The following is a 72,089-nucleotide window of genomic DNA, read 5'->3' on the forward strand; positions in this document are numbered from 1 at the left end:
TCCCCCTAATAAATGTTGGCTTGGAACTTCCCCCGACGGGTTGGTATACGACCCAAAAGAAGATCCACCATATGGAGTCTTGGAAATTAAAAGTGCCTATTCACTGCGTGATAAATCGCCTACTGATTTTATTATACAATCTAAAAATCATTTCGATAATATTAATGGGTCAGTGCAATTAACCAAAAAGCATGACCACTTCTACCAGATTACAGGTCAAATGGGCCTCACTGGTGTGATTACGTATCATATTTGCCTAAAGGACTAATTATTTGTAGAGTTCGGTTCGATTTAATGATGTGGAACGATATGGTAGAGAAACTAGATAGATTTTACTTTACGCACATGTTAAAAAAAAATGGTTCAAACTCCTGCGCCCTAATTTTTTAGGTGAAAAAATGTGATAAGATAGTCTTTCAACAGTGATGTAAAACTAGATAAATTTTACTTTAGGCAATTTTCTTTAAATGGGTAAACTCCTATGCCATATTTAAAGTAAACAAGATGTCACGGACATTTGAGTACACACAATCCCACTGATGTATTAACTTAATAAACCCAAGAGGAATGTTATCGGAAAAGAATTATTCGAGTTACCTGGTTTTGGAAATAAGGTGGCGGAACGCGAACACGTTCATTTAAATTTATTTTTATAAAAACCAAGTTTTTCGAGTTACCTGGTTTTGGAAATAAGGTGGCGAAACGCGAACACGTTCATTTAAATTAATTTTTATAAAAACCAAGTTTTTCGAGTTACCTGGTTTTGGAAATAAGGTGGCGAAACGCGAACACGTTAATTTAAATTAATTTGTATAAAAACCAAGTTTTCCGAGTTACCTGGTTTTGGAAATAAGGTGGCGAAACGCGAACACGTTCATTTAAATTAATTTGTATAAAAACCAAGCGTTTCGAGTTAACTGGTTTTGGAAATAAGGTGGCGAAACGCGAACACGTTCATTTAAATTAATTTGTATAAAAACCAAGCGTTTCGAGTTACCTGTTTTTGGAAATTAGGTGGCGAAACGCGAACACGTTTATTTAAATTAATTTGTATAAAAACCAAGCGTTTCGAGTTAACTGGTTTTGGAAATAAGGTGGCGAAACGCGAACACGTTCATTTAAATTAATTTTTATAAAAACCAAGTTTTTGGAGTTACCTAGTTTTGGAAATAAGGTCCAAGTTTTTCGAGTTACCTGGTTTTGGAAATAAGGTGGCGAAACGCGAACACGTTCATTTAAATTAATTTTTATAAAAACCAAGTTTTTGGAGTTACCTGGTTTTGGAAATAAGGTCCAAGTTTTTCGAGTTACCTGGTTCTGGAAATAAGGTGGCGAAACGCGAACACGTTCATTTAAATTAATTTTTATAAATACCAAGTTTTTCGAGTTACCTGGTTTTGGAAATAAGGTAGCGAAACGCGAACGAGTTAGATGACACCTGTATCAATTGGCACGAAATTCAAATATGACAATCGACCAAAAACACTAAAGGGGGCAAATGCCCCACTTCTCGGGCTCCGACCCCAAAAATTACGAAAATCCCGTCGAGGCTATAATAGTGCCTACCGATTGAGATATCAATCGCCTTTGTACCACTAACGTACCGCGAGCAATCGTGTGTACGGCAGCTGGTCAAAAAAATATTTAGTGGCACACTTATGCTTAGCTTCTGGGCATAACAAATATTTAGGGTCACACTTCTATTTTACGCGCCTGTTCATACGTTATTGTTATTGCAGGCAGGCTTTCAATGGAATAGGACAATGGAATAGGCCTAGAAGTAACAAAACTGGTGATTTTTGATCAAATCTTACTTACCTACTTCCTGTCGTACGACGTGCGTAAAAAGGGCGTTAAACGTGCGTAAAACGTTGGGGGTCACACTTATTGTTACTTCTGGGAACACGTTGAAAGCTCGGCGCGAACGGCCTTGAAAAATGCGAGAGGGAAACTGGCGTTTAGAACTCTATAGACACGCGGATTTACCATGTCGGAAGTTGCGGGGGTCCGCATACGCTGTCGAAAAAACCTCACTTAGAATTAAAATTAAGCAACGTAATTGCAAATCTAGGGTTAAGGGAAACCCCAGCTATTCAAAAATATAACTCTCATGAAAATCGGACTTAAATTAAAGAACGTTATGTAGACTTTTAGGCGAAAATATAAAACCGCGAAAATTGGGGTCCCGTAAATTAACCAGGAAACTATACTTAAATTTAATATTTACTGATATAACTGAAGTTGTATATCCGCTGAATCCTAACCTTACCAAAAATATTTTTTTTAACGTTATCGGACTTAATTTTAAATAAAATATCAACCACACAAAGCGAAACCACAAAAAATAGTAAATTGGGCATTTGCCCAACTTCTCGGGCTCCGATCCCAAAATTACGAAAATCCCGTCGAGGCTATAATAGTGCCTATCGATTGAGATATCAATCGCCTTTGTACCACCAACGTACCGCGAGCAATCGTGTGTACGGCAGCGGCGGCAGCGGCGGCAGCGGCGGCGGCGGCGGCGGCTACACAGTACGTGATCGTAATACACACAAATCCCTAAGGATTGTGTGTAAAAAAGTGATAATTCAGTCTTTCAAGAATGGTACAAATTTTTATTAAAGGCGTGTTGAAATAAACAATTTGAATCATTATTAATGATAAATATTTACTATATTATATCATCTAAAGGCCAATCCAGTTCATCAAAATCAGAAAAGTCGAGCTGGTCACTTTCATTTAAACATGCTTTATTTTGCTTTTTAATTATTGGTTTTGGTAAATTTGTTAATATTGAAGTTACCGTCCATAGCTGATTTATTACAGGTGCTAAACTAATTGGGATAGGTCTGTCATAAATATGCCACCCCTTAATACGTTGAATTTTACGCTCTGCATGAATTCTCAAAGCGGCTATCTTTTGCGTTTCCTCCAACTCATCTTTCGAAAATTGGTCCTTGTTTTTAAGAAATGGTGGTATGTTTAATTTCACATTAATTTCACTCAGCATGTCTTGAATTATAAAGCCTTTATCTGCCATTACGCTGTCGTCACTGTTGAAATCTAATTGTAGGAATCCGCTTCTTCTTGTAATCTCTTTATCTGATATAGAACCAGTATAAAGTGCAGACACAAATGTAACGTACCCATTTGGGCTGATGCCGATTAAACCTTTGTAAGTGTTAGTTGATTTATAGTTGGACTACGTTTCGGATTGTAAGACTAATGAAGATGATGTTTCACACTTCATTTCAGAAGCGTCTAAAATAACACGAGTAGTAGGGTATGTAGCTTTGAATTCTTCCGGCATAGTCTGGTTTATTTGTTCTCTAGCTGGCCACAAGCTGATTTGCCCTAACTTTAGGTACATATAATTGATCCAGGTGTTGCAAATGTTACTCACGGTACTCTTGAGACACCAAATCGGTCAGCCAGGTCTTGAACAAATAACCCAAGTCTTAGGCGTATAAGGACCATGAAGAATTGATCAAGCGGTTTTAAAATACGAGGTCGACCAACCGTAGGTGTTCTTAGAGGAGTTGAATCTACACCATTAACTTTTCCCCTTTTCCAATATACAATATTTTCACCATTATCACCGGGATCTAGAAATTCGTATAAAACCATGACCCTTTTGTAATTTGGAAGACCTGTATAAAATTGAATGGCGCCATCGTTGTCCTTAATGTTATCGATACTTGGATTTAGCTTCTTTAGTCTCTCCTCTGCCAGTTCTCTCTTCTTTATCTCTTCTTGTAACAGCTGTTCAGCTTTCTTCAACTTGTATGCTTGAACTTTCACTTTCTCATTAGATTGTTCTAGAGCTTGTTCAAGGCTAACAACTGTTGCTTACATTTCTTTCAATTTAGAACCAAAGTATTTTTCAAGATCAGTCTCACAACCATTGTTGTGCGGGATTGAAGTTTTACCTCGAGGTTCTATTTCTGTGGTTATGAGTGGTTCATTAGTAATATTACAATCACTTAGCCAATCCTGGTTGATGATAAAGAAATCTGAAGGTACAGTCTGCCGTTCTTCATTAGCAGCGCAGTCTTGTTCACACGTTACTTTAGATAATGGCTCTTGGTTAATGCTTGCTTCAATATTATGAGTGCTATTATTACACATAGATTGTCCTTGCTTAATTTAATTATGTGATAGATTTTTACCAGCCTGAGTTTCCAATTCACTATTAATCGTATTGTTTACAGCGCCATTTGTGTTCCAAGAAAACTGAGAAGGTATTGCACCTTTTTTTAGATGTCTTTGCCCATTGGCACGTGATATCTATAAAATGTTTAGAGCAGACATTAATATTCTTCTTTGGGTGATACAGGTAGTCTCGTCTTCGTATCCTTTTCAGCCATAGTGTCCGTAATTAGTTATTTTCTAATGGTACTGGAACCCTATGATATGACACCTGCAAGGTGTATAAGCAATTAATATTTGTACTATTTATAAACATAATCGCATTAATTTATTAACTTACATTTGGATCTGCACCCCTTTCATTACACTGTAAGACAACACAAAACCTCCCCATTGGATTTTAAAGCCTAGGCTTACAAACTTTCTTTAGTTTTTAAAGTACTATGTACTGTCTTTTAAATATAATTGATGATAAAGAAACCTACGCTTGAAATCTCGATATTTTAATTATTATATAAAATCTTCGTATAATAGAATTAAGAACTAGTTATTAAAGCTTTTTGATAAAAAATTGGGATATCGGAAGACGATAAAAAGCGGGAACATTTATGCAAGGCTACCAGATAGTTTTTAAAGAGCGTGACTAACGCCATCTAGCGAGTCAAATATTTATGAGACCAAATTGTGACTATGTCGCATTACTCCTGTAGAGTAATCTTTCCCACTAAACCATAGTAGATCAACCTATAGTAGCTTGCGTGAACACAAAGACTGGGAAATTTATTCCGACATTTCATAGACCAATGCACCAAATTGTATACAGGAAAATAGTAATTTAGAGTGAAGCCATTAGATTTCCGATTTTAATGCTTTTATTTATACTAAATGGTGACATAAGTAACACTTTAGTTTTAGTGGTAATTTTTTACACTGACACACTCTTACAGCTCCGACTTGGACTCGCTGCACTCGCACCTCATCATATTATGGTTCTTGGTATGTAACATAATCACTCGTAAGTATGCCATAAAAGCATTTTCTTTAATGAAACCTTGTTCATTTGTTGTGACGTAAATTACGTCACTTCCAACTCTGTGACAAAAACGCGCCATCAAATTTACAGATGGGAAACGGAAGTTAGTGAAGTTAACAGACATTCCACCAATTTCGCCGTTACAGCTAATAAACTTAGAAGATATTTTCTATGAAGTAAAATGATTTGAGAGTTTCAGCCATAGAGTAATCCACTCACATAAAGTGGAAGGCTATCAGCGAAACTTGAACAACACTTTTCGTACCCAACGTCTTGTTTTCGAAGCGTGAAATAAACAAGTTGGCCTAAAGGTCATGTACAATATCTGGATAAAAAAGTCAGTTTATACTCTAAGAAATGTAAAAACAACACCATCGGACTAGATTTATTAATTCAATCCTCGAAAACAAGTTGGCGCGTTAGGATTAATGTTTCATGCGCTTCCAAAGGGCCTTCCACTCTATGCGAGTGGTTTACTCTACGGTTTCAGCGAACGTCTGCAACGTTCAAGAGATTGGTGGACGTTCGCCTAAAGGCCTAGAAAAGTGTTTGAAGAAAATCTCTATTAACAAGTGGGCCACGCCGTGCCCCGAATAATAGTTTAACGCGAGCTTACCTGGCGAAATATGTGACATCCGTAAATGACAATAAATGAGTCAGTCCCATATCTGTCGCACGTTAATTTTTTTCCTGAAAGTTATATCTTGACCGCGAGTTTGTAAAAATATGTGCGCCCAAAATTGGGTATTTTTATTTCACATTTATTAAAATACTTTTATAACCACAAACGAGTCCCAACGAGGGGTCGGACACATGCCAATATTTTGTACGGGATTTCGGGATTTGGTAGAGATTTTGGAAATTTTATCATTACTTTTTGAAGTGATTTTGGGATTTCAATGTTATTTTACCATAGAGAGAGTTAAAAGCGAGGGGTCGGACATTTACCAAAATCCCGTACACTTTGTCTAAAATTGCAAAATCTTTTAACTCTCTCTATGGTAAATTAACTAGACGTCAATTAAATATACCGCCTACTTTAACACTACTATGATACAGTGTTGCCCGTCGCGTTTTGTTTAAAAACGGCCCGAAACAAAGTCTGTTACAATCTCAAACCAGATGTCACGGACATTTAAGTACACACAATCCCCACGACGTTATAACTATATTTAAAATATCAAATTTAAATTTCCACAAATTTTCAATCATATTGTACATAAACTTAATAAACCCAAGAGGAATTCGATCGAAAATGAATTATCCTAGTAGCCTGGTTTTGGTAATAAGCTAGCGAAACGCAAACATGTTTAGTTAAATTAATTTTTAGTTTATGAGGTCCCACGAATTGGTCAGAAATCTCGCTTAAAATTAAAATTTCTAATGAAACCGTAAACGTAGTTCAGAAATGATCAGTACTAACTAAAAATATAATTTTCAATCAAGTTTCTCTTATTTTAAAAAGTATGTAGATTTAAAGTATAAAATCGATAAATACCACTTAAATGGAAAAATTACTACGTTTTGGGGTCCTATTTCCAAAATTTATAACGGGCTACCGAGGGCATGATATTTCCTTTCGATGAAGATATCCTTGGCCCTTCTAAGCCTAATTCTTGGAGAGTTATGTGGACTACGGCCAAGGTTCGTAAAAACTTCGTATAATGGACTACGGCGGCGGCATCGGCTACACTGTACGTGGTCCTAGTACACACAAATCCTTTAGGGATTGTGTGTAAAAAGTGATTGAGCGCGCAATCTCTAATTATGGTTTCGTTTTTCGTGTTCCGTTCGAGAGATGAAATGTTTAATTCGATTGTCCTCCGTCGCGCGTCGCCGTTCTCGCATTGTAGTTTCGGGGAAACGGTGGTAGGAGTCGCGCGTGGGCCACTAACGAGCATGCGCGATGCTGCCCACGCCGAGGCCCACTCCGGCGAAGCGACTATCGCCGCGGATCTGTCGTAGGTGGCGCTTCATCATTTACTCAATCGGAAGATTTTTTTCCATGGAAAAGAAACAAAAACCACCTTTCCAGCTCCATCCCGCAGCGGCTCGCGTTTTACCCAAACATTTAACGATGTTTGCATTGTGACACTTCGACGCGAAAACATCTTAAATCAGAACATAGCTAAATTTTTATAAATTTTCATTCTTAGGCAACTAAGAAATGACTTATTATTTTCGGATTGTAGCCAAAATTTTCTGAATTTGAATTCATTGGTTATTACAAAAAAATTGGCTTATTAAGATATTTTAGAGAATATTGAGTATTTTCAGATTATATAAAAATGTTTATGAATTTTAATTCTTAGGCAACTAAGAAATAACTTATTATTTTCGGATTGTAGCCAAAATTTTCTGAATTTGAATTCCTAGGTTATTACAAACAATTTGGCTTATTAAGATATTTTAGAGAATATTGAGTATTTTCAGATTATATCAAAATGTTTAAGAATTTTAATTCTTAGGCTATTACAAAATTAGCTTATTAGGATATATATGAGAATACTGAACATTTTCAGATTATAGGAAATGTTTTATTAATTTTAATTCTTAAGCTTTTACAAAAAGGTCTTATTATGAGTATTTTAAGGTTAAAGCAAAATTTCTATGAATTTTAATTCTTAGATTATTACAAAATTGGCTGATTTCGTTATAGTAGAGAAATCTGTATAATTTCCGATAGTAGCAAAATTTTAATAAATTTTAATTCTTATTCTTTTACAAAATTGGTTTATTAAATTATTTTAAAGAATAGAGACTTTAGAGAGTTTTTACAAATTATAGAAAAATTTTAAACGCAAGTTTAATCTTAAGTGATTAAAAATTGGCTTATTTTAGAGAAAAGTATTTTCAGATTATAGCCAAATTTAGAGTGAACTTTTAGTCTTAAGTGATTAAAAATAGGCTTATTTTGAAGAAGAGTATTTTCAGATTGTAGCCAAATTTTGATGAACGTTAATTCTGAGGTCATTAAAAAATGGGCTTATTTTAGAGAAATGGGAGTTTTTTTCATATGATAGCCAAATTAAGATGAAATTTTATAATAATAGTTGCCTTATTTTGGAATCTTGAGTATTTTCATATCGTACCTAAATTTACGAACTTTTATTCTCAGATTACGAAAACTGGGCTTATTTAAAAGAATAGAATAGAGAGTGTTTTCGTAGCAAATGTTTTATGAACGTTTGCTCTTAAGTTATTTAAAATTTGGCATAGTTAGATACATTAGGGTTTTTCGTGACGTCACCAACACTAGAGGGGAAGGAGCTAACATCCTCCCCTTTATAACGCTTTTGTGTTTATATGGCTCGTGAAAACCACCTATAAACTTTATATTAAATTATTTATTTGTATAATTATGTTATAAAACAATAAACTGTAAAATATCAATTAAGAAAAGGTAATTACAATTTTGCCTACCATATTTTTCAATCTTTGAACATTTTATTTTTTTAATAGCGGAAAAATTTAAATATAGTTATTCCCTTTTCATACGAATCTTTTAAAATCGGGCTTTGATTCCGTTAATTAAACTTTTTTTATGCGGATAAACAAACGAAAAATATACTTTGTTTTACTAAACCCTACAAAACCTGGTTTTATAAGTATCGTCTGAAAAAGGTATTAGTGGATTTTGCTAATAAAATAACTTTTATTTCAATACTGTCAACGTAGAAAAATATTGCCGTATATTAGAATTAAAGTTTACGTTTAGAAATATGATTACGCAGTAAAAAAAGCAATATATATTTAATTAAAAGCTTATTTCTCAAACCTAATTAAAAAAACGTAAATTTTTGAGTTACGTTATTTTAGCGGCGAAGTGCCGATTTTGCTGGTTCGATTAATGACGATTGTCTCCCGTTTAAAACTTTCATTTAGACGCTCATTAGCACCGCCTGGCGGCCGGGGGAGGAATAAATCTCGGAGAGCAGATTATACATTGTGAGAATAATTTCGCGGAAAAATAATATAAGAACCTTTTATGGTGATTTTCGTTTGGTGTGAAACAAAAACACGCGATGTTTACAAGCGCCCGATTCCGAATATTTATCGCTTCCTACAAATTTGACTGCGTACAAATTCACCTTGAACCAGGTCGACTAACTCCTTATTAAATCACTCACTCTCGCCATCAGTCTGATAAAATCTTAAACCTGCCACCTGTAGGTATTGGATCGTTCTCAAAATATTCAATGGGATTCGTTTTTTAAATGAAATCCAGATTGAATGCATCAAATCCGTTTTAATTTTTTTTATCTTTATGAAATGGATAAAATAAATAATTATAGTTAAATAAAACGTGACGTAATCCAAAGTTGAAATAGTGATCAAATTAATCAAATCGGAATAAATGAGTTAAATCTTGATAGAATAAATGAGTTAAATTTTGATAGAATAAATGAGTTAAATCTTGATAGAATAAATGAGTTAAATCTTGATAGAATAAATGAGTTGAATCTTGATAGAATAGATGAGTTAAATCTTAATAGAATAAATTAGTTGAACCCTGATAGAATAAATGAGTTAAATCTTGAAAGAATAAATTAGTTAAAACCAGACAAAGTAAATGAATTAAATCTTGATAAAATAAATGAATTAAATCGCGCAAGAGTAAAGGAAAATATCGTGATCGAATAAATTAGTCGTTATACAATGATGAAATGGATTAAATGGCAATAAAGTTAATAAAATATGAAATCGAGATAAAGTGAATTACGTAAAGATAGAATAAATGAATGAAATCATGATAGCATAAACTAATTAAATCATGATAGCATGAATTAATTAAGTTAATCATGATAGCATAAATTAATTAAGTTAATCATGATAGCATAAATTAACTAAGTCAATCATGATAGCATAAATTAACTAAGTCAATCATGATAGCATAAATTAACTAAGTCAATCATGATAGCATAAATTAATTAAATCGTGATAGCATAAATTAATTAAATCGTCATAGCATAAAAATAAATTAATTCAATCGTGATAGCATAAATTAATTAAATCGTCATAGCATAAATTAATTCAATCGTGATAGCATAAATTAATTCAATCGTGAATAAAAATATGAAATCAATATAAAGTTAATTAAATAATGATAGATTTAATAAATCAAATTGGTTGTATCATCCTTTTAACGTGAAATATTTAAAATTTGCTAAGTTCTAACATATGTAACATAATCACTCATAAGTATGCCATAAAAGCATTTTCTTTAATGAAACCTTGTTCACGGGATATGACGTAAACTACGTCACTTACAACTCCGTGACGAAATACGCGTCATCAACATTACTGATGGGAAACGGAAGTTAGTGAGAATTCCTCGCGCGTTTCAGGCTTTGCCCTTGTCAAGTTTAGCTCGTGCCTCGCGATCACATGATTTCATTTCCATGGTAACCTTTTCAATAGCGCAAGGAATATACGAGTTTTTGCATTTTTGGGTCCGCTTAATGTATGTTCCGTGTGAATCAAAGTCTCATTGAATTTTTTTCAATGGAAATGTTATACAGAGGCATACTTATGAGTAATTATGTTACATATGGTTCTAATAAACAAAGCTAAATTGACGATAGATTACACTTACCAATGAAAAATGATAAAAAATTATTTAGATGTGAATGAAAAGTTAAAACAATTACCGCAATAGAAAACTAAACCGGATTTTATAAATGAAATTTGAATTTTGCAAACGTACTTAAACTAAAATTTTAAACTGTTTTACAGAATTGGTTATTTGTAGTTTGGACAAGGAAAACATAGTGTTTTAAAAACCTGGTTTCCTGGTTTGTTTGTTTTTTGCTATACAGTTTTTAAAGAAACGCTTACGAGTTGCTTGGGGAAGCTTAAAAATTAAAAAAATTATGATAGAATAAATGAATTATATTGTTGTGAATTGGATTAAGTGGCAATAAAGTTAATTAAATCGTGGTAAAATAAAAAGATCAAATCGAAATAAAGTTATTTAAATCATGATAGAATAAATGAATTGATTGGCGATATAATAAATGAATTGATTGGGGATAGAAAAAATGAATTAAAATGAAAGTGAAAATAGATCGATTGAAATAGATGAAACATAATGAAATGGCTTAATAAAGTATTTATAATCGTGATAATATAAATGTACTGATCAAATCCATTAAATCTGGTTAAAGTTAATTAAATAGCAATGAAAACCATATTCTGAAAAAACTATTTTCTTGATCAAAATTATTATTATCAATATTCCGAAATAAAAATTAATTAGTTATTATTTAACTATGAAACTAAATAAATCGCAATTTAAATAAAAACACAAGAAGCAATAATAATGTATAAGTATATATCTTTTGGTTGTTATTATATATATTTTTTACTATATACTAGGTTATATTTGTAGAAAATAATAACGTGCTCCTATAATTTAATTAGTTTTAAGTGTATTAAAACTAATTGAAATGAAGTGTATTAAAACTAATTGAAATGAAGTGTATTAAAACTAATTGAAGTGAAGTGTATTAAAACTAATTGAAATGAAGTGTATTAAAACTAATTGAAGTGAAGTGTATTAAAACTAATTGAAATGAAGTGTATTAAAACTAATTGAAATGAAGTGTATTTTGTATTTAGTGTAAAAGCGTATTTTGTATAAATTGTAAATAATCTTGTGTAATTAATATTTTGTTGTAAATTTTGTAAGCCGTAAAATAACGGCCAGATAAAACCGTCTTAAAATTCCCATTGTAAGTCCAAAAGGACTCTCCTTGACAGAGATATTGGCGCCCGAGCGGCAATAGTTTCCGAAAACTAGAAATTTCTCGTTTCCGCCTCGTTTCCGCCTCGTTTCCGGCGGTGCCTACGTCACTGGGGTCGAACAATAAGCCTCAGTTCCGTATATATACCTCTGTCAGGGAGCGTCCGAATTCAGTTGAACGTCACAATTTAATTCAAAGCTCAAACTAAAAGAGTCTCCTGCCAAAGCGGGCAATAGTCGGTCCCAAAAGGACAAATGTATCTTTAAAACTAAAGTGTTTAAATAAAATAATTTTGGTTCAACCATTGAGTTGGGAATATTAATCTAGAGATCCAATCAAATCTGCTCCCCGCGAAACAAGTTTTTGAAAAATACGAATGTGCCGTCTGCTCTAAAATGACGAGCAAACGTTATCATATGACCCGTGGCGCCATCCATTATTTTGAAGAAATAAAATCTTTTTGCTTGAAAACGCGTCTTATTTGAATGAATCATTGAGAGATAGACGGCGCCACGGGTAGAATGATAACGTTTTCTCGTAATTTGGGATGCCGATGGGAGCAGACGACAGTATTCTTATTTTTAAAAACTTGTTTCGCGAAATACTGAAATCCGACGTTTCGATTGGACCTCTAGATTAATATTCCCAACTCAATGGGTTCAACAGAACTTAACGTGTAGTTTTTTCGCGACAAGCCGCGTATATTGTTTCAGTCCGATATACTCGGTGTTAAAACACTCTCCTCAAAAAAGAACCACCCAGAAGAAATTAAAATCAGTTAAAATTAAAATTCGGCAAACCCGCGAAAACAATTTTCTTCAATATTTAATTATCATGTTTGTAAAAATTGACATTATATCATTGAACCAAAGCAAAAGGGCTTACAAGTCTAAATCTTGACTTAACCCATTTAACCATTTGTAACGATGAATTCTTTTTTAACACACACAAATAAAATTTCATTTTTTGATTTTATACGAATTATGAACGGAAGCTGTCGAAATCGTCAATATAATTCGTCGTACAATGTGTACCGAAAAATATGATTATGAACGAATATGGTTGTGGAGGGACTAACAGATTCTTCATTTTCCGTATTTATAAGAAAAAATAGTGTTGTAAGTCGGAAAATCTTTCGCGGAAAATGACCTTTTTTTCCGGATAATTTTCCGTATTTTTCCGAAAATAATAAAAAAAAAACTTTTAATTCCATAATTAGTCTAATATTGTTTGCAAATTTAAATGAAGCGGAATTTTTGCCTCAATTTTTCAAATCTAAAAGTAAAACTAAACCTCTAGACTAGCTTTAAACTGATTAACAATGTAACATTATTAATATTTTGTAGTATGTTTACGGTTATTTTATATCGATAAAAAGTTAAAAAATTTAAAAACCCTTAAAAAGTAATTTATATTTAAAATTTTTATTTTTCCGATTTGCGGAAAATTTTCCGCATTCTATTTTTCCGGAAAATTAACAACACTAAGAAACAACTAATTAAATCGGCCCATAATTCTTAATGATAATACTGACACTTTTAAAGACTAAATGATAATATTTTAGGACTAAAATCCCTTCAGATTCTCGTGATTGTTTCCCCGAAAGAAAGTCTTCCATTTGACGCGCCCGGAATTCGGACGGAGACAAATAATAGATGACAAGCGCGACACTGTCTCGCCGAGAGTTCATTTCTCAATTTTTCACTCTTTTTCTGGCGTTCAACCCCAAATTATCTCACCAATTTCAACGTTCAATTTTAGGCGTGCAAAAAATACGGATGGGGTGCTATGTCGGGTGTCTTCGTTGGATCTATCACTCCGAAGAATTCTCCAGAGTTTCTCGAAAAAACCTGTTGTATTTTAATTGTTCGAAACTGTTGGGCTCGTTAATCATTATTTCTCATTTTTCTAAATTGACGCGGAATTCGTACGGCACTAGGCACTCTTCCAACTCTCACGCTTTTATACAAATTGACTCGCATTTGTTAACCTTCAACAATTCGTGCTTTAAACATTCTATCTCCAAATATTTTGAAGCTAGTGGTCTGAGAAACAAGTTACTGAAGCTACAAAGGCTGCTGTAATCAGTGCCCCAATGATGGCGCCACGGGTAGGTGGCGCTGGATATGGCATACTTTTCATTTTATTTAGGACCCACAAATTGATTTTAACGATCCCGAAAAAGGCTTCGTTAGTTAATGCGTTACCTTCTGCGAACCTTAAACCCCTGGCCACTGCAGGGCCCAAGTTGCTAAAGTTAAAATAGTTAATTTTATAAAATAAAAAGTTGGCTGGCCCAACTTGTTAATTTGTTGCTCTTACATTATAAGACACAGCTTTATTAGTATTTTCTTCACATGAGAGATTTGCACACGCGCTAGAACAACCTATATTCCACTGGCGACTATAGCGCGTGCTCGTTGACCTGTAAAAGTAAGAGACTTAGATAGGTCTGTGCGAGTAGTGGTTTAGGCAATCGAGTCGGTTATCGAGTATCAATTTTTTTTCATCGAGTATTCGAGTCGAGTAATATTGAAGTTGAGTCGAGTAATCGAGAACTTGATTAGGGGAAACTTTCTATTATTCGAGTCGAGTAACTAAAAAAAACTTCGAATAATATTTTTAACTAGTCGGGTGATCGAGTACTTGATTAAACGCTGGTTTTATTCACGTTATTATTAAATTAAAAAAGAGTATTAAGTAACTTTCAATGCTGAAAAATATTCCTTTAATTTAAATGAACCACAGTTTCCACAACTTTGTAGGTACCGTTTATTGCCCCGTTAAAAGTTGTAAAAAACCCTCTTTGAACTTTGAAGCAAGGAGGATAGAAAAAACAAATACTCGACGAGTTTAGAGATCAGCTTATTCGAGTAATCGGGTACCCGAATCTGCAATTTTTGGTACTCGGTAATTGACGAGTATTCTCCAATTACTTATTTATAGTACTCGACCTCAAAAAAGGGATCATCAGGGGGATTTTGTGCCATTCTAGAAATCTCAACATAATCATTATCCCCAAATATAAATAAAAAGTCTAATATAAATAATATACTATACACTCTTTTACGCGCGTCTTTCCCCCATCAAGGACCCTCCCACGATTTGCTCCATAGGTAGCTGCCATAGACGTACTGCACGTAGCTCTACCGTGGAAAGTTCTTTCCCCCAAAACTCGTTCTCTCGCGTGTAGCACGGTAATGGCGACTCCCATGAAATACGCGCGTAAAAGAATCTATACCTTTGTTATTTCGCATATTCTGTATTTTATTACTTAATGTCACCCCTAGATGGCAGACGTTGTCCAGATGTGTAACTTTCTACTTAAAAGTTGCTGGAACGTCCTTCCACCTAGTAGTGCTTATGAAAACCGTTTTGCCAGGTTTTTTTTATAATTTAAATCGAAAAACAGTCTGCTAGCATTATATACGACTTGTGCTTAACGTAACTAGGTGTTACACCTTAATACTTATGATAAAATTTACTGAAAATAAAACCACGACATTATTGCGTAAGTATGATGTTTATTAAAAACCGACTAGTTTCGGCACAGCACTCTGCCATTGTCAAGGCAAAAGAAGAGCGACAGTAAAATCAAATAAATATATATACAAAATTAAAAAATTAATATATATATATAAAAACAAAATTGTAAACAGTTAAAAAATAAAGGGACTAAACTACACAATATTTCTCTATAGTTTTTTATCTAAAAAGGGAAGAAACGGACCATCATTTTGGTTTAAAAGGTTTGATCTTTTGTGCCTGTAAATTTCTACCGTTTCACGAGTATCCCTTTGTTTTTGATATTTAGGTTCTGCAATTATTTTTTAATCCGAAAAATTCATAAATCAATACTTAATTATATATTCCATTTGAGATATTTCCGCAGTACAAGTGAAATCCAGGACTTGCAATTTTAAAAACATAATTCAAATATTTATAATTATGTGTTTTATTCCATCATTCTTTCTTAGAGGACCTCGCTAGCGTTCAAAAATTTCGATTCAATTTCACCCCGTTATTTCCTGTGAACGTGTCATATAAATACCGAGTCTAACTAACCCATAGAGTAGCCCACTCACATAGAGTGGAAAGCCTTATAGAAGCGCGTGAAACATTAATCATAACGGGCTAATTTGTTTTCGAGGTTAGTACTGCCGCATTTGAGAAGTTCTAAAAAATCAGAAATACCCAAAATTTTAATTTGGGAAGTCATTCTGGGTAGTTCAAAAATCGAGTTTATATAAACTATGGGAAACTTCACGTATTAACTCATTTTTCTCCTAGATTTAAGTCCAGGGTCATAGAGTAACCCACTCACATGGAGTGGAAGGCCCTATATGGAAGCGCGTGAAACCTAAATCCTAACGGGCCAACTTGTTTTCGAGGCGTGAATAAATATAGTCCGAAGAGCGATGGTGTTGTTTTTACATTTTTTAGAGTACAAACTGACATTTTTATCAAGATATTTCACATTAATTTTAGGCCAACTTGTTTATTTCACGCCTCGAAAACAAGACGTTGCGTATGAAAAGTGTTCACAAGTTTCACGGATGGCCTTCCATGATGAGTGGGTTACTCTAAGACCTAAACCTAGCCTAAATCTAACCTAACCAAACCTACTCTAAACTTGACCCACAAAAGGAATATAACCTAGATATTTCTGGCGCTAGTACAATGTAAGTTAATTCTTGCTCAAATTGTTCAGTGTCTTCCCTAAAGAATGCATTAATTCCGTTGAAATAGGGCTTGCTAAGATTTTAAAAACCGAACTACGGTACCACGTTCCTTACAAGTAGACACATCCATTTGGTCATCCATTCATAAGCCATCTGGGTTGTGCCTCGTTTCAGTTCGAACAATTTCCGTTCATGAATACTAATTAAGATTCATCATTTGGAATGAAGTCATTACCGTAGAAATCGTCATTGCCAACCATTTCGCAAAAGAGAAGGTTTGAAATATTTAGCGTACGGCTCTCGCATCGTTTCGTCTGGAATAAGAGAATTGTCCGCCTTTCTCAGATTGCGAAAACGTTGGTTTCCTTAAGTTAATTTCAATACTTCTACTACGATAAAAAGTAAATTTGGTCTTAACCAACTTGTTAAAATGGGAAAACAAAATCACGTGACTACCTTTTCACAGCCAACTTCGATTTGGTTGGCCGTGTTCATAGTTGGCCGTGAGACGTTAAAGAAAAACCATTATTCCTTCCAGGTGCTACTATTATTACTTCCACTTTCCTATTACAAAGTGTTTTAAATAATAAAAATAAATAGATCATCGATCAAAATCTAAACCACCATTAGTAGAATAAAATGAATAATAGTTCGTATTTCTTAGGATAGATGGCGCTCCACAAAGTCACGTGACTACCATCTTTTCAGCCCCCTGGACTTTATGGTTTCGCCTATTCCTCAAATAGGGTCATTGCAGATAACTGTTATCAAAATATTTTTTTTGGGAGTTTACTTGAAATTACTCCTAAACTAAAAATAGCATCCTCTTAATAATTGGTACCATTAATATGGCCACTTTATTCTACACAACAACGCAATCAAATTTAATGTCAAATAAATAGTTATTTAAATATTAATTACTTAATTTAACTCTGTTACTGACTACACTTACCCCGACGTACCCCCCAAATGCGGGAATCTGTTCCATTGCGCCGAATCCCATTCGATCGAACCCAATCCCATTCGACCGAAAAACCTGCACTTCTCCGGGTTTAGGATTCCGTTTTATCCGTTTCAGCATCTGTCAGAACAGCATGCAGTGTTACCTTACCTTACCTTACCTTACCTTACCTAACCTAACCTAACCTAACCTAACCTCGCCTCACCTAACCTAACAGATTTAAAAATATATTAAAACGCTTCCATAAAAAATAAAAAGAAGTAAAAAGAAAAACTATTTTTTTTTGCGGTCGCTCAATTGTGAATATACAGAACCCGCCTTTGGGCTAATTGCATCAAAAACTCGGCGGAATTCGGTCTAATGGGAATTCGGTCGAATGGGATTCGGCGCAATAGGAAGGATCCAAGTGTGATAGGGGGATGGGGTAATTGTGATCACGTGAAATCTTTGACCAATCGCAATGAAATTACATACAGAGGTTAAATATGGTGTCCCAATAAAGCTGTATTTTTTCGTAGCTCTAAAATAATATATTTTTCAACTAAAGTAATAAGGTGCTTATATAGCTTTAGTAAGTTTACATCAAGAAAATTATAAAAAGTTGTCTTATAAATCATAAATTATTTTACCCCACACTGCAAATTTAGAAATGGTTTTTCCATATTAAATTTTGAAAACCTCAAATTATTAGCAAAAATACCAAAATTTTCCCAGCAGGTAAAACGATAAGCAGACTGCAAAATACCAAAATATGAAACCAGTTTTCCGGTTAGGAAAAAGTTACAGAGCCTTTCTTTTGGGCATAAAATCACTAAACACAAGGAGAAGAGTGAAAATATACAAAATGTGTATAATTAAGTATATTTCAATATCAATTCATCAAATATTTTATTATAATAATATTTGTGGAAATAATAGGGGTGATCACACTTACCTGCATTGACCATATTTTAATTTAGAAATTTTAATGAACGGTTTTCACACAGTTACTTGTTACGATCGCAAATTTCGTTCTGTCTGCAGTGCGCGAGTAATACCAGCACAGATGGCCTCACCTTGATCATCCTTGACCTTGACCCCGATTTACACTTCCTGTGTATTCTCATCATTTTCAATAATTTGTAATGGCTTTGATATTTGACACCGAAAAATAGATATATTTTCCATACTCTTTTTTAGTTTTTTCAAATATCTAACTCACAATTTACTAAATTACCAAAATTTCTAACTCGTGATTTACTAAATTGCCAAAATTTCTAACTCAAGATTTACTAAATTTACAATTTCTAACTCATAATTTACTAAGTTGCAAAATTCCTAACTCATAATTTACCAGATTTCAAAAAATCCTAACTCATGATTTACTAAATTGCCAAAATTTCTAACTCATGATTTACTAAGTGGATAAAAATCCTAACTCTTGATTTATTAAATTGCCAAAATTTCTAACTCATGATTTACTAAGTGGATAAAAATCCTAACTCTTTATTTATTAAATTGCCAAAATTTATAACTCATGATTTACTAAATTATTTTATTTACTTATTATTAATTACTAAATTAGTAAATAATTTTATTCTCCCAATTAATAAAGTAAGAAATTTAAAAATTTCTACAGCAATTCATTTTAAAATATTTGAACTTTGAAAATTTATCACTCACCGTAGATATATTAACGGGCTAATTTTTAACTTTATACACCAACGCCTTCGTGGTTTGATTTGAAAACTGTGCTCTTTCTCAAGATTCTTAAGATCTGATTTTAAAACGAGTACTATAAACTCACCAGAAGTATATGATACATTTCATTGAACTGCTAACGTTTTTATTTTGAGCAGGAATCCATACCTCTACTTGGCGTATGGTAAGTTCACTCTGACGGTTTTGGCCCCCTCTGCGCGCATGACATAGTGACGTCAAAAAAAACCGGCAGCCACATCGAGACGAAAATCTGCCGCAATAAGCATTCCAAGTAGATGTAGGGATTCCTGTTTTGAGACAATAACATTTGCATGTGCCTTCTGCATTTTCAAAATACGTTTCGAAAGATACGCCATACAGTATGCAGAAACTAACAAATGCCAACGTTGTCCATAGACTGTTTAGCTAAACCAACTATCGAAATTAGCGGACAAATCTAGATTCTATTAGAAATCCAACTGGGACGCAAAAATGAATATACCGCATTCACTGGAAAATTTACCGCTCGTATTACTCCGCCTAACTTTGTGAAAAATAGTACCTGTAAGGATATTTACTTATTTAAAAGTAATTTGTTTTCTGATAAAATAGTTTTATAAAATCATTATAACAATTAATTTCCCTCGCACTATATATTTAACGTATTTTGAGAAATCCTCGGAAAAAGATGTTTCAATGTTATTATTCGCCTAGGGAAATTGGATACTTGCTGATAAGAAATCTATTTTTACTCTTCTGTAGACACCGTTCGGTATGATAAGCGGAAAATTATCACCCATTGTAACCTTCCAAGTTGAATATCTCCCTTTTTAGAACTATTTTGATCCCACTAAAAGGTTTCTCGAAAAAACCACAATGTTAAATATTTTACATAATTCGTTAATACGATCGCCCGATTGTACAAAGACTGAACTCGCGACGACATTATTGCCACATTTTCGTTTCCGTCGTCTGTCCTACTGCACCGGTAATTCCGGTCATAAACAAGAATATGTTATTTCGTATTCCGTTAATTCGATCTCAAAGCTGTCGAAAGGATGAATTCGCTACGACATTATAGCAACATTTGTCATTTCCGTCGTCAGTCCTATTGCACCCGTAATTCCTGTCATAAACAAGAATAGGATATTTCGTATTCCGTTAACTCTGGGAATGAAAGGCAAAGCAATTAGCCTATTTTATTTCCAGGTCAGTAAATTTAAAACATTTATAAAACTGTGAACGTAATGAATTTCATAATTGTTTAAATAACTTCTATATTGTCGTTGAAATAATAAATCTTGTCTTTTTTACAACTCAACAATGTCGAAAACCTATCGAAAAACACAAACAAACCAGATGACGTTGCATAAGACGTTATGCCACGTGATCATATTTAGTTAAAATTATTTTTATTAGATGGCGCGTATATGTGCAATTCCACTCTAATGGCGGCCTGGTACATTTCCCCCCAATCCGTTCTAATCTCATTTCTATTTCTATGATTAATTCTATATCAAAACTGTCGAAAGACGGAGCTCGCGACGACATTATTGTAATATTTTTCATTTTGCGTCGTCAGTCCTACTTCACCGGTAATTCCTGTCATAAACAAGAATATGTTATTTCGTATTCCCTTAATTCGATCTTAAAGCTGTCGAAAGGATGAATTCGCTACGACATTATAGCAACATTTCTCATTTCCGTCGTCAGTCCTATGACACCCGTAATTCCTGTCATAAACAAGAATAGCATATTTCGTATTCCGTTAATTCTATCTCAAAACTGTCGAAAGACTGAACTCGCGACTACATTATTGTAACATTTTCCATTTCCGTCCTCAGTCCTACTTCACCGGTAACTCCAGTCATAAACAAGGATGGATTATTTCGTATTCCGTTAATTCTATCTAAAACAGTCGAAAAACTGAACTCGCGACGACATTATAGCAACATTTCCTGTTTCCGTCGTCTGTCCTACTTCACCGGTAATTCCTGTCATAATCAAGAATAGAAGAAGACTTTATTTTCTTGTAAATAAAAACGATGAGTCGTAAACCTTTTTTTCACGAAAACATTTCGGAACCAGATATTTGAAAAGTGTTCTGCGTCATAACCCCCGTCCCTAAAACAAGTTACCTCGCCTAGCGCCTAAATATTTCAAACGCGAAAAAAAGAAAGAAAACTGAGCCAATTACGTAGTAATGACATAGTTCACCCAAGACGCGCGCGCAAAAAGGGTTTAAAAAGATCGTTTATAACAGAAAGGTACAAATCTTTGCCGCGCGGAAGGCGTACTTAACATTCCTTCGTGCTTCGGCGCGAGCGCAAATGAACTTATTTGACGTCTTCGCCAGTTCCGCGCTACCTCAAAAAATACTTTCGACGGCAAATTACTCTTTTTTAATGAGTTTTTATTCCTTTTACAAATTATTACCAGTTTTTTTTCTCGAAAGAAAAAAAATGAATGTTTGGCATCTTCTACGCCAATATATATCTCGGGTAAATTTTTTTCTCGCAATACACTATATTTACATATTTCAACATAAAAAAAGGCTTTTGATTTTTTTACATAGAATTTATATTTTACAAAATCACTGGGACTATTTTATTTAGTTTCATTCTATTTGAAAAGACTAGAGAAATATATAAATATTATAAAATATCGTTTAACTGTAGAGGCGTCAGGTCTAATCAAACCGGTGCTACACATTTTCCGTGATAATAATGTAAACGTTCCATAAACGAAGTCGCGCGTTCCATAGAATTGAAGTCGCTTTACGCGTTTTCATAGAGAAGAAGTCGCGTTCCTTGGAACTTAAGTTTAGTTTCCATTTTACCACAATCCATACTTCCATAGAATTGGAGTCGCGTTGTCCGGGAAGGTAAGTCGCGTTACTTGGAAAATAAGTTAAGTTTCCAGTTTACCATAAATCGTTCTTCCGTGGAATTGAAGTCGCATTGTCCGGGAAGACAAGTCGCGTTCCATGGAAATTAAGTTAAGTTTCCAGTTTACCATAAATCGTTCTTCCATGGAATTGAAGTTGCGTTGTCCTGGAGGAGAAGTCGCGTACCATGTAAATGAAGTTAAGTTTCCAGTTTACCATAAATCGTTCTTCCATAGAATTGGAGTCTCGTTGTCATGGATGGGAGAAGTCGCGTTCCATGGAAATTAAATTTAAATTTTCAGTTTACCATAAATAGTTCTTCCATGGAATTGAAGTCGCGTTGTCCTGGAGGAGAAGTCGTATTCCATGAAAGTTAAGTTCCACGTTTACGACAATTCACCCTTTATAAATGCGTAGTCGCGTTATGCGTTTGCGTGTTGTTTTAAGCGTTGTTTTGGAGGAGAAGTCACTTTCCATCGAAATGAAGTTTATTTGCAAGTTAACCACAATTGTCCTTCTATGGAAACTAAGTTGCTTTAAACGTTTTCAGAGAAGAGAAGTCGCGTTAAAAGTTACTATGAAAGTAAAGTCCCGTTAATTAAGTCGAATTCATAAAATTTCTATTAAATCTTCTTCCATTTTTTGTGGAAATATTAACTTCAATGCACTATTGAGACTCGCATAAAAAAATTTCCGTTTGGATTTAGAAAGTTATGATAAAACACGAGTTCAGTTAACTTAATTAACTAAACATTGTTTCACTTTTAGAAATACAGTCACCGAAAGTCTCTTAACTTTTAACCTCAGACCCTCCCATCGAGTCTAGAAAAAGTTGTGTTTTATAGAAATTTGTAGAGGCGATCGAAGTCTCGAAAGTCTTGAAATAATAGAACTTTAGAGATGTGGAGACTGTTATCAAAAACATTCACCGAGCACTGGTTCCAAACTTCAATAACATTTCAAATAGAAGTCGCATTTTTAGTATCGTTCCAACTAGAAGTCGTGTTTAGAGGACCGTTCCAACTAGAAGTCGTGTTTAGAGGACCGTTCCAACTAGAAGTCGTGTTTAGAGAAACGTTTCAACTAGAAGTCACGTTTTAGTACTGTTCCAACTAGAAGTCGTGTTTACAGAAACGTTTCAACTAGAAGTCACGTTTTAGTACTGTTCCAACTAGAAGTCGTGTTTAGAGAAACGTTTCAACTAGAAGTCGTGTTTAGAGAAACGTTTCAACAACTAGATGTCGTGTTTAGAGAAACGTTTCAACTAGAAGTCACGTTTTTAGTACTGTTCCAACTAGAAGTCACGTTTTTAGTTCTGTTCCAACTAGAAGTCATGTTTTTAGTATTGTTACAACTAGAAGTCACGTTTTAGTACTGTTCCAACTAGAAGTCGTGTTTAGAGAAACGTTCCAACTAGAAGTCGTGTTTAGAGAAACGTTCCAACTAGAAGTTACGTTTTGAGAACCGTTTCACCTAGAAGTCGCGCTTTGAGTACCGATTCACCTAGAAGTCGCGTTGTGAGTAATACGTTCCACCAGAAAGTCGCATTTTGATTAACTTTCCATATCTAGACGTTTAGTGTTGTAGATAATTTCGCTTTGAAGTGGTTTTTACTGGAATTACATAGAGAAGTTTGAAAGATTGTTTTCTAACATTAGTTTATTATGGACGCAAAATTTCGTTCGTTCGCCCGCCAAACACCGTATTATCCTCATTGTGACGCAAAATGAATAGTCTGAGTTTCATCACTTTCTGAACACATTCTTTTCCGAATACATGTGATGATCACAGATTTTTTGGCATGATCTACCTGTAAAGGCAAAAAAGGAAATCGGATTAGATTTAATTGTCATTGTAGATTAACGTAGGCCATAGAGTAACCCACTCACATAGAATGGAATTAGGCTCTATGGAAGCGCGTGAAACATTAAACCTAACGGGCCAACTCGTTTTCGAGGCCTGAATTAATATAGTCCGAAGAGCGACGGTGTTGTTTTTACATTTCTTAGAGTATAAACTTTTTATCCAGATATTGTACATTACCTTCAGGCCAACTTGTTTATTTCTCGCCTCGAAAACAAGACGTTGCGTACGAAAAGTGTTCGAAAGATTCACTGTTAGCCTTCCACTCTATGATTTATGATCTATGATCTATAATGTATGCCATACAGGTAGAACGAGAATATTGATTCAATCAGAAAAATCTCATATAGGGTATTTATTACGATAAAAGTGTGTAACTAGTTAGTACCTTCGAAGGATCGATATAGTTTTGTCTAGAATCGCTTACCAAACCAAGGAAGCATGCGCTTTTGAACATTTAAAAGAGTTTCATTATTTAAAAACACTAATAAAGCCAGATACATTTTAGAGCATAAAATGAAATTCGATTTTCAAAAAAGAATTAAAAGGCCTTATTTTAGCCTCGTCTGAAAATGGCATTGCGACGTTTTACGTAAAATAATTTCCGTGTAGGGATATTTACTTATTTTTAAATCATATTTTTCCCGACGGAATTAATTTATAATTAGTTATAACCAATTAGTTCAAAATAGTGAGATGGATACGTAAGTAAGAAACATTATATTATTTACTTTTGAAAGCAATCTTTAAAGCATCATAAACAAGCTAATTAACTAAACACTTTTACAATTTAAAATATAAACGCTAAATGTAATTAAAATGAATGTCAGTAATTATAATAATCAGTTAGGCTACCTTTACACCTCGAATAGTTCTTTTTCATAAAGTAACGTGACTTTCTTGTTTAAATGTTGATCTAAGTCACAGTCTCTTACATTTACAAATCTACGAGCGCGCGCTACAGTCCCCAGACGTACGATAATTATCGCACAGTGTGATATTTTCATCGAAATGTTTATCGCGTACTATAATTTTCATGACGTACGATATCGTACCATTATTTCGATAATTCTGCCTCAAGGTACGATAATTTTGATAATTTTTTAAAAACCTACGAACGATTTAAATTTCATTATTCATTTATTTAACTTCTACTTGAAAATAAATGATATACATTTTCTTCATAGTCCTGTTTGTGAGTTTATTACTCCTAGCTGTTACCGAATTTTTTTATACATTTTTAAACATATTAAGTTCAGTTAATAATGATAATAAGCATTTTGTTTATTTCGCTGAAATAAAACTCGTGTAATGCTTTCTCAAAAATCATCTAAATTCAACGCAGTTACCCATGAATTCAAATTTAGAGGCAAAAAGAAATGTGCGATAATTTTCCAGGAAAATCGATAATGTTTTGGCCTATATACGATAATTTGATCTGGCAACGCGAAGAATATACTAATATAGCTGTGTCTTGTGACGTAAGAAGCAACATTTTAAAAAGTTGCGCAAGACCACTTTTTACTGTATAAAAATCAACTATTTCGCTAGATGACGCTAGGGTTATTTCAATTAACTATAACCAGGAAATTATTTATTTATTAATTCGGGAGGATGAAGTTATTCAAATGATTATCTCCTAATAAATCTCACTCTCTGCCAGTAGGCTCCTCCCCTTAAGCGTCAATCCAATCGGTCATTGGTCACCTAAAACAAATGTGTTCCGACGTGAATGAAGCAAAATAGATGTTTCCATAAATTCTCTAAGGTTCGGTGTTTGGATAAAAATATTTCCGTTCATTTCTTTTATATCCATATCCAAAAATTATCCGAATAAAATTTTTGGTTGCATATTAAATCGTATAATAGTCGCGAATAATATCAATAAATAAACAGTCAATCGAATTTTTTAGGATTAATTGCAATTTTGGGGGTTAATTTATCCTTTTCCCCGAGCTCTAAAATTCTCCATCAAAGTCAAATATAGAGTTTGTGGTACCGCGACTGCAACTGGACTGAAACCCGTTTTTTCATTGTACTGCCAAAGCTATTGTCGAAGTTCTGGCAGCAACGTTCATCAAGGGGGAACGCAAGCCCCCCAAATTCCTCGAGAGTGTATGTCCCCTTTAATCTCCTAAGATACAAAGCGGACATCTGTGTCGCGGCTGCCAATTTAATATTCCGACCAGCCCCAGATGAAAGCGATACCCTTGATCTTTCAACCGTTGTCTTCCCGCATTCAAAGGCTTTTTAGCGGCACATTCCTGGTGCGAAATTGGAATCGGATTTTGACAAATCTTCGGTGACTATTACGGTATCGAAAATTTCTTTTTTATGATCATATCAAGCTGCCAGCTTTCTGTAATTCCATCCATATTACACATCCTAGAAGCCGCTTGACTTATTAAGACAGGTCAGGTTAACCGAAAATCCGGGTATCGATGGATTTTGATCTGAGAATTGCCCTCCCTTGGTGTGCGAATTGTTTTAGTAAGGATAGGATTGTCATTATTTAAATTATCAAATCCAAGGTTTATTATTTTTACGAGCGCCAAATCATGGATGTGTATATCGCTCCACGATTAAAGGCCTAGGTTTTCTTATACCTGTCCCCCCTTTAAATTAGGCCAACATTAGGCGGTTGGCCTACCACCAGAGTATTTGTACTCCACTAAGTTAATTTAAAGGGGGACAGGCAGAAAAAAACCTAGGCCTTTAAGGGAAGTTCAGGCTATACAGCTTTTAAAAGCAAATAGTTTGACCACCACATTGGTCAACTAATTGGCAGTGAATTAATTAGGCAGTGTGAACAAATTGCAAATTATTTCGGGTAGGTAACTGATTTTTGGGTGTACAATTTATTTGAGATTTGAAATTCAAAAAATGAAATTAAGGTTCTCCGTAACGTCACTAACTCGGGAATTTTGAAACTTCTGACACGTCATCTGCTTACTATCTAATAACAGCCCTAATAATAATAATAATCAGCTAGGCACCACCTTAGGCCTAAGTCATCAAACGACTTTCAAAGCCATTAATTCAGGTGGCCGGGTTACAATGCGTAGGAGGGTGGTGGCAAGCCTTTCACACCACGCGAGCCAACACCTCCCTACACTCACTATTATCGTTAACCTCTAAAAGTTTTATGGAAGGGGAAACCGAAGAGCTTGACGGAAAACCCCTTAAACCAGTAGTTAGAGAACTTGCAAACTCAACGTACAACATTGCTATTATTGAAATAGCAGATATAAAGAACAAACGAGACCATTGGTAATTAAAAATACAGGTAATCCCATTGGAGGAAACCAAATCCTTAGAGCTCTTCTGAACAATTGCCGTACTACCGCAACCAACCAAAATTTAATATAAACCCATTTTTGGTGGAAAGATATGAACACCGATAAAATTGTATAGTCTGAACGGTACTCTAGAGTTTTGCCAAGCACAATTTTATTCTTCCTAAATGCCTTTTTCAAAATAAGCTGGAACCTGCTCGGGTTAATAACATTAGAAGCGTAAGGAGATAGATACTTTTCCCGGTAGATGTATTTTAAATACTTCTAATAATAGTGTGAATCATAGATACATAGTTTTGTACGAGCTTGTTTTGAAAAGGGTACTGACAAACAAATTGGTTTCAGTATTAATAAGATCAATAAAATATCTGTAAAATTCGCTTCGGAATAAAATTCCTAAAACTTTACACCCTGTATCATAAAATTAGTGAAATAATTAATACTGTTAGTCAGCTCCGTTTAAAAAATTTACTTAAAAACTCGGTTTGAAAACCTCGTCAAAAAAGAGTGTAAGTTTGGAGGATTTTTTCATATAATTCTTAGCTGGGTTTAAGTGTAGTCTTAAAATATCTGGCAAAACAAAATCTATCTTGTCTCGGACGAATTTTAATATGAGCGTGGCGTCTGTGTCGGTTTAAGAAAGTTTCTGGGAGACGACATTTCATTGAAATTGGAGTATATTTAACCTTCGAAAAGAATACGTGACATCAATAATTCATAAATAGGCAAGAACACTTTGTTTGAAAAATTGGAAGAAATCCGCTCGCCGACTCAGTCTCGACGCGCATTCCTCTTGTTCTGTTTTTAAAGAAGAATAACAAAAACAAAGGGGATAAGAATTGACCCACGGGACATTTGGGTCACCAAATAACACAGTTTAACAGCAAATAAATAATAAATATTAAAAATAAATATATAGTAAATAAATAAATATGAAAAATAAATATATAGTAACTAAATATTAAAAATAAATATATATAGTGAGTTGCAGGCTAAGAAAGACAAAATATATAGTACAGTCGGCGCAAGGATACCTCAGACCATTTCCAGCCAGTCGACCGCGCGTAATTTAAATTTGACCACTTTACAGTCAATTTCAAATTTCGTGAGTTTCATCGTTTTTTCGCGCCATCTAGGAACCGAAATTGGAATCTATTTTTTAATTTCATGTTGTCATGAGTTTAATTACTGAATGCAGCTAAAGAAAGTTCGATAATTGAAGCTTTAAATATTTTAAATAGCCCAAGAGGTTACTATAAAAAGCATGATAAAGGTTTATTGTTAACAAGTAAAGAGAAAAATATAATTTTAAACGTCTATAGCTCATTAAGACAACGTTACCCCCAAGAAAGCGTGGTAACTATTTTAAAAGAAACTGCCGATTTCACTGGTAAGACGTAGAAATAAATTTACAAAAATAAATAATTATACATACTATTTTATATTTAAGAATGATAGGAATGCCTTATCTTTTAAATTTGCTCGCCACCACAATTATGAAATTAAAAAATAAAGATTCCAATTTCGGTCTCTAGATGGCGCTAAAAGACGACAAAAAGAGCAAAATTCGAATTTGACCGTAAAATGGCCAAATTAAAATTTCGCGCGGTGGAATGACCGGAAACGATCTGAGGCATCCTTGCGCCGATTGTACTATATATTTTGTCTTTCTTAGCCTGCAACTCACTATAGTAAATAAATAAATATGAAAAATAAATATATAGTAAACAAATAAATATTAAAAAATAAACATATAGTAAATAAATAAATATTAGAAATAAATATAGTAAATAAATAAATAATAAAAATTTATATAAATATATATATAGTAAGTAAATAAATATGTAGTAGATATTAAATATTAAAAATAAATATATATAGTAAGTAAATAAATATTAAAAATAAATATATATAGTAAGTAAATAAATATTAAAAATAAATATATATAGTAAGTAAATAAATATTAAAAATAAATATATATAGTAAGTAAATAAATATTAAAAATAAATATATATAGTAAGTAAATAAATATTAAAAATAAATATATATAGTAAGTAAATAAATATTAAAAATAAATATATATAGTAAGTAAATAAATATTAAAAATAAATATATATAGTAAGTAAATAAATATTAAAAATAAATATATATAGTAAGTAAATAAATATTAAAAATAAATATATATAGTAAGTAAATAAATATTAAAAATAAATATATATAGTAAGTAAATAAATATTAAAAATAAATATATATAGTAAGTAAATAAATATTAAAAATAAATATATATAGTAAGTAAATAAATATTAAAAATAAATATATATAGTAAGTAAATAAATATTAAAAATAAATATATATAGTAAGTAAATAAATATTAAAAATAAATATATATAGTAAGTAAATAAATATTAAAAATAAATATATATAGTAAGTAAATAAATATTAAAAATAAATATATATAGTAAGTAAATAAATATTAAAAAGAAATATATATAGTAAGTAAATAAATATTAAAAATAAATATTTAATAAGTAAATAAATACGCTTGCAACATGTACCTTCTCAAACTGCCGCTGATTTGTGGCGGGAGAAATACATTATGACTAAAACAATGACACTTTTTACCTTAAGAAGCTAACCTTTAGTCACGACAATAATATCTTTAAACTAATCAACTAAAAATCTCAAACACTATTTTAAGCATCAGAAGAATGTTTTATCCATAGGTCAAGAAATAATGTGGGGGTGCAAATGTTAAATCCAAGGCGTTTGGCTGTAACTAAAATGTCATTTCTAGACAAACCTTTAGAGAACATTATATTGCCTTTCAATGGAATCTTACAGAATGTCCAATGTTTGTTCACTTATTTCTATAGAAAACGGCTCGACTTTTATGGAGAATTTTCAATCTCTTTAGAACAATTTTCAATCTCTTTAGAACAATTTTCTAAAGTCTATAGAAATTATATAAAATATTCTTCGAACTTCTATGGAAACATTTTGTAATTTTTAAATAAAAATGGGTGGAATTATTTTCATAATACGCGCTATTTCCTCATATTCAGATAAAAATTTCTGTTATAGTTCTATCATAAGTAACATAATTAGGCTTAAGTATGACGCCTGTCGCTGAGTTATTTATTTTACTGTAACCAAGAATGCTTTCAGGTATCGAATAATACGCGCGTAGAGCTTTAGCCTCCGGTACCAGCCTGGCATGTTGCGAAGCATAAGTTCGTCTGCTTTTTAATCCCAAAACCCAGACATAAATAGCGATCATCTTTACGATAGGGTGCCACGAAATCTCGAAAGAAAACTACAAAAGTATGCTAAGATTCTTAAGTACCTGAAATAATTCTGGCAATATAACATTATTCAGTGGCGTAGAAAAGGAAGGGCTTCCGGGACCACCCCCCCCCCCCTTTGAGCCTACCTTTGACTGTACTACATTTTCACCCCTTCTCGACCCCCTCTTAAAATTCACTTACTTAGCCCCCCCCCCCTGACGGATTTCTGGCTACGCCACTGACATTATTCGTCACTAACAAATAATTATAAAGATTATATATGAAATCGATTCATGAGATGTTTAAAAATCGATTTGGTTTTCCATTTTTCTATTGGCCCAAGGATCTTAATTCGTTTCTGAACACGCCGCTGTATGGCGCTGCTTTTTGTGAAATTGCTTTACTTACTAGTTACAATAACGGCCACCATTCCGTAATCGCCAGCGAGTCTTTGAACACTTTGGTACGTTGAATATCTGTTATAAGGATCGGAATTCGGAGTGGAGTGTTCCGAATCCGCGGACTAACAATGACAAGTACATTCGGTGATGACGGGATAGCGCACCGCCAGCCACTTGCAGAGCTTCTTCTTGTCCCAGTCCTGGCAATGCCATCTCAACACCGTCTTTCCGGTGGACCTCTTTGGCTTGCAACTCATGCCGGGTGGCACCGAACAAGAACCGCCGCCGGTGTAACAAGACCCTTCGCGTATCCATCTGGGCCAGAACCGGATGCCCAAGTCCTTCCAGCGGTACACCACTGGACAGTAGGTGAAAGACCACAGCATCTGCTTGAACTTTTTCCGCAACTTCTTTCCGTTGTTGGACTTGAGGCGGCCGCCGTCCAAGATGGGCACGTCCCGCGTCCTCAATCGCCTGAGGTCGTTGGGCATCTTGCCGACCGGCACGATTTGCCCGCGTTTCGTCCTCTTGAACGACAATTCCAAAGTCCCGTTTGGGTTTAAGAGACTGTCCAAGGGTCGCTGGACGCTCATGAAGTCCGAGTCGAAATGCCCGCCCAGTTTGTCTCGAAGGAATTTGTAATTGAGATCTTCCGATTTGGGGTCGTAGATCTTGTCGGGGGGCTCGATCAGATCGATGACGGGCATGTCCTGAGAAGCGACGGGCCGCGAACTGAAGCCGCCCGTCTGGTAATGGTGGCTTTGCCGGTGATGGTGATGGCTGTTCCGGAATTTGTTGACGGGCGGCGACGAGTGCAGGGAGGCCGTCTCGGTGCGGGGCCCGCCGGCCAAGATCAGGATCCCGACCAGAACGCTGGTCGTTTTCCAACTGAAAGCCATTTCACGTTCCTATTCACGACTGATTCTGAAATATTCAAGATTCGTTAGTAAATGATTCTTCAATTCATCGCCTGAAAACGAAATAAACGTAACATTTTGGTGGGCTAAACATAATTTAAATATTTGAAAGTACCTCAGATAATAACGTTGATATCTTTGCAAATATTTATGATAAAAGACTGCCATTTCAATCATAGAATTTAAATAACTTTGTGGCCACTGGTATCAGAATTCATCATATAATTTAAATAGTTTTGTCACCACTGGTATTAGAATTCATCGTGTAATTTAAATAACTTTGTGGCCACTGGTATCAGAATTCATCATATAATTTAAATAGTTTTGTCACCACTGGTATTAGAATTAATCGTATAATTTAAATAACTTTGTGGCCACTGGTATCAGAATTCATTATATAATTGAAATAACTTTGTCGCCACTGCATGGTATCAGAATTCATCATATAATTTAAATAACTTTTGTCGCCACTGGTATCAGAATTCATCGTATAATTTAAATAACTTTGTGGCCACTGGTATCAGAATTCATCGTATAATTTAAATAGTTTTGTCACCACTGGTATTAGAATTCATCGTATAATTTAAATAACTTTGTCGCAACTGGTATCAGAATTCATCGTATAATTTAAATAACTTTGTGGCCACTGGTATCAGAATTAATCTTCTAATTTAAATAACTTTGTCGCAACTAGTATCAAAAACAAAATTTGGGTTGATATTTCATTAAATTTTTATTGATTTTATTCGACGCTTATTGCTGAGCAAACTGAGCTTTTTAAAGATATTTTGCAGAGTAGGAAAATTTAGACGAATTTCCAAAACCTAGTGAAAATTACTTAATGACTTTGGAATAAATCTTAAACGCAAAAATAGAAGATTGAAATTTCCGATTTGAATTTAAAATGTTATAGGTATTTAACAATGTTCAACGATAATTATAAAATTTGGTTAATTTAAAGATTTGGTGAGTTATGGAGATCCGATAGTAAAATAATAATAATTATATTATAGCAATCTGGGAAAGTAATTGTAATGATAGAACCGTAATCATTAATATTATAGAACTCTATTTAGACCGTTCGTATGGTAAATTAAAAGTTACTTTAATTTTGGCGTAGAAAAATTTACGATAATTTTTAACGTAAAATACACGAAACAAAAATCTCTTAAAATTTATAAGTGAAAATATTGAACTAAATAAATTATTTCCGAATTAACTTTGAGATTTAAAAATTAATCGTAACAATTTTTACGGAAAACGAAATAGTAACTTACTTGGAGATATTGCTCTGAAGTTTATCCCAAGAAAACCAATGAAAACTTGGATGATATCAATCTGGCGCGTTAACCGTCTTCTCGGCTTCGAAATCTCTGAAATGTCATTTTTTTCTCGCGTAAACGCCGCAGTTATTATCCCGCGAAAGAGAGTTTGAACACCAATGGAACCGAGCGCGTGCTTCGACGGAGAGGTATTCCAACGAAACGAAACGACTCTGGGGTGAAAAACGAAGAGCTATTTCTCTTGGGGATATTTTCCGTTCCGTGTCGGATCACCTCCGAAAGTGAACAGAGATCAAGAGAAAATGGAACGTCAATTTCTTCCAATTTCTCTCCCTCTCCTCTCCGTTAGATCACACAATGTCTGTTCGGCCCCCTCCGCATTCGGGAACCACGTCCTCTTCCCCTTTTTCATTGTACACCTTTTGGAAGGGGTGGGCTTAATTTCCCCGAAGGATTTCGGGTAAGTCTGCTTAGCTTCATTTGCGTTGTTTTAAACTTTTTCATTTTTTTTTCTAAGGTTTATATTTTTACGCGTGGGATTGTTTGCTATTTGGATATTATTTTTTATTTCGCTGTTGGTGATATCGTGGTGGCTACATTGTTTATCGACATTTAATGATGGTTTGTGTTTACTCTTGTAGATGTTTAGCGAACTATTAGGTGGAACAGGATCTGCGGGAATGCGTATTTTGTCACTAGGAATGCGGTCTAATTTCGACGAAACAGAAAACAATTAATTGGTTGATAGACACGGATCAACTTGTTAATGGTGTCCAATTGTTAAAACTTAAATAATTTTAATCGTGATAAAATAATTTAATACAGATTTTAGAAAATTAATTCCTATTTTATCGAAGTAATTTGAACTTAATTATTTTAATTGCCAAATTTTAATCGAAAATTCCTTTTAAGCCGATTCCATCTTTGTAATTCCAATTTCTGGATGTTATTTCAGATTTGGTGTTGCTATTTCCGATTTCATTGTTTTAAGCCCGATTTCCGGTTTTGGTTCCCGATTTCGTAATTTAAATCCCGATTTCGTGTTGATATTTCCGATTTCGTAATTTTACTCCCGATTTTGTGTTGATATTTCCAATTTCGTAATTTTACTCCCGATTTCGTGTTGATATTTCCGATTTCGTAATTTTACTCAGTAGCGTAGCCAGGGGGGGCACAGGGGGCACATGCCCCCCCTTCCGAAACGTATGGTCGTACGTACAAATATTTTTATTTTCTTACTTTTTTTTCAATGGCGTGCCCCCCCCCCGAAACAAAATCTTGGCTACTGGTGATATTTCCGATTTCGTAATTTCAATCCCGATTTCATGTTAATATTTCCGATTTCGTAATTTCAATCCCGATTTCGTGTTGATTGCGTTTTTAATAAAGATTTTGTGAATTTAATAGTGATTTCGCTTAGTTCAAGCTAAGTAGTTCTTGGACATAGTTTACAAAATGTTACGGAAAGTGTAGGACTATGCGAATAGTCTAACATCATCGAGTACTCGACCTTTTTTGAGGTCGCGTACTCGAACTCGACCTCGAATAAGTAATTGGAGAATACTCGTCGATTACCGAGTACCAAAAATTGCATATTTGAGTACCCGATAACTCGAAAAAGCTGCTCTTTAAACTCGTCGAATATTTGTTTTTTCTATCCTCTTTGCTTCAAAGTTCAAAGAGGGGTTTTTACAACTTTTTAGGGGACAATAAACGTTACCTACAAAGTTGTGGAAACTGTGGTTCATTTAAATTAAAGGAATATTTTTCAGCATTGAAAGTTACTTTATACTCTTTTTTAATTTAATTTCATAATTACTTGAATAAAACCAGCTCCTAATCAAGTACTCGTTAAAAATATTACTCGAGGTTTTTTTTAGTTACTCGACTCGAATAAGAGAAAGTTTCCCCTTAATCAAGTACTCGGTTACTCGACTCGACTTCCCTTTTACTCGACTCGAATACTCGATGAAAAAACATTTGATAATCGATATCCGACTCGATTGCCTAAAACCACGAATCACACAGCCCTAGGAAAGTGACAAATTACACTTTTCCAAAGCTTATTTATTAAGTTCGTAATAATGGTAATGACGATATCGACAGTCTGAGCTGGCAGGCTTAAAATGAGGCGCGTAAATACATTTGGTGGTAAACAACGGCGGGTCATGTCTCGATGACATTGCGGGCCATCCATCATCGTGAAGACGCCGCCGCGCATTGTTACAAAGCAGGGTTTCTCTAGTGTGTCCTCCCAGCGAGATATGTCTGCCGGGAAATAAGGAAATAGGTACCAGGGAGGAAACTCGGGGGAGACAGTCTCCGCCAGGAAGGTTTACCGTCATGTGGAACTCCCCGGCGTCTGGGGGCGCCACAATCGCGGCCTTTTCTCCCTCATTGGCCCGCTCTTTGTATCTTATTAATAGTCCCTTCCTGAAAAGCACCCTCGTGAAGACGCCAGGGGGAACGAGGATTTTCTTCGCGTGACAGATCAATAAGAGATGGCGCCACTGGCGGCAGTCTACCTCAAAGATATTTTTCTTTCTATTTTTTTTTAATCTTTTAAGGGGAGTATAAAGTGTTTTGAATATTTTTAAGGTTCTAATCGTGGGGCTGTAGTTTAATGTAAAATCAGAGGCGTAGGAAAACGTACGCCACCCCGAAACGTATGGTTGTATGAAAAGTTGTTTCTTTCAATAGGCGATAGCATAAATTGCAAGGTATATTGGGTAAAATTTATTGCGGGAAACATTTGAGCGCCATCAGACGTTAGAAACCTTTAAAAAATAGTCACGTGGTTGTAAAATTGGTTACAATTTTACCGTTGAGCAGCGAGTTCCAGCTTCATTAAATAAATCTTTAAAAGTTTAATTTTTAAAGAAAGTCATACTTAAAATTTGTTTATTATGTTTCAATAGAAAAAAGATTAATTTGTGAAACTGAATTTAACGACGACTCTGAAATTAGTATTATTATTGTGATAGTGATGATAAGTCTCTGACTACAAAATTGTAAAAAAATTAGAGACTTAGACTAGAACACGTTTTTAACCTAGACTTAGTGAAGCAGCCCTTATGTTTTGACCACGGCCAACCCCGATCGCGGAAGCGCGTTATAGAAGTTGGCAGTGCTATGACGAATTTCCGTTAACATTTTAAACCAAAACAATTTACACTATCGCCTATTGCGTAAGTTGTTGACGCCGTGAGTTGTTTAGTAGTGCGCGCGAATCGTGCAAGCGTCTATATTTTCCATACGGTTTACAGAATGATAGTCACCCAGTCTCAGTGGCGCACCCAGGTGGCAACCACCCCCCCCCCCCCCCCCCACCTCCCGAGGAAAAAGAAGAAAATAAACATGACCGAAGCCTTCATGAAACTTTTTTTGCTTACCATTACAAACTCTACCTAAAAATGTTTTGGGGCTCATTACCCCCCCCCCCCCCCATTAACAAATCCTGGGTGCGCCACATGAATCTGAATTATCAGTGGTTGTCATACGTTTTCACGACACCACTTGGTCTCGTCTTTACAAGATCTCTAGGGGGAAATCGTCTCAACGTAGAGTAAGACTCGCTCCAGCTTTATACTCCCTTTAAAGACAAAATAGACACACTATTCCGTTGTTTTTATTATTCATTCAACCCAATTTTTATTATTTACAGATAAAGATGGGGTTAGGTGGAGGGATAGTTCCAAACCATCGGCGAATTCGAGACGCTACTGTTTAGCGATGGTTAAAAAATTCCGTAACAATTTAGCTGTTTATTTTATTATCTCCGCTTTTCTTTTGTTTAGAATAAAAACTTTATAGTGTTTACGTTACGTATCGAATTCGATATTGAAAATCTTGTTTTAATTTTTTAGCACGTGAACTTTGAATCGTGTCTTCAACTATCTTGAGTTAAGGATGCAAGCGCTACCAGAAAAACACATAAATATCGGAATACAAATGATTTCACGAGGGGCTGATCACTCCCTATAATCGCTGAATAAACCTGTGACTTTGACCGCACCAGAAGTAAATCAACTGAAGTTATCAGACTGCTATATTCCCCATGTTGGAGGCGTTTTCCTTATGAAGTTACATTTTGACCTCGAATTTGAAATTTTACGCTCTCCTAGGCCGACAAAAAAACGTTTTTGTTATTATGAAACCATTTTTTATACATAGAAATAGCTATACCAACAATTTAAAAGTGCAATTTATCACGTCAAAAGACGGGGATGGAAATTAGCTTTCATTTGACTCGATTTTCTCATCATTTTCAAAGGAAAACGCCCTCCGATTCTGAGCGCTATTTCGATAACTTCGGTTCATTTACTTCTGACCGTACTAAATGCAATACGTAATTGATTACAGATTTAACATGACAAAAGGGTGTACTCAATTATATACGCCGGTATACGGTGTACAGATTCGGTGAAATTTAAATAGTGCGTCAAAATGCGTCATGGACAAAATTTGAAATATGAATCAAAGAACGTCATGGCAAAATTCATCCAAGTTAGACAAGATCAAAATAGGAAAAGGGCGTCTTAATGCGTCATGGTCATAACTTGGAAATATTAGCTCAGTTGCGTCTTGAAACAATTTGTCAAAATGCGTCAAAGTGAATCATGATCGAAACTGGAAAGGTGCGTCAAAGGCGTTTAGGGCATAGTTTGAAATATTAATGAGCCCAGTTGGCACAAAAAACAATTTGGTGCCGTGCGTCTAAATGCGTCATGGTCAAAATCGATAAAGTGCGTCTAAATGCGTCATGGTGAAAAATCGATAAAGTGCGTCAATATTCATCATGGTCAAAATCGATAAAGTGCGTCAATATTCGTCATGGTCAAAATCGATAAAGTGCGTCTAAATGCGTCATGGTCAAAATCGATAAAGTGCGTCTAAATGAGTCATGGTCAAAATCAATAAAGTGCGTCAATATTCATCATGGTCAAAATCGGTAAAGTGCGTTTATATGCTTCATGGTAAAATTTTTAAATATAAGTCCAAGTGCGTTATGATTTGTGAGTACACCCTGGCGAATTAGGCTCCTCTTGACGTTCTCAACACGCCTAAATACGATCTTGATCTAGGTATAAAGTCGTTTTCCGTTGAAGCATAAATAAAAGCGATAATTTTCGAAAGCACTTAAGGCCATATTATCTGTCGAATATAGTCCATTGTTTGAATGCACCCTTCTTCTGCAATCTGGCTTCCGAGAAATGCGTCTGCTCTTTATTCGCCATTTTAGAGGTCTTTATATTTTATAACTTTGCACGATAAAAGCGTGCACATCTGGAGCCTTACTTTAAAAATAAATAATGTATCGAGGCAACTGCAAAGGATAAACAATTTATGGTTCTCCTTACGTTACCTTTCTCATTTAGGTCGTAGTCGCCATCTGTTGTGTCTAATGCCACTACAAAACGTAGAAAATTAGTAGAAATTAAAATTTGAAATTAAATTAAAATATACACTCCCCTTAAATAACGGATTAAAAGCACTCGGTTCCGTTAACTGTGGAAATCTGTTCTATTCTGCAAAAACCTTTTAGGTTTTACACAAAAATTATTTATTAGTTATCTTTTCCGTTGACAGAGGGGGATAAATGAATATTTATTCCTGATTTATTTCATTAATTAATAATTAATTAATCGGGGGCCCATAAAAATATTTTGAACCAGGTGCCACCTAGGAGCAACAAACACAACACCCCACACAAGGAGAACGCAACCCGTCAAAAGTCGTGGATTTTCTTGCGTACGTTTTTCATTGGCTAGACGCTTTAGCGCCTGCTGCCGTCGGAAGGGGAAAATTCGGAAAATGTCTTCCCCCCCGCCCGTAAAACGTTCATCGTAAAGGCTCGTGACGCTCATCCAATGAAATTCGTACACAACCCTTCGTTAGCGTGTCTAAAGGCTAGCTGCGTTCTCCTTGTGTTTGTTGCTCCTAGGTGCCGCAACCCCTCGGTCCGCCACTGTCACTAATTAAGGTATGAATAACGTTCACAGAATCTTAGTGGCTGATCGGACAAATATATAAATTGGTCTAACCTAAAATAACCTTTTAATTTGTCAGTACCAAAATTGCTATATAACCCAGGGACCTTTCAAAAATTATCCAATGGGGGGGGGGGGGGGAGATACGTCCCTTATCATATTTCTATAGTGAAACTTTAAGGTACACTAACAATGTAATACTTGTTATTAAAGTATTAGCTTTTTAAACGTAAAACAATTAAAATAAAAATAAGTATAAATATAAATAATAATATTTAATTGAGGGGTTATTTTTAACGTAATTTATGGGTTTTATAATTAATCTTTTTTGTGAATGATCGTTTACATTGTAACTCATTAATATTTTAATTGTCTACTGGTAAAAAGTTATTAGATTTGCTGAAATTTATTATATTTTGATTCTTCTGATAAACGCCGGATTAGCTGAGCGATTACAACAGATGGTGAACAAAATAAATAAGTGAAGAAACCTCAATTTATATTTTTACAAGTTAATATAACGTCAGGTAAAGAGAAACGGTTCCCAAAAATAAAAAACCACGAAAGCAGTAAAGAACGCCTACATCCACAGCCGAACTAAAGTCAGACTAATACTTGGGTGTGATTCGGACGCTCTTCTTCCCAATAGAGGGCGAGGCGCCTATTACGCGCTAAGGCATACAGCGCCTTCTAAGGGCCCCTTGCCGTACTAAAAAGGGGCCCATTTAATATCAGCCTTTCCAACGCGGCTACGAATACACGAGGCACCCACACTTACTCGATCACGCGTTGAAAGGGAATTTAGAGCCACGACCGACACTGAACACCTCCACGCAGTTTCATTATTTCTAAATAGCCCAATAGAATCACCGATTAAAATACGAAAATGACCCATTCTTTAAACCGAATGGACTGCCAGCGCTCCTATCGAGAAAATCGCGAAACGTTTCCACCCAAATACAAAGCGCGTGCGTAGAAACTTTAAATGACGAGATATTAGACCTAACGGCCACCTTGCCTAACGGCGTTCAGTTATATTTAGGTGGAAATCTTTCCAATATCGGGCACCGTGGCGCTGCGATAGGCTCTGCTGCGAAGAAAACGAGCGAGTAATCTAGATTCGGGTCCCGTATTTATCGGTCAAAAACCTCACAACACTTTATACTTAACAACTAAAGATCAACGTGTTAATTTAACAAAATTATGTATAACCGTTAGTCTTTGGTAATAATTTAAAAAAAACATGGTTGCCATGTTCTTTTTAACCTAGAAGCAATCGTTATTATACGCATGTCGAAGATCACTTACTTTAAATTTTAAAATATTTCGAATAAAATATTTTTTTTCAGGCCCTTTAAAAGCAAATAAAATAATCAATTGAATAGGTAAAAAATATTTTAATGTTTCACACGTAGAGCTAAAAACAATTAACATCTAAAAATAGCATTTAAATAAATGTAACAAAATGGGGTTTTTTTCGCGTATAGAAAAATAAAAATTTAAATAAACCTTGGTTTTATCCGCAGAATAAAATCCGCCTCAGCTCGTATAACCAGAAGAATATAATAGATATCTTACGATATAAGTATCATTTTCCTATCCTACTATTGTTATTTGTTTGAAACATGTATCTTCTCGGGTAATTTATCAAAATATGTTTTGAGCAAATTGAACCGTTAAGCCCCATTTTCATGCTCGCTGGTAGCGGGTAAAAATCGTCAAAATCCGCTTCAGCTATACACTTTTTCACTTTCCGCGTCGATCTGTTTCAAACAGATATTTTAGCTTTATTTTCACGCTTGCGAGTGGCGGAAGCGAATTTTGACTATTTTTACCCGCTACCAGCGAGCATGAAAATGGGGCTTTACACATCCGAGATTTGCACCCAACGGAATCTGCGTTTTCCTTCTGGTAAAGGACGTCTAGTTTCTTTGACTGTCGCAACAATCTTCGTCGAATGAGAACAATGTGGAAAACAGCCCTATTAAGACACAATTCCGTTTTTCTTCGTTTTTATCTTCGTATTTATCTTTTCTGTGGTTTTTAACGACACTCTATTAGAATCTATTAGAGCCCGCGGGGACAGTGGCGCCCCCACCGGTTTACAGATTATCCGCCAAAATATGGAGAAAGATAAAGAAACGACAGAGACCCGATGAGCAAACGAGTTAGCCAAAGGCCAAATATAGTCCGGCGCTAGCAATTGGGCTAATGTTATTTTAATTAGGTAAACGGTTAAATCCAGATGATTTTCCCTAATTTTCCCTTATCTGTCGGTTCTTAATCTTCTATCACCAAATGCGGAATTTATAAAAAAAAAATATTATTAATTTACGAACTTTAAAAAAGGTTTAGAGTTACTTACTTTAAAGTACAAACATCATTTTGACTTGAGTTTTTTCCACCTAATACCAGGCCATAAGACAATCAAGACCTCTAAGTTTGAAATGAATGGGATTTTCACGTTAGGCTAATGACTGGCAAAACTGGCTACATGAATCCACCTGGTGGTGAAAAACTTAAACTTATGCACAAATCCTCCAACGCATGCTTCGTAGATGGCGAGAGGTGGTAGAGGTGAATGGGATTGGGAGTATTTGCCCTTATTCTCCGCCATGTAGCGTAGATCCTAATTTTAATTTCTTCCACGCCAGTCTAGTGCTGAATACATGGGCTCTTATGCGCAATTCAAACTAAGGGGAGCCTTGATAGTCTTATGGTTTCAGAAATATTTGCTATCTTCCATACTTGAAATTATAAAAATATTTTGTTAAAATTAAAAGAAATATATCACAATATTTTTTATTCCTAACTCAAAACTATGATACTTTTGACAACGCGTGTGGTTTCGCTTTTTCAGTTTCAAGGAGGGGACCCCCTAAATGACCAGTAGTAGTAAAAATACTAGTAGTACCTCTGTGTACCACTGGTAGAATGCACACGTGTAATGTAATACTTAGAGGGGGTATGAACTAAATCGAAAAATACGACTTTTTTTAAAGAAACTAAACCCTTCTGTTAAACCTAGTGGTAGAAATTATAAATTTGTTGATCATACTCCCTTTAAGTAAGACGGTATTTGTACCTTAAGGCTTTATTTGTAAAGATAACTTAACCGGGCAGTATAATAAAAGTACCTGATCTTGGCTAATTTTTACTCTAGTGATATCAGGTTAAAGATAAAAACACCACTGTCGGTTTTCCATTTATAAGTGCTGCGTCATGCCAGATGGCGTACGGCGCCGAACTTAAAAAGAAGCGTGGGACTGTCTCGGAATCGCGCGAGCCATAAGGCCCCCCGGAAACGGCCAAAATTCCCTTTCAAGGAAAAGCGAACCGAATTCATTCACTAAAGTAGCTTCACATCGATACGGTGAACCACAGTCTATCCATAAACCAACAAGGTCTTAAAGGGAGTCGGAATTACACAATAGATATTTCTAAAATAAAAAAAAACAAGTAGAATTGTAACATGTTGCTCTTACGTCACGGTGCTTTGTTAGTTACTGGTTAGTATAGTAAGACCCAGTGATTTAAAACAAGAAGACCAAGTTACTTTACAGAAATACAAATTTAATTTTAAATGTGAGTTAATCGACCGTTCTAAAAAATCATCTACGAGTGCTTAGCCCCATTTAATTATGAAGATTGTGAAAATTAGGCCACAATTTCAACGGAGATAATATTTTTTTTTTCGCAAACCTGTGGTCGGTTTCAAAAAAACGTTTAGAAATACCTCCAAAAATATAATAAGTCAGGCCCACACAAAGACCGAAAATATGCTAAAATTAAGAAACTAAAGAATAGAGAAATTTTGTTAGTCCCACAAACTTGGTCAAATAGTCTTTGTGAAATGTTTGGCCGATTTTGCCCGGATTTCGCCCGGATTTCATTGAACGGGCTATTTTAAATATTAAAGGGTTTCTATTTCAGTTACCGGTGTTTTAAAACATGGCGGCGAAATCTACTAACAAGGCGTGAGACAAAAAAAACCATCCTTTCTGGCAGGTTTTTCCGATGGGCATCATGACTTCCAAACCGGAAACGCAAAAAGTCGTACAGTAACCAAATGATGATTACTCAGCGATATTTTTCATGAGCGTTATTGAACGTATACGCTACTGCCAATGAAGCGCATTGTATCACTATATCATTAAGTCTATGATGTGGCAGTTAAACAAAATTCTGAAGTGTTGAGTCATTTTCAAAAATGATAAAGGGTCCTACGACCTTGGTATGGTCGCCGCACGCGTTCACTGAGTATGAAGGTGGTGGCAAGCCCTTCATGCCACGCGAACCAGCAACTCCCTACACTTACTATTACCAAATGTGACGTCAGCCCTACCATTGCGCCTTTTGAAATATTTACTCCGTTTGAAGATAGGTTCTAAAACACCACTCTTGTTGACTATGAAGTGGCGAAAATTTTAAATTATGATGGCGTTATCTTTACCTAATGTAATGTTGAAAGGAACCCCCTTTGTACTGCAATGCAAAGGATGATAAAATTAGTGAATAAGTAGATTAGTCCATTATGAAAAGGGATAAAAAAGCTAAACCCTAAACAAATTTGAAGAAATTTAAAAACTTACTAATAGTTCGTACCGATAGGTCTTCGAGCAAACAAAATGACGCGAAACTCGGACCCAATAGATCTTCGAGTGAAAACTAAATTAAATTAAATTAAATAGCCAGAATTTACAATGGAAGACCGGTTTCGTCCTATTTGGGACTCGTCAGTAACGTTCGGGAAGGCTGGCAGGCGACTGTTACATCGAAAAGAGAAACTAAGCCTAAACATTAAAAATTTCAAAACGAGTTGCATAGCAACGGAAAGCCGAAAAGGGGGAGGGTGGTGGAGAATAGTATATACGAAATGTAACGTTAAAAGGAACCACCTATGGACTGCAATGCACTTGGCGACAAGCTGCTCTTACAAGTAGAGTACCCGAGTTGTTTATTGCCGATTTGGTTCAAAGTCTGGCGTAATGTAGACCTATATGAGATATGAAATTTCCCAAAAGAAGACGTTGCACTACCCATTCGATTTGCGGATGATTTTAATTATAAAATCTCGATTCGACCGATTATGTTGATTAAATCGTGATTAAAATGATTAAATCTAATTAAAGTTATTAAATGTGATTAAAATGATGAAATCTGATTAAAATGATGAAATCTGATTAAAATGATGAAATCTGATTAAAATGATGAAATCTGATTAAAATGATGAAATCTGATTAAAATGATGAAATCTGATTAAAATGATGAAATCTGATTAAAATGATGAAATCTGATTAGAATGATTAAATATCGTTTAAATCGTGATTAGGTTGATTAAATCGTGATTAGATTTTCTAATCTTGATTAGATTTTTTAATCTTGATTACCCTGATTTAATCATTTTACTATGATTAAGACGTACCCAAAATGGAAGTGACCTGCCCCTCGGGTTAAAGTTCAATAAAATTGCGTGGACATTCTAGAAGTGGCAAAACTGTCACACTTATGTAAATATTAATAATACGCTTATGCTACACTGCGCTTCCATTCCACGGAATACACTAGTATAAGTAAATAGCTCGTTCCTTACGAATGAACCTCGACGATGTCACTATGATTATCGTAATACGTGGAAACTTATGAAATCAATTAGTTTGTTGCAGTCGTCGGCATTCTGTAATGACGGGGCATGGGAGGCTGAAGATAGTAATTGCGATAGCGTGTTATTAATTTAATTGCATTGACGCCCGAGCTATAACATTCCTTCCGGTGGAATTAAACACATTTCTTGGTTGTCGTCTATTTGCGCAACGTCCCAGACATTAAGTCATTTCGCGAAAATACTAGTACTACTATCTGCATCCATCGTGAAAGTTTCAACACGCTTTGAGTAAACGTTTTCCTTAGAAAATGAAATAATTGTTGTTTTTCTTCCTGCAAGCAATCGATCAAGTCGGTATATTCCTTTAAATATATTAGTTTGTTTAACAACGACCCTACAATTGAGCTCGACATAAAAATTTCACACTTTAATGTACGCAGAAAAAATCAAGTTTTCTTTCCAAATAATTAATTTATTAATAATAATTTTCAAGAAAAATAATTTAAAGAAGTCCTCGGCCGTTGGTGTTACGGTTCCAGTTTGAGTTGGGATTTTAAGAGTGATATTGCTTATAACTTTAAGTTTATTGCTTTTGCGTAGCGCTATCTAAATATTTTCCTTCACCTTTCTGGCTTCTGTAAAGCGCCATCTAGTATTTGTCGTAAGAACTTTCCTTAATTTTCTTGCTTCTGTAAAGCGCCATCTAGTATTGGTCGTAAGAACTTTCCTTAATTTTCTGGCTTCTGTAAAGCGCCATCTAGTATTGGTCGTAAGAACTTTCCTTAATTTTCTGGCTTCTGTAAAGCGCCATCTAGTATCGGTAGTAAGAACGTATTCTTTCTCCTTTCTTGCTTCTGTAAAGCGCCATCTAGTATTTGTCGTAAGAACTTTCCTTAATTTTCTGGCTTCTGTAAAGCGCCATCTAGTATCGGTAGTAAGAACGTATTCTTTCTCCTTTCTTGCTTCTGTAAAGCGCCATCTAGTATTGGTCGTAAGAACTTTCCTTAATTTTCTGGCTTCTGTAAAGCGCCATCTAGTATCGGTAGTAAGAACGTATTCTTTCTCCTTTCTTGCTTCTGTAAAGCGCCATCTAGTATTGGTCGTAAGAACTTTCCTTAATTTTCTGGCTTCTGTAAAGCGCCATCTAGTATCGGTAGTAAGAACGTATTCTTTCTCCTTTCTTGCTTCTGTAAAGCGCCATCTAGTATTTGTCGTAAGAACTTTCCTTAATTTTCCGGCTTCTGTAAAGCGCCATCTAGTATCGGTAGTAAGAACGTATTCTTTCTCCTTTCTTGCTTCTGTAAAGCGCCATCTAGTATTGGTCGTAAGAACTTTCCTTAATTTTCTTGCTTCTGTAAAGCGCCATCTAGTATTGGTCGTAAGAACTTTCCTTAATTTTCTGGCTTCTGTAAAGCGCCATCTAGTATCGGTAGTAAGAACGTATTCTTTCTCCTTTCTTGCTTCTGTAAAGCGCCATCTAGTATTGGTCGTAAGAACTTTCCTTAATTTTCTGGCTTCTGTAAAGCGCCATCTAGTATTGGTCGTAAGAACTTTCCTTAATTTTCTGGCTTCTGTAAAGCGCCATCTAGTATCGGTAGTAAGAACGTATTCTTTCTCCTTTCTTGCTTCTGTAAAGCGCCATCTAGTATTGGTCGTAAGAACTTTCCTTAATTTTCTTGCTTCTGTAAAGCGCCATCTAGTATTGGTCGTAAGAACTTTCCTTAATTTTCTGGCTTCTGTAAAGCGCCATCTAGTATTGGTCGTAAGAACTTTCCTTAATTTTCTGGCTTCTGTAAAGCGCCATCTAGTATCGGTAGTAAGAACGTATTCTTTCTCCTTTCTTGCTTCTGTAAAGCGCCATCTAGTATTGGTCGTAAGAACTTTCCTTAATTTTCTGGCTTCTGTAAAGCGCCATCTAGTATTGGTCGTAAGAACTTTCCTTAATTTTCTGGCTTCTGTAAAGCGCCATCTAGTATCGGTAGTAAGAACGTATTCTTTCTCCTTTCTTGCTTCTGTAAAGCGCCATCTAGTATTGGTCGTAAGAACTTTCCTTAATTTTCTTGCTTCTGTAAAGCGCCATCTAGTATTGGTCGTAAGAACTTTCCTTAATTTTCTGGCTTCTGTAAAGCGCCATCTAGTATTGGTCGTAAGAACTTTCCTTAATTTTCTGGCTTCTGTAAAGCGCCATCTAGTATCGGTAGTAAGAACGTATTCTTTCTCCTTTCTTGCTTCTGTAAAGCGCCATCTAGTATTGGTCGTAAGAACTTTCCTTAATTTTCTGGCTTCTGTAAAGCGCCATCTAGTATTGGTCGTAAGAACTTTCCTTAATTTTCTGGCTTCTGTAAAGCGCCATCTAGTATCGGTAGTAAGAACGTATTCTTTCTCCTTTCTTGCTTCTGTAAAGCGCCATCTAGTATTGGTCGTAAGAACTTTCCTTAATTTTCTTGCTTCTGTAAAGCGCCATCTAGTATTGGTCGTAAGAACTTTCCTTAATTTTCTGGCTTCTGTAAAGCGCCATCTAGTATTGGTCGTAAGAACTTTCCTTAATTTTCTGGCTTCTGTAAAGCGCCATCTAGTATCGGTAGTAAGAACGTATTCTTTCTCCTTTCTTGCTTCTGTAAAGCGCCATCTAGTATTTGTCGTAAGAACTTTCCTTAATTTTCTGGCTTCTGTAAAGCGCCATCTAGTATCGGTAGTAAGAACGTATTCTTTCTCCTTTCTTGCTTCTGTAAAGCGCCATCTAGTATTGGTCGTAAGAACTTTCCTTAATTTTCTGGCTTCTGTAAAGCGCCATCTAGTATCGGTAGTAAGAACGTATTCTTTCTCCTTTCTTGCTTCTGTAAAGCGCCATCTAGTATTGGTCGTAAGAACTTTCCTTAATTTTCTTGCTTCTGTAAAGCGCCATCTAGTATTGGTCGTAAGAACTTTCCTTAATTTTCTGGCTTCTGTAAAGCGCCATCTAGTATTGGTCGTAAGAACTTTCCTTAATTTTCTGGCTTCTGTAAAGCGCCATCTAGTATCGGTAGTAAGAACGTATTCTTTCTCCTTTCTTGCTTCTGTAAAGCGCCATCTAGTATTGGTCGTAAGAACTTTCCTTAATTTTCTTGCTTCTGTAAAGCGCCATCTAGTATTGGTCGTAAGAACTTTCCTTAATTTTCTGGCTTCTGTAAAGCGCCATCTAGTATTGGTCGTAAGAACTTTCCTTAATTTTCTGGCTTCTGTAAAGCGCCATCTAGTATCGGTAGTAAGAACGTATTCTTTCTCCTTTCTTGCTTCTGTAAAGCGCCATCTAGTATTGGTCGTAAGAACTTTCCTTAATTTTCTGGCTTCTGTAAAGCGCCATCTAGTATTGGTCGTAAGAACTTTCCTTAATTTTCTGGCTTCTGTAAAGCGCCATCTAGTATCGGTAGTAAGAACGTATTCTTTCTCCTTTCTTGCTTCTGTAAAGCGCCATCTAGTATTGGTCGTAAGAACTTTCCTTAATTTTCTTGCTTCTGTAAAGCGCCATCTAGTATTGGTCGTAAGAACTTTCCTTAATTTTCTGGCTTCTGTAAAGCGCCATCTAGTATTGGTCGTAAGAACTTTCCTTAATTTTCTGGCTTCTGTAAAGCGCCATCTAGTATCGGTAGTAAGAACGTATTCTTTCTCCTTTCTTGCTTCTGTAAAGCGCCATCTAGTATTTGTCGTAAGAACTTTCCTTAATTTTCTGGCTTCTGTAAAGCGCCATCTAGTATCGGTAGTAAGAACGTATTCTTTCTCCTTTCTTGCTTCTGTAAAGCGCCATCTAGTATTGGTCGTAAGAACTTTCCTTAATTTTCTGGCTTCTGTAAAGCGCCATCTAGTATCGGTAGTAAGAACGTATTCTTTCTCCTTTCTTGCTTCTGTAAAGCGCCATCTAGTATTGGTCGTAAGAACTTTCCTTAATTTTCTGGCTTCTGTAAAGCGCCATCTAGTATCGGTAGTAAGAACGTATTCTTTCTCCTTTCTTGCTTCTGTAAAGCGCCATCTAGTATTTGTCGTAAGAACTTTCCTTAATTTTCCGGCTTCTGTAAAGCGCCATCTAGTATCGGTAGTAAGAACGTATTCTTTCTCCTTTCTTGCTTCTGTAAAGCGCCATCTAGTATTTGTCGTAAGAACTTTCCTTAATTTTCCGGCTTCTGTAAAGCGCCATCTAGTATCGGTAGTAAGAACGTATTCTTTCTCCTTTCTTGCTTCTGTAAAGCGCCATCTAGTATTGGTCGTAAGAACTTTCCTTAATTTTCCGGCTTCTGTAAAGCGCCATCTAGTATCGGTAGTAAGAACGTATTCTTTCTCCTTTCTTGCTTCTGTAAAGCGCCATCTAGTATTTGTCGTAAGAACTTTCCTTAATTTTCCGGCTTCTGTAAAGCGCCATCTAGTATCGGTAGTAAGAACGTATTCTTTCTCCTTTCTTGCTTCTGTAAAGCGCCATCTAGTATTGGTCGTAAGAACTTTCCTTAATTTTCCGGCTTCTGTAAAGCGCCATCTAGTATCGGTAGTAAGAACGTATTCTTTCTCCTTTCTTGCTTCTGTAAAGCGCCATCTAGTATTTGTCGTAAGAACTTTCCTTAATTTTCCGGCTTCTGTAAAGCGCCATCTAGTATCGGTAGTAAGAACGTATTCTTTCTCCTTTCTTGCTTCTGTAAAGCGCCATCTAGTATTTGTCGTAAGAACTTTCCTTAATTTTCCGGCTTCTGTAAAGCGCCATCTAGTATCGGTAGTAAGAACGTATTCTTTCTCCTTTCTTGCTTCTGTAAAGCGCCATCTAGTATTGGTCGTAAGAACTTTCCTTAATTTTCCGGCTTCTGTAAAGCGCCATCTAGTATCGGTAGTAAGAACGTATTCTTTCTCCTTTCTTGCTTCTGTAAAGCGCCATCTAGTATTTGTCGTAAGAACTTTCCTTAATTTTCCGGCTTCTGTAAAGCGCCATCTAGTATCGGTAGTAAGAACGTATTCTTTCTCCTTTCTTGCTTCTGTAAAGCGCCATCTAGTATTTGTCGTAAGAACTTTCCTTAATTTTCCGGCTTCTGTAAAGCGCCATCTAGTATCGGTAGTAAGAACGTATTCTTTCTCCTTTCTTGCTTCTGTAAAGCGCCATCTAGTATTGGTCGTAAGAACTTTCCTTAATTTTCTGGCTTCTGTAAAGCGCCATCTAGTATCGGTAGTAAGAACGTATTCTTTCTCCTTTCTTGCTTCTGTAAAGCGCCATCTAGTATTGGTCGTAAGAACTTTCCTTAATTTTCTGGCTTCTGTAAAGCGCCATCTAGTATCGGTAGTAAGAACGTATTCTTTCTCCTTTCTTGCTTCTGTAAAGCGCCATCTAGTATTTGTCGTAAGAACTTTCCTTAATTTTCCGGCTTCTGTAAAGCGCCATCTAGTATCGGTAGTAAGAACGTATTCTTTCTCCTTTCTTGCTTCTGTAAAGCGCCATCTAGTATTGGTCGTAAGAACTTTCCTTAATTTTCTTGCTTCTGTAAAGCGCCATCTAGTATTGGTCGTAAGAACTTTCCTTAATTTTCTGGCTTCTGTAAAGCGCCATCTAGTATCGGTAGTAAGAACGTATTCTTTCTCCTTTCTTGCTTCTGTAAAGCGCCATCTAGTATTGGTCGTAAGAACTTTCCTTAATTTTCTGGCTTCTGTAAAGCGCCATCTAGTATTGGTCGTAAGAACTTTCCTTAATTTTCTGGCTTCTGTAAAGCGCCATCTAGTATCGGTAGTAAGAACGTATTCTTTCTCCTTTCTTGCTTCTGTAAAGCGCCATCTAGTATTGGTCGTAAGAACTTTCCTTAATTTTCTGGCTTCTGTAAAGCGCCATCTAGTATCGGTAGTAAGAACGTATTCTTTCTCCTTTCTTGCTTCTGTAAAGCGCCATCTAGTATTGGTCGTAAGAACTTTCCTTAATTTTCTTGCTTCTGTAAAGCGCCATCTAGTATTGGTCGTAAGAACTTTCCTTAATTTTCTGGCTTCTGTAAAGCGCCATCTAGTATTGGTCGTAAGAACTTTCCTTAATTTTCTGGCTTCTGTAAAGCGCCATCTAGTATCGGTAGTAAGAACGTATTCTTTCTCCTTTCTTGCTTCTGTAAAGCGCCATCTAGTATTGGTCGTAAGAACTTTCCTTAATTTTCTTGCTTCTGTAAAGCGCCATCTAGTATTGGTCGTAAGAACTTTCCTTAATTTTCTGGCTTCTGTAAAGCGCCATCTAGTATTGGTCGTAAGAACTTTCCTTAATTTTCTGGCTTCTGTAAAGCGCCATCTAGTATCGGTAGTAAGAACGTATTCTTTCTCCTTTCTTGCTTCTGTAAAGCGCCATCTAGTATTGGTCGTAAGAACTTTCCTTAATTTTCTGGCTTCTGTAAAGCGCCATCTAGTATTGGTCGTAAGAACTTTCCTTAATTTTCTGGCTTCTGTAAAGCGCCATCTAGTATCGGTAGTAAGAACGTATTCTTTCTCCTTTCTTGCTTCTGTAAAGCGCCATCTAGTATTGGTCGTAAGAACTTTCCTTAATTTTCTTGCTTCTGTAAAGCGCCATCTAGTATTGGTCGTAAGAACTTTCCTTAATTTTCTGGCTTCTGTAAAGCGCCATCTAGTATTGGTCGTAAGAACTTTCCTTAATTTTCTGGCTTCTGTAAAGCGCCATCTAGTATCGGTAGTAAGAACGTATTCTTTCTCCTTTCTTGCTTCTGTAAAGCGCCATCTAGTATTTGTCGTAAGAACTTTCCTTAATTTTCTGGCTTCTGTAAAGCGCCATCTAGTATCGGTAGTAAGAACGTATTCTTTCTCCTTTCTTGCTTCTGTAAAGCGCCATCTAGTATTGGTCGTAAGAACTTTCCTTAATTTTCTGGCTTCTGTAAAGCGCCATCTAGTATCGGTAGTAAGAACGTATTCTTTCTCCTTTCTTGCTTCTGTAAAGCGCCATCTAGTATTGGTCGTAAGAACTTTCCTTAATTTTCTGGCTTCTGTAAAGCGCCATCTAGTATCGGTAGTAAGAACGTATTCTTTCTCCTTTCTTGCTTCTGTAAAGCGCCATCTAGTATTTGTCGTAAGAACTTTCCTTAATTTTCCGGCTTCTGTAAAGCGCCATCTAGTATCGGTAGTAAGAACGTATTCTTTCTCCTTTCTTGCTTCTGTAAAGCGCCATCTAGTATTTGTCGTAAGAACTTTCCTTAATTTTCCGGCTTCTGTAAAGCGCCATCTAGTATCGGTAGTAAGAACGTATTCTTTCTCCTTTCTTGCTTCTGTAAAGCGCCATCTAGTATTGGTCGTAAGAACTTTCCTTAATTTTCCGGCTTCTGTAAAGCGCCATCTAGTATCGGTAGTAAGAACGTATTCTTTCTCCTTTCTTGCTTCTGTAAAGCGCCATCTAGTATTTGTCGTAAGAACTTTCCTTAATTTTCCGGCTTCTGTAAAGCGCCATCTAGTATCGGTAGTAAGAACGTATTCTTTCTCCTTTCTTGCTTCTGTAAAGCGCCATCTAGTATTGGTCGTAAGAACTTTCCTTAATTTTCCGGCTTCTGTAAAGCGCCATCTAGTATCGGTAGTAAGAACGTATTCTTTCTCCTTTCTTGCTTCTGTAAAGCGCCATCTAGTATTTGTCGTAAGAACTTTCCTTAATTTTCCGGCTTCTGTAAAGCGCCATCTAGTATCGGTAGTAAGAACGTATTCTTTCTCCTTTCTTGCTTCTGTAAAGCGCCATCTAGTATTTGTCGTAAGAACTTTCCTTAATTTTCCGGCTTCTGTAAAGCGCCATCTAGTATCGGTAGTAAGAACGTATTCTTTCTCCTTTCTTGCTTCTGTAAAGCGCCATCTAGTATTGGTCGTAAGAACTTTCCTTAATTTTCCGGCTTCTGTAAAGCGCCATCTAGTATCGGTAGTAAGAACGTATTCTTTCTCCTTTCTTGCTTCTGTAAAGCGCCATCTAGTATTTGTCGTAAGAACTTTCCTTAATTTTCCGGCTTCTGTAAAGCGCCATCTAGTATCGGTAGTAAGAACGTATTCTTTCTCCTTTCTTGCTTCTGTAAAGCGCCATCTAGTATTTGTCGTAAGAACTTTCCTTAATTTTCCGGCTTCTGTAAAGCGCCATCTAGTATCGGTAGTAAGAACGTATTCTTTCTCCTTTCTTGCTTCTGTAAAGCGCCATCTAGTATTGGTCGTAAGAACTTTCCTTAATTTTCTGGCTTCTGTAAAGCGCCATCTAGTATCGGTAGTAAGAACGTATTCTTTCTCCTTTCTTGCTTCTGTAAAGCGCCATCTAGTATTGGTCGTAAGAACTTTCCTTAATTTTCTGGCTTCTGTAAAGCGCCATCTAGTATCGGTAGTAAGAACGTATTCTTTCTCCTTTCTTGCTTCTGTAAAGCGCCATCTAGTATTTGTCGTAAGAACTTTCCTTAATTTTCCGGCTTCTGTAAAGCGCCATCTAGTATCGGTAGTAAGAACGTATTCTTTCTCCTTTCTTGCTTCTGTAAAGCGCCATCTAGTATTGGTCGTAAGAACTTTCCTTAATTTTCTTGCTTCTGTAAAGCGCCATCTAGTATTGGTCGTAAGAACTTTCCTTAATTTTCTGGCTTCTGTAAAGCGCCATCTAGTATCGGTAGTAAGAACGTATTCTTTCTCCTTTCTTGCTTCTGTAAAGCGCCATCTAGTATTGGTCGTAAGAACTTTCCTTAATTTTCTGGCTTCTGTAAAGCGCCATCTAGTATTGGTCGTAAGAACTTTCCTTAATTTTCTGGCTTCTGTAAAGCGCCATCTAGTATCGGTAGTAAGAACGTATTCTTTCTCCTTTCTTGCTTCTGTAAAGCGCCATCTAGTATTGGTCGTAAGAACTTTCCTTAATTTTCTTGCTTCTGTAAAGCGCCATCTAGTATTGGTCGTAAGAACTTTCCTTAATTTTCTGGCTTCTGTAAAGCGCCATCTAGTATCGGTAGTAAGAACGTATTCTTTCTCCTTTCTTGCTTCTGTAAAGCGCCATCTAGTATTGGTCGTAAGAACTTTCCTTAATTTTCTGGCTTCTGTAAAGCGCCATCTAGTATCGGTAGTAAGAACGTATTCTTTCTCCTTTCTTGCTTCTGTAAAGCGCCATCTAGTATTGGTCGTAAGAACTTTCCTTAATTTTCTGGCTTCTGTAAAGCGCCATCTAGTATCGGTAGTAAGAACGTATTCTTTCTCCTTTCTTGCTTCTGTAAAGCGCCATCTAGTATTGGTCGTAAGAACTTTCCTTAATTTTCTGGCTTCTGTAAAGCGCCATCTAGTATCGGTAGTAAGAACGTATTCTTTCTCCTTTCTTGCTTCTGTAAAGCGCCATCTAGTATTGGTCGTAAGAACTTTCCTTAATTTTCTGGCTTCTGTAAAGCGCCATCTAGTATCGGTAGTAAGAACGTATTCTTTCTCCTTTCTTGCTTCTGTAAAGCGCCATCTAGTATTGGTCGTAAGAACTTTCCTTAATTTTCTGGCTTCTGTAAAGCGCCATCTAGTATCGGTAGTAAGAACGTATTCTTTCTCCTTTCTTGCTTCTGTAAAGCGCCATCTAGTATTTGTCGTAAGAACTTTCCTTAATTTTCCGGCTTCTGTAAAGCGCCATCTAGTATCGGTAGTAAGAACGTATTCTTTCTCCTTTCTTGCTTCTGTAAAGCGCCATCTAGTATTTGTCGTAAGAACTTTCCTTAATTTTCTGGCTTCTGTAAAGCGCCATCTAGTATCGGTAGTAAGAACGTATTCTTTCTCCTTTCTTGCTTCTGTAAAGCGCCATCTATTATCGGTCGTAAGAACTTTCCTTAATTTTCTTTGCTTCTGAAAAACGTCATCTATTATCGGTCGTAACAACGTCTAATTTTACTTTTCTTACTTCTGTAAAGCGCCACCTGGTATCGGTAATAAGAACGTATTAACTCCTTTCTTGCTTCTGTGAAGCGTCATCTGGTATCTGTCGTAATAACTTTCTTTACTTTTCTTGCTCCTTTATACTGTATAGCATCGATCGAAACAATGTTTACTTTCACTTTTCTTACTTCTGGATAGCGCCATCTAGTATCATCCGTAACAATGGTTTTTTTTTTCAAATTAAGTTCTATTTAGCTGTTCATTTTGTTCGTGCCACTTTAATAAAGATTAATTTAGTGATTTAATTAATTTAATTAATCGTATTATATTAAGTTTTTGTTGGGCGTGAGTCGAATTCTTATCGAATGTTTACAAATTATACAGAATTTTTATAGATAAAAATCTATTTTTAAAGGGACCAAAATCCCGGGCTAAATACTACAGAAATTGCTATGAGACTGAAATCTGTTCAATGCGATTAATCAAATTAACTTTTTTTTACTCTGAAATAAGAAATATTCAAAGTTATTATCAAATGGTTTTGCGCTTTTATTAAACTTAGAATCAGTGACATCCCTCTATTTAGTTTTAATGGCAAAAAATTATAAAATCTAAGGATGATTTCCAGATATCGAAAACACTTTTCAAACATTTAATTTTATATCTTGCGTTTTACTTTAAATTGTGATTTAAGATCAGGTTTATCTCGAAATGTTGAGAAAAATATCTGGTAGATCTCAGCTCAATTAGCCAGAGAAAATCTAAGAACAAAAAGCGTTATTAATTAATTGTCACTACATAAGCACCCATTAATATACGAACCTTGATAGGCATCGACCATTTTTGACCGTGTAGGATCGTGGCGCCATCTTTCAAAACTGACCTTTTCGAAATTCAATATTTACGGAATAAAAGATAACTATTAACACTAGCTTAATCTACAACCTTGTTGGTTCACCAATTTTTCAGTTTTATAGACTACCATTTTGAAGGTTGAGATTACTATTTATAAGTACATAGCAACTCTTTTATACCATAATATTTTAGAATGTTTGAAATATAAACAGTTTGAAAGTCAAACTAAACATAACTAATTTTGACACCCCTTGTATGATTTATAATTAAAATACAAATTATTTATTGATAACAATCAACAAAGGTAATAAATTAATAATAAATAATAATCAGTTAGGCTAATAGCAAAAGGGACGTATGTCAAAAAATTATACTTTTCATCGAGAGCTTGTCCCTTAAAACTTCTAGAGGTTAACGGTAATAGTAAGTGTGGGGAGCTGTTGGCTCGCGTGGCATGAAGGGCTTGCCACCACCATCCTACGCAATGAAACCCCCCACTTCAAAAACCTTTTCGAATCGAAAAACCGTTGTAATGTAAGTTAGCGTCTATCACGATTTCAAAAATATAATGGGTCTAGACCAGCTTGTTTCGTTGCCGGGTGAAACCGGGATTCTCGGAATGGATGGTAGTAGGAGCCGCGCAGGCTGGAGAGTCGAAGATAATTTCTAATAACCGTGATGTAGATGCGGCCGGGGATTCCCAGAAATAAGACGAACAAGAATAACAATGATTAGGACGACGTGCGCACTCTCTCTTTCAGAAATTGACGCCTATGCTTTCGCTTGGCAGTCCATACATCGCGCCACGCCAACTCAAAGAGAGCCGCTGTACGTGACCACCCTTTGGTCGGTGTCATTCATTACACCGACTTAAGGACGTTTCACGTACCACTCAACAATTCTTCACAATTATTTAATACACGAATACTTTTTAATTATTTATTACACGAATACTTTTTAATTATTTAATACACGAATACTTTTTAATTATTTAATACACGAATACTTTTTAATTATTTAATACACGAATACTTTTTAATTATTTAATACACGAATCCTTTTTAATTATTTAATACACGAATACTTTTTAATTATTTAATACACGAATACTTTTTAATTATTTAATACACGAATACTTTTTAATTATTTAATACACGAATACTTTTAATTATTTAATACACGAATACTTTTTAATTATTTAATACACGAATACTTTTTAATTATTTAATATAAGAATACTTTTTAATTCACGAATACTGTTTAATTATTTACTACACGAATACTTTTTAATTATTTAATACACGAATACTTTTAATTATTTAATACACGAATACTTTTTAATTATTTAATATAAGAATACTTTTTAATTCACGAATACTGTTTAATTATTTACTACACGAATACTTTTTAATTATTTAATACACGAATACTTTTTTATTATTTAATACACGAATACTTTTTAATTATTTAATACACGAATACTTTTTAATTATTTAATACACGAATCCTTTTTAATTATTTAATACACGAATACTTTTTAATTATTTAATACACGAATACTTTTTAATTATTTAATACACGAATACTTTTTAATTATTTAATACACGAATACTTTTAATTATTTAATACACGAATACTTTTTAATTATTTAATACACGAATACTTTTTAATTATTTAATATAAGAATACTTTTTAATTCACGAATACTGTTTAATTATTTACTACACGAATACTTTTTAATTATTTAATACACGAATACTTTTTTATTATTTAATACACGAATACTTTTTAATTATTTAATACACGAATACTTTTTAATTATTTAATACACGAATACTTTTAATTATTTATTACACGAATACTTTTTAATTATTTAATACACGAATACTTTTTAATTATTTAATACACGAATACTTTTTAATTATTTAATACACGAATACTTTTTAATTATTTAATACACGAATACTTTTTAATTATTTAATACACGAATCCTTTTTAATTATTTAATACACGAATACTTTTTAATTATTTAATACACGAATACTTTTAATTATTTAATACACGAATACTTTTTAATTATTTAATATAAGAATACTTTTTAATTCACGAATACTGTTTAATTATTTAATACACGAATACTTTTTTATACTTTATTAATTAATAACTTATTATTCTAATCTTTATTAATTACTTATTTACACGAATACTTTTTAATTATTTAATATACGAATACTTTTTAATTATTTCTTACACGAATACTTTTTAATTATTTAATATACGAATACTTTTTAATTATTTCTTACACGAATACTTTTTAATTATTTAATATACGAATACTTTTTAATTATTTCATACACGAATACTTTTTAATTATTTAATATACGAATACTTTTTAATTATTTAATACACGAATACTTTTTAATTATTTAATACACGAATACTTTTTAATTATTTAATACACGAATACTTTTTAATTATTTAATATAAGAATACTTTTTAATTCCTGAATACTGTTTAATTATTTACTACACGAATACTTTTTAATTATTTCATACACGAATACTTTTTTATTATTTAATACACGAATACTTTTTAATTATTTAATATACGAATACTTTTTAATTATTTCTTACACGAATACTTTTTAATTATTTAATATACGAATACTTTTTAAATATTTCATACACGAATAATTTTTAATTATTTAATACACGAATACTTATTAATAATAACTTATTATTCTAATCTTTATTAATTACTTATTAACTTATTAATCGAATCCTTATAATTTCATTACTTAGTTACTTATTAATCGAATCCTTATAATTTAATTACTTAGTTACTTATTAATCGAATCCTTATAACTTAATTACTTAATTACTTAATATTTTTGTATAAAGTTCTAAATAACTATATACCCGCTGTAGATGTAACGTCTAATATCAATATTTTTGTGCCCTACTACAACACTAGAAAGTCGGTAATGTTTAAAGTCCCTAGTAATGATCCTAAACCGGCAAGTAGAATTCAAACAACTATGAACAGGTTTTGTGAATTTCTCGATATTTATAACTGTAAAATCAAAGACATTTATTAATTTAGATATTATTGCTTATTTATTAATTAATAGTTAATTAGTAGAAGTCTTTTTTAAATAATGTAAGAACTCTGATAAATGTATAACTTAATTCTAACCTTTATCAATTAAACAATTCTAATTAATTTTTATGAATCCTAATTATTAAATTAATACATGAATATTAATTATTTAATTATTATACGAATCCGAATTATTAAATTAATTTCATGAATATTAATAATTTAATTATTATACGAATCCTAATTTTTAAATTATTACATGAATTTTATTTATTTAATTAATATACTAATCCTAATTATTAAATCAATGTACGAATTTTAATTATTTAATTTAATATACGAATCCTAATTATTAAATCAATGTACAAATTTTAATTATTTAGTGAATATTCGAATCCTTTTAATCCGATACCCCGTCAACATTTTATAGTCATCTTTGAATATTTCGTCACCAAAAGATGTTTGATTCAATCAAGTTTTGTCGGTTTTTCTTAATAAACGAAAATAGGTGTATAGGGTCGTTAGCTATAAATTACCTTTCAAATGGACTCATTTAAAAAAATACTATTCAAATGAAGTAATGAATTAGTTTTTTTAGAAATTCTGGAAAACTTGTAATTTTGTCAATAATAATTGAAAATACTATAAAAAGCTCTAAACATTCAATACTTCTAAAATGTCAGTGGGTTCAATCGGCTGATTCCGCCTATCTTATGAAGACTCACTTCCCGTACGTCATAAGTGGTCTTATCCTTTACTCACCCACCCGTCTTGACCCAAATTGTTTTTAATGTACGGAAACAATACACTTTGATTTTGGTTTATCTCAGTTCAGTTCACTGGGCTGTTTCCAAACTAGCTTCAAATTACAAAAAGTTAAACAGGAAACTTAATTATATTTATTTTAATTGACTCTAATGCGTAGTACGTTAAATATAATTTCAGGAAGATTAACTTAAATTAAAATAATTTCCAGTTTTCTGAGCTATTATTCTAATCGTAGGATAAGTGTATCTTCACAGGATATTTTACTAAATAATAATCAGCTAGGCTAATACCCTAGGCACCATCTCTGGCCCAATTCATCTAACGACTTTTAATACCTTAAACAGGCGCCTGGGTTACAATGCGTGGTGGCCAGCCTTTAATGCCACCCGAGCATTAATGTATTTTATGGTTTTTTTATATTATGTAGTTTATGTTTTTATATTATGTATTTTATGTTTTTATATTATGTATTTTATGTTTTTCTATATTATGTATTTTATGTTTTATATTATGTACTTTATGTTTTGTATATTATGTATTTTATGTTTTTATATTATGTATTTTATGTTTTATATGATGTACTTTATGTTTTGTATATTATGTATTTTATGTTTTATATTATGTACTTTATGTTTTGTGTATTATGTATTTTGTGTTTTTATGTTATGTATTTTATGTTTTGTATATTATGTATTTTGTGTTTTTATGTTATGTATTTTATGTTTTGTATATTATGTATTTTGTGTTTTTATGTTATGTATTTTATGTTTTGTATATTATGTAATTTATGTTTTATATTATGTACTTTATGTTTTTATATTATGTATTTTGTGTTTTTATGTTATGTATTTTATGTTTTTATATTATGTATTTTATGTTTTATATTATGTACTTTGTTTTGTATATTATGTATTTTATATTTTGTATATTATGTATTTTATGTTTTGTATATTATGTATTTTATGTTTTTTATTAAATAATTTATAATTTATATATAATTATTAAAAACAATATTAACTACACGAAGGTTTACCTGTGTATTAGCTTGTTGGGTTTTTACTGTTCTAAAGCATTCAGTTCAGTTCCATATTATTTTTTACATATATCCTATATTATATATATATTATCAAATACTGTGGGCGATTGTAGTTGATCCGATAGTTGGGACAATCTCTTTGTAACAAAGGATGGGATCACGAAGCAGAGAAGGGTCCCCGTTTTAATAATAGCGAGAGAGACTTCCCGCCTTCGGTGGAGCCATCTAGCGGAGCCCCGGGGGTGCGTCGAAAGAAGTTGAGCCGCGAGTGCAGGGGGACCCGCGACGGAGCACCCGTAAAAGACGAAGATCCGGCGCGGCGAAGGCGCCTGTTTGGCGGAGGGGACCTATTTTTCACGCTCTTTTCATTTCTCAGACATTTTGGGATTATCGCCGAGCTCTATTGAATAGGTGTGGATTTCCGCGGCTCCTTCTTACAGATTCATGACACGACCGCTTAGGCTCGTTTCGACAGGACCGTGAGACGATGGCTTTATGGCCCTCCGCCGCGCCATCTAGCGGAATTCGAGGTGTCGAGGTCGTCATATCGTTGGCCGCGTTCGGCCTCGCCCGCTAACGTGACCTTTGACCCTGGGTCATATTTCATTCTCGTTCTTTCAATTAGTTTAATGGCCCGCGATATATCGGTAAGGTCGACATTTTTCGGTTTTATATCACGCAGGCGCGCGTTCGGTGTTGCACGCGTGTTTAGGAATTTCTGGAATTTCCAGGTGTAATTAATTTTTCCTCCCAGTCAGGCCGGAATAATAGTAGAGCTATTGTAGCACCTATTGAAATTTTTAGTAGCAATATACTGTATAGTAGGAGTTTCCTACTAACAGCACACATAACGTAATCACTGCTAAGCGTGCGATGAAAGCATTTTTTTGTAATTAAACCTTGTTTACGAGATATGACGTAAATTACGTCACTTTCAACTCCGTGACGATAAACGCGTAGATCAACTTTATTACGGCCAACTTTGATCTCGCGGTATAGCGGCTAAACCATCCGTTGAAGTTTCTATGTTAACTTACGAGCAAAAGATATCTGTATGAGTTCAGCGCCACTCTCGTTATAGCGGGAAAATCCTTGCTCACGGAATTTCGGCTAATGGACTAAATTTTGTCCTATGAAAATTTTATGCAAAGGCATACTTATGACTGATTATGTTACGTATGCTAACACATTGAAGGCGAAAATCTCTCTTTTAGTGGTTTTTAAGAAATTAAGATTTTGTAGAATTATTGAGGTGTTTTTTATTTAAATTGGCCGTTTAGATTTAAAGTTTGGAAAAGTGTTTAGCTGATTTAATAAAATATTAAAAGCACTCTCGCAAGCTCAAAATTGGTGTTAGCGTCGAGTTTGGGACTACTTATTTTCTTTCAAGTTTTTCTATTAGATCGTAGCGGCAATGAGAGTAGCGGAGGTTTCTCTAACTACGCCGTACAGCCAAAGGTAGCGGAGAGAGGATTTTCAGCCCCCTGGAGTGACCATGGACTGTAAATTTTAGAGGACGAGTAAAGCGTAGCCTTCCCCTGTAGAATTTTGGTTTCCCCGAGCATCAATCACTTCGAACTAGAGAGAGAGAGTCCGACAAGGTCATTTGTACCACGCATAGAGATAGACCCCCCCCCCCCCCCCGCATGTTATCTGGAAATCTGGCCGACCGAATGACACGCGCTTTAGTTTTTTTTATGACCTTGAGCGACTCCCGTCAGCCTGATCGGTGAACGGGGCGTAAAATACCTCGAGAATACCGGTCCTCTAAAATTTACAGTCCGTGGAGTGACTGATTTCTAACTCTTTGGGGCATATAGTTCATTCCTTCCCACAGATACTTTTACTCTAAGGTTCGACTTTCGCAATAAAGATTGAAGTGAGATTGGAATAGCTCGTAGCACGCGTCGCGATAGACTCCATCGCCATCTCTTTTTCATCAAAGAACTAAAAACTACCTATGTGAGAAAATTCAGCTGGCGAGAGTGCGTTTAAGGTCCCAAAATCTACTTTACAGTTTGGACGAAAGATAAATGTAATAGTATAGATACCAAAATTCTACGAAGGACTGATACGGAAGTGACAGCTAGCAGACAACGCGTATTTTCTGGATGCGCTACGTTATAGCGCCATCTTTCCACCGAAAGCAACTTCAACTCCACTTTACGCTAGGGCTATCCAGGCTATCAACATTATTAGGCTTAGCCAACCGCGATCTTTTTAAAAAGATTAATTTTGAACATCGATAGATGGCACTATTACGTAGTGCATCCAGAAAATATTTTACAAATACCAATTTTTGTCACCGATAGATGGAATTATTACGTATAGCATCCGGAAAATATGGGTCTTCGGGTAGCTGTCTCTCCGTATGCGGCGTAAGGTATCTATGCTATTTAAAGGGCAACGTAAGTGACCATGCAGGGGGTAAATTATCTTATGGATAAAAAGAACGACTGCGCATGCGCTATCTGCCATAGCCTTTCCCTCTGTAAAAAAAGCAGAACCATATTTGCCGAATTTATTTTGTATAAATGCGCCTCTCGCGGTTTTAACGCAAAATACAAAATCCATGCATTCTTTAGTCGCGAAAATGGCCGAGGAAAGTGAAGTCTCCGTGCTTACCGACAAATCGGATCCTAAACTTCTACAAAATAAATGTAATAAAAAAAGATAAATATTCTGTCGGGGTATAATGATAGGGAAATTGTTAAGGGAGACTGGATATAGGAGTGTGTGTGGTGTTGAATTTTCTTAATCCAATGTGAATCTAGCGGCAGAGATTTACCGCGTCCAAGGCCTAATGTTTCAACTTCCATTACTAAAAATATTCAATTCACAAATAATTTTATTCCAAAACATTGTTAAATCGAAAATATCAAAGTCCAACTCTCGGAAACTAACCCAGTTCTTTTCTCCATAATAAATAAATTAAGCTAGGCCTAAATTCCTGGGTTCGTTGATTGCGAGCTAACTCAGCGAAGAAAATCGAAAAATTCGCGAATGAGAGCGAAATTATGCCACGTGGTTACACCAAGGAGAATAAGGCTTTCGCGCTGTATAAAATCATTCTTGGAAAACCTACTTACGGCTTGTTGAAGAAAACATAGTTCCCCCCTGCATGACCACTTGCGTTGCCCTTTAATATATATATGGTTCAGACCCAGCTCAAAAAAAAAACAATTTTATACTAGTTTACTCTCAAGATGGCCTTATAGTGTTTTTTAAACAGCAGGGTACACGACGACGAAATAGTGAGCGTAAACTGCAGTCCAATGTTATATTTACCATTGTTATAGTATCGTTTAATCACTTTCTTTCTTATTCGTGTGTCCTGGTATATAACGAAATCTGCGAACGAGTGGTTTTTGAGCTTCTCGAAACCACGAGCAAGCTTCGGTTCAAAACTGGTATTTTGCTATATTGATTCCACGATGAATTCGCGACCGAAACGAGTGTAGATGGCGCTAGCTTCTCCGAGGTAGAGTCTATGGTCTATTGTCTGTTACAGACCATGGATCAAGAGGACTCACTGTTCCCAATATTTTGACACAGTAGGCGTTGCCTAAATCGCAAGGCTTACTGAGGTACATCAACCGCTTTAAAGCGCCTCAATAATTCTGTTCAACTATCACTACGAGAATCTTAGTCGGGGTTTAGGGCTTAGGCGACAGTGCGTAAGAGAAATTTGGTTTGGCTTAGTTCATTAATTAACTTTTTAAGTTTGGAAATGAAATGGATTAACCATAAAAATTGCGGTTAACTGTTTATTTATAGATATTATCCACGGATAGAAAGAGATTTAACATGCAAAAAATAATTTTTTTTCCGGATAATCGTCGGTTGTGGATAAAAAAAGATAAAGTGATTAATTCTTATCCAAACGCCGACCTCTAAAGAAACTACGCCAGAAATCGACTTCAGCGACGCCAAGTTTGTCCACATTGAACTAAAATTACCTGTAATTTTCCTATTGCCAGTATTAACGCGTGATTTTTAAAGCCTGGATAGTGAGTCCCCTAAGATACTTGGTCCATGAACAGACAAATTAAATAGTCAATTGAACGTTGTTTCTTAAATAAACTTAAACGATGCAAATATTATATTAAAATGCAAGTATCAATATTTATGAAGTCAAATTTTCGAATAACGATGAGGGAAAACTAATAGATTCTGCTTAAGCCGCTAACTATCTAGGTTTCAATGGCCAACCATAGGGGGCGTAGTGATAATTTTCGGTCACGAATATAAATCGGTTTTAGTTAGTGGGTTTTAGCTGTCGCGTGACTGTCGCTATAGTTTCAACGGAAACGGTGTAAAAGTAGTCCTTTAGGGAGTAATATCTGAGTACATTAATTTGGAAATTTCTACGTTATAGCCTTCGGTAATTTGAAGGAGTAGAATGGACGGGAGTGTGGCTGAACTTATGTCAGTTGATCCGTGTGGTTTCGTCCCTGGTCGCGAGGGGGTGTCTGTCTACGAACCCAGTGATTACCCGGAGCGTGTCGGGACTTATGTATGGCGCTCATTTGTAAGCCGGATCTGCTTCTACCTAAGGTTAACCTTGGATCCATCATCTGGTCAACGATTAGCGGCGAAGAAGACTCTTTGACTCTTACCGCGCCCCTCGGGCCATCGTTTCTGCTTGGCGCGCCGCGCGTGCATCAAACGAGGATTCGATTGATGAAGAAACGAGATTACGCTGCTTGCGCGTCTTTCACTATAAACGATTCAGCAGCGAGTTATTTCTGCGGAAACTTATAAAAATAATCATCTATAGCTAATACCCAAAGCACAACCTTAGGCCCAAGTCATCGAGCGACTTTTAATTTAGGTGGCCGGGTTACAATGCGTAGGTGGGTGGTAGCAAGCGTTTCGTGCCACGCGATACAACAGCTCCCTACACCCACTATTACCGTTGAACTTTAACCAGTTGTTATGGAAATGGAAAACTGATAAATTGGTCGCGAAAACCCCTGTAACCAGTTGAGAAAGAGCATGCAAACTCAACGTAATTCTGAGTTTTCAGCCAGTGCTACAAACTGGAATCGAACCCGGCTCTTCTTTCTGCGAAGTGAAAGTGCACTAGCATTTAATATTGAAAGATTAATACATTTTTAATTTGCCCACCTGATTTCAAAAATACTACACTTTGATCCTATAACCAATCGATGTAGAAGCTGCTTATTAAATTTCGAAAACATTTATTTGTATTACATAATTTTTTGGTTCAAATTCAAATTTTTTAGGGGTAACTATAATAATCAACGCATAATATTTTATTACACCAAAGAAAAGTATATCAATTTATGAATTTCGCCAATTTCAACTTTTTAGAGAATTTGAGTTTTAATTAGAATTTTCAGTTCACGTAGAGGCACGTAGCGGCCAACCCGATAAGTTCATGAAATACTTGATTTACCGTCTCCTTGTCGGAACGGAACGTGTTAATTTTTGAGGCACTGTTTGTTTTATGCTCCATACCCTTCGATGGTACGTGTTTATAGTATTTATAGTAATAAATACATATCTAATACATAGACCTTTAACTTTAAATGAATGATTAATTCATCAAAGTTTAGAATATTTATATAAACGATTTATAAGTTTAAAACATCACAAACCAAGTTTCCTAAACTCCCCGAAACAATTAAAGTTATTTAGAAGAAATTATCAATTAAAAACACGTTTTTTTTTGTGGTGGCATTTTGTTTAACTGAAATCGCCACGCCAATAGAGTTCACTACAAATTTTGGACATATCATCATCAGGTTTGGACATTTTTTTAGTAATCAGCCTGATTAGTGAGCCTCCTATAATTAATATATATTAGTAGTCACTGACTAGTGGGGGTAAAAAGAGGGGTATAAAAACCAGAAGGAAAGCCAACATTTTGCTTTACCCGTCAGAATTAAAATAGGAATTTATTAACACTTGGCCGATCACAAATGTTTCACGACTTAAAGAGTCTTTGACTAGTTTAAAATAATTTCTTTGATCATATCATCAAATGACGCCTTAATTTGAGATCGAGATTCTGAATCAGAACTTGTATGAGGTGCAGTGGATTCTCTGAACTCTTGATTTTCTACAAGATCTACAAGCGTGTTGTAATTTTTTTTAAATAAAATGGGAATAATTAATGATGAATTTATGATATTCGCCATTATTTATATAAATGTTTCACTAGTAAAATTGACTAGTGAGCCCCAGATTTCGATTAATTTTAGCATTCAGAGCATTTATTTTAGTAGTGACTAGTGCCTTATGTCCAGCCCTGATCATCAAGTGATATCAAAGGGAAGCGAATTACCGAAGATGTCCCATTTCTAGACGAAAGATTTCCCACGTCTCGCTCGTATATTGATTTGTGGATTAATGACGAGAGACGGTTCTAAGCTTCTTTGGGAGGTGAGGACGCTGTCTGGTTGGCGCCAAGAGCTTCATTGGTATTCGTCCGCTCCCCACCGATCCCGCCAAAGACTCTCTCAAATGAGGCGGGAAGATGTTTCATTTTGATGTAACATCTGTGGCAAAATATCTACCGTTGCCACGCCCCTCGCCATAATATCCTTCCCAGCCCCCGTCTCGAAAGCCACGGCCACACTAGAGCTTAGGTCAGTTGGAATGCCAGTTTTGACCGCCGACGATAATTCTTGGTTCACACGTGCGAAATCGCCAGGCTTAAACGCACTCTCGCCAGCTGAATTTTCTCCCATAGGTAGCTTTTATTTGTTTTATGAAAAAGAGATGGCGCTGGAGTCTATCGCGACGCGTGCTACGAGCTATTTCAATCTCACTTCAATCTTAATTTATTGGGAAAGTCGAACCTTAGCGTAAAAGTATATGTGGGAAGGAATGAACTATATGCCCCAAAGAGTTAGAAATCAGTCACTCCAGGGGGCTGAAAATCCTCTCTCCGCTACCTTTGGCTGTACAGCATAGTTAGAGAAACCTCCGCTACTCTCATTGCCGCTACTATCTAATAGAAAATATTGAAAGAAAATAAGTAGTCCCGAACTCGACGCTAACACAAAATTTGAGCTTGTGAGAGTGCGTTTAATGTCATTTCAACTAGGAGCAACAAACACAGCACTGCCCACACAATGAGATCGCAACCCGTCAAAAGTCGTGCATTTTCTTGTGTACAGTTTTCATTGGTTAGACGCTTGAAGACTAGTTATCTAAAACGAAGCGATTTTAGGGGTAAGTGTGAACCTGGTTCTAGACTCACTACCTGCACGCGGAAATATCCTATCTCCATCATCGGCGTTTTGGGAACTTTGAGGTTGGGTATGTCTACCGAAACGTAGCAGTGGTCAAAAGTAGTTTTTTTCACGGAAAAGACTTTAGCATTCGTAAAGTAATTTAATTTAATCTAACTTTAACTTAGTCTAACATTTACCTAAATTTAACGTGAGATAAGCTAAATTCTTTACGCCTAGGTATTCATAAAGTAATCTTATTAAATATAACTTTAACTTAGACTAACATTAACCTACTTTAACTTGATAAAAATATAATGTAAGTTAACATAGAGATAATTTACTATAAAATTTGATAATTTCACCGAACATTAAGATAATTTAACCGAACATTAACATAATTTCACCTAACATTAAAATGATTTAATCGAACATTAACATAATTTCACCGAATATTAAGATAATTTTACTTAACTAAAATTATATTTTATGATAAAACTATTATGAACCATAACGGTTTGATCTGATTATGATGCAATTAAAGTGTTATCAAAAAATATAACAGGTAATTATTATTATTAACTAGGAGTGACGTAGGACAAAGATTATAACGCTGCCATCGAAAGTACGGCTAGTCTTGGAGAACTTAAACGCACTCTCGCAAGCTCAAAATTGGTGTTAGCGTCGAGTTCGGGACTACTTATTTTCTTTCAATTTTATTATATTAGATAGTAGCGGCAATGAGAGTAGCGGAGGTTGCTCTAACTACGCTGTACAGCCAAAGGTAGCGGAGAGAGGATTTCCAGCCCCCTCGAGTGACTGATTTCTAACTCTTTGGGGAATATAGTTCATTCCTTCCCACATATACTTTTACTCTAAGGTTCGACTTTCGCAATAAAGATTGAAGTGAGATTGGAATAGCTCGTAGCACGCGTCGCGATAGACTCCAGCGCCATCTCTTTTTCATAAAACAACTAAAAGGTACCTATGCGACAAAATTCAGCTGGCGAGAGTGCGTTTAAAGGTTTTGTACGTGACAAATCGGCAGAAGTAAACCAATTCGCATATTACATACAGGGTAACCAACCTTTAGAAACCGCCATCGAGTATAAAATTTTAATTTCGTATTTCTACACTAGATGACACCAGCGTAAAATTTGGAAAAGAAAATTAAATTATTATATTTATTATATAATTTAAGTGCTATTTCAAGCTGAAAGTTTACATAAAATATTTTATAAAATATAGTTATTCAAAATTTCAGCTTTTAAATAACCACAATTTAAATTAGACTTTTGCAGGTTTTATCATTTTTGTTATTTCGGATTGTAAACTGATGACGCCATATAGTAACAAGTAGATTATTAAAAATGTACACACAATGGCGGTACCCCTGTAAAAGGGTCTTCTCCCTTCTTATATGCGTATTGGTGTATCTCTGGAGGAGTGGAAATAACGATAACGATATTAGAACTATTGAGAAATATCAGAATAATTGAGAAATATTTAATTTAAGCTTACCCAAAATATTGATAATATTTGAGAAAGTCGTAAAATGTGGGAAATAGTTCCAATATTTTTAAAAATCTGTTGCAATATTTGCGGAATATTTGGCAATATTTGAGAAAAGTTATGAGAAAATCGGAAAAAATCTCAGGAAATAACGGGAAATACAGAAATGCATTGGAGATATTGTAAATCTCGAGAAATCTTGTGTAGATCGTTTCCCAAATTGGCCATCATTTCTTACACCCGTTACTCAATAATTACCTCCAAAAACCAAGTTACTGAGTTGTGGCACTCTTGTGGGGCGATATGTCCGCAGGCGCCGGCACGATCTGTGCCAGTGTGTGCTCTGCGTGAGCAAACTTCATAAGGCCGATGAAGACGAAATTACTCCATTCCATCCCCTCTCCACTGCTTTTCCGCCCCCATTAAAATTAAAACGTTGAAATTAAAAGGTTAAAATTAAAACGTTAAAATTAAAACGTTAAAATTAAAACGTTAAAATTAAAACGTTAAAATTAAAACGTTAAAATTAAAACGTTAAAATTAAAACGTTAAAATTAAAACGTTAAAATTAAAGCTTTAAAATTAAAACGTTAAAATTAAAACGTTAAAATTAAAACGTTAAAATTAAAACGTTAAAATTAAAACGTTAAAATTAAAACGTTAAAATTAAAACGTTAAAATTAAAACGTTAAAATTAAAACGTTAAAATTAAAACGTTAAAATTAAGACGTTTAGTTATGAATATTTTCTTCAAGGAGTTTTCTAAGGGCGTTGACATGTTTTTTCAAAACGGTTTTTAGTGTCAGCTATGAGCGACTAAAGGAACTTTGGTTTTGGTTGGTTAAGGCAAGGAAGGCATCTATGACGTCATGCAAAAAGGGGAGGAAAAATTATAAGTCCCGAATGAGTAAGAGAGAAGAATAGTGCTAATGTCATTCGCTCCTAACACGCACCTTCCAAAAATGTTTCATTGGAACAATATGTTTAGTAAATCAGTATATATTTCTAATTAATTATTAACTACTATTAATTAAGCAGTATAAAATCTGTCAGCACAAAACTACTTAAGTATTGATTCTCGTATTGATTTCTACTTATACTGTAGCCTCATAAGCTGCCTCATGATGTCTTAGTTTTTAAAATTGGGGTAGTAATGTTGAGGTATTAAAGCAACTTTCGGCTCTATCAACTCCACCTGCATTATGTTACGGCCATTGTTATTAGAGATGGCAATGAATCTATCCGATTCTTCGAAAAACGACTTCACTGGAGAGCGTGGTGCCATCTATTAATGGCAAATAAGCTGAAATTCAAAATGTCGAAACAATAACATCGTCAGAGAACCATTGTTGAGTACTAAAATTAGACCACTTATATTCTACTTACGACGTTAGAGGACTTTAAACGCACTCTCGCAAGCTTAAAATTGGTGTTAGCGTCGAGTTCGGGACTACTTATTTTCTTTCAATTTTATTCTATTAGATCGTAGCGGCAATGAGAGTAGCGGAGGTTTCTCTAACTACGCTGTACAGCCAAAGGTAGCGGAGAGAGGATTTTCAGCCCCCCGGAGTGACTGATTTTTAACTCTTTGGGGAATATAGTTCATTCCTTCCCACATATACTTTTACTCTAAGGTTCGACTTAAAAAGATTGAAGTGAGATTGGAACTTTGGAATAGCTCGTAGCACGCGTCGCAATAGACTACAGCGCCATCTCTTTTTCATAAAACCACTATAAGCTATGTGAGAAAATTCAGCTGGCGAGAGTGCGTTTAACCTAAATTATATATCCCATATCAAATATATTGTAAACAATGACTATAATTTAAGCTATTGTCAAATTTACAAACGAGCCAATCAACACGCGGGGTACTTTTATGTCGCGCTTTTTGGGTCATAGATTAAGCATCTGGTTTTGTTTCGACACTAGCGACATCTGTTGAAAAAAAGAGTTACTTCAATCCGAGCCGACGCTTTCTTTATAGTCTGGATTGTAAAGTTTAAGTAGTATATCATGTTTTAGGGATAATGGCTAACTCCCAAACATCATCACACTCCAACAGTAAGCTCCTACTCCCGAAAAGAATCAAATCAGCCCAGTTCCCTAAACTGTTTGTCCTTCAACACGATGAAGAGCACACCGGTGATGTTTTTCTTCCCCCCATTCGTGTAAAACAGACCATGATATTGCTTAAACATGGTTTTTCTTCCTAAGAATAAAAACATTTTTAGTCAGATTGGAAATCTCATTTCAAATTGAAATATTTTCTTGACACGATTTTTTACGATCTATATTTAATTTTCCGATTCATAAAACCTGTATATTTCCTTATTTTAATTATTAACAGTAAAATTAACGGGCCTTGTAATGTCCCTTATATTTTACATAATATACGTTTGAATTACGTACGCTCTTAAAAAATCACGCGGGATACCACGAGCGCGTGTTGAGAAATTATGTAGAGGTAGTCGTTATTAAATATTTAAACTAAATGGACGTTTTATTTCAAACCGCTAAAAAGCTAATTAAGCCCAACGTATAGAAACCATGAAAGGCCTGCTCTTCAATTAATAGTGTCGGATGCCGTCAGTTTTAATGAACCAATGAAATGAAAAGGAGCGAGTGAGCTCGAAAAGTTTCCCCAATATTCTTTTTTAATAAAAGTTTATTTTAAACCATGAAGTATCTGTCTCTATAGTATATTACTTACTATTTACTAGTTTAAATTAACCATGGTTAAATTTTTCCGTTTATGATAAATTACTTATAAATATTTAATTTCTGTTCCATGGTAAACTTTTTGAAAATTGTTAAAAATATTTTCAAAAGAACTGCTACTGCATGGAGTTATTTAAAAGTATTACTCGACGCTTGGCTGAGGAAGGATTGCGGTCCGAAAGCTCCCAAAAAAAGAGTTAAATAAATTATTTGTTAAGGGTTTTTAATGTTTTTAACTTTTTATCGATATAAAATGTCTAATATCAGTAAACATACTACGAAACATTA

General features: G+C 34.9%; 1 protein-coding gene and 1 pseudogene across 1 annotated transcript; both read right to left on the reverse strand.

Annotated features, from left to right (window-relative positions):
* Window positions 1-2,671: 2,671 nt before the first annotated feature.
* Window positions 2,672-3,370, reverse strand: LOC149963025 (uncharacterized; annotated as a pseudogene).
* A 27,734-nt stretch (window positions 3,371-31,104) lies between these two features.
* On the reverse strand, window positions 31,105-31,881 carry LOC149963026 (noggin-2-like). Its single transcript, XM_090164496.1, has one exon. It carries the CDS (start codon window positions 31,879-31,881, stop codon window positions 31,105-31,107), a length of 777 nt encoding a protein of 258 aa, XP_090020622.1.
* Window positions 31,882-72,089: the final 40,208 nt, after the last annotated feature.

Source organism: Leiobunum rupestre, chromosome 1 (assembly GCF_980474605.1).
Source record: "Leiobunum rupestre chromosome 1, qqLeiRupe1.1.hap1, whole genome shotgun sequence".
In the NCBI taxonomy this organism is placed as follows: Eukaryota; Metazoa; Arthropoda; class Arachnida; order Opiliones; family Sclerosomatidae; genus Leiobunum; species Leiobunum rupestre.

What these genes read in the sequence shown, in the direction of transcription:
- LOC149963026 (XM_090164496.1), bottom strand. Translation starts at nt 31,881, where the DNA reads ATGGCTTTCAGTTGGAAAACGACCAGCGTTCTGGTCGGGATCCTGATC.